Source organism: Saimiri boliviensis, chromosome 18 (genome assembly GCF_048565385.1).
Source record: "Saimiri boliviensis isolate mSaiBol1 chromosome 18, mSaiBol1.pri, whole genome shotgun sequence".
Lineage (NCBI taxonomy): Eukaryota > Metazoa > Chordata > Mammalia > Primates > Cebidae > Saimiri > Saimiri boliviensis.
In genome coordinates, this window is record NC_133466.1 from 27,660,762 (window position 1) to 27,732,850 (window position 72,089).

The window sequence follows — 72,089 nt, forward strand, 5'->3', positions numbered from 1 at the left end:
TTTTGATTTAAATTCTCTTTAGTTCTTAGCTGAGGAAATGAATATAAAAGAAATTATTATGCAAAATGCCTCTATTTGTTGTATATGCATGTACATTTATGTGTTACAAATACAAACTGATGGCATGTTATTTAACATAAACATATATTCACATTCATAATGTGCATATGTACATCATAAAAATGAGTACATGTGATATACATACACACACTGCATACTTTTTTTTAAAATTTTACTTTAAGTTCTGGGATACATATGCTGAATGTGCAGGTTTGTTACATAGGTGTACATGTGTCATGGTGGTTTGCTGTACCTATCAACCTGACATCTAGGTTTTAAGCTCTGTATGCATTAGGTTTTTGTCCTAATGCTCTCCCTCCCCTTTCCTTCCATCCACTGACAGGCCCCAGTGTGTGATGTTCACCTCCCTATGTCCAGGTGTTCTCATTTTTCAGCTCCCACTTATGAGTGAGAACACACAATGTTTGGTTTTCTATTCTTTTGAGAGTTTGCTGAGGATGATCATTTCTAGATTTATCCAAGTCCCTGCAAAGAATATGAACTCATCTTTTTTATGGCTGCATAGTATTCCATGGTGTTATGTGCCATATTGTCTTCATCCAGTCTATCATTGATGGACGTTCCGTTGGTTCCAAGCCTTTGCTATTTAAAATAGTGCTGCAATAAACATATGTGTGCCTGTGTCTTTATAGTGTAATGATTTCTAATACTTTGAGTATATACTCAGTAATGGGATTGCTGGGTGAAATTGTATTTCTCTTTGTATATCCTTGAAGAATTGCCACACTGTCTTTCACAATAGATGAACTAATTTATGCTCCACCAACAGTATAAAAGTGTTCCTATTTCTCCACATCCTCTCTAGCATTTGTTGTTTCCAGACTTAATGATCACCATTCTAACTGGCATGAGATGGTATCTCATTGTGGTTTTGATTTCCATTTCTCTAATGACCAGTGATAATGAGCTTCTTTCACATGTTTATTGACCACATACATATCTTCTTTTAAGAAGTAGCTATTCATATCCTTTGCCCACTTTTTAATGTTTTTTTTTTTTTTTTGTAAATTTATTTAAGTTCCATGTAGATTCTGGATATTAGACCTTTGTCAGATGGATACATTGCAAAAATGTTTCCCCATCTGTAGGTTGCCTGTTCACTCTGATGATAGTTTCTTTGGCTGAGCAGAAGCTCTTTAGTTTAGTTACATCCCGTTTGTCAATTTTGGCTTTTGTTGGCAAGTGCCATTGGTGTTTTAGTCATGAAGTTTTTGCCCACACCTGTGTCCTAAATGGTATTGCCTAGGTTTTCTTCTAGGGTTTTTATAGTTTTAGGTTTTAGGTTTAAGTCTTTGATCCACCTTGAGTGAATTCTTCTACAAGATGTAAGGAAGGTGTCAAGTTTCTGTTTTCTGCATATGGCTAGCCTGTTTTCCAAGCACCGTTTATTAAATAGGGAATTCTTTCCCCATTGCTTGTTTTTGCCAGGTTCATTGAAGATCAGATGGTTGTAGATTTGTGGCATTATTTCTGGGGCCTCTGTTCTGTTCTCTTGGTCTGTATCTCTCTTTTTAGTACCAGTACCATGCTATTTTGGTTAGTGTAGCTCTGTAGTATAGTTTGACATCAGGTAGCATGATGCCTCCAGCTTTGTTCTTTTGCTTAGGTTATTCTTGGCTGTACAGGTTCTTTTTTTTGGTTCCATGTGAAATTAAACAGATTTTTTTAGTTCTTTGAAGAAAGGCAATGGTAGCTTTATGGGAATACTATTGAATCTATAAATTACTTTGCATAGTATGGCCATTTTTCATGGTATTAATTCTTCTGTCCTTGAGCATGGCATGTTTTCCCATTTGTTTGTGTCCTCTCTTATTTCCTTGAGGAGTGGTTTGTAGTTCTCATTGAAGAGGTCCTTCACATCCCTTGCAAATTGTATTCTAAGATATTTTGTTTTCTTTGTAGCAATGGTAAATAGGAATTCATTCATGATTGGGCTCTCTGTTTGTCTTTTATTGGTGTATAGAAATGCTTGTGATTTTTGCACATCGATTCTGTATCCTGATATTTTGCTGAAATTGTTTATCAGCTTAAGAAGTCTTTGGGCTGAGGAGAGGGGCTTTTCTAAATATACAATCATGTCATCTGCTAACAGACAATTAGACTTCCTCTCTTCCTATTTGAATATTCTTTATTTCTTTCTCTTGCCTGATTTCTCTGGCCATAACTTCCAATACTATGTTGAATAGGAGTGGAAAGTGAGGGGCATCTTTTATCTTGTGCCAGTTTTCAAAGGGAATGCTTCCAGCTTTTGCCCATTCTGCATGATATTGGCTATGGATTTGTCATAAATAGCTCTTAATTATTTTGAGAAATGCTCCATCAATATCTAGTTTATTGAGTGTTTTTGTTTTGTTTTGTTTTGTTTTGTTTTTGAGATGAAGTCTCACTCTGTCACCCAGACTGGAGTGCAGTGGCACGATCTTGGCTCATTGCAACCTCCACCTCCCAGGTTCAGGCAATTCTCCTGCCTCTGCCTCCTGAGTAGTTGGGATTACAGGCATGTGCCACTACACCCAGCTAATTTTTGTATATTTTTTTAGTAGAGATGAGGTTTCACCATGTTAGTCAGGCTGGTCTCCAACTCCTGACCTTGTGCTCCACCTGCCTCGGTCTCCCAAAATGCTGGGATTACAGGCATGAGCCACTGCACCTGGCCTATTGAGTGTTTTTAGTATGAAGGGGTGTTGAATTTTATTGAAGGCCTTTTCTTTATCTATGGAGATGATCATGTGGTTTTTGTTATTGGTTCTGTTTATGTGATGGATTTCATTTATTGATTTGTGTATATTGAACCAGCCTTGCATCCCAAGGGTGAAGCCAACTTGATCATGGTGGTAGGTAAGCTTTTTGATGAGCTGTTGGATTCAGTTTGCCAGTATTTTATTTTTTATTTTTATTTTTATTTTATTTTATTTTTTTTGAGACGGAGTTTTGCTCTTGTTACCCAGGCTGGAGTGCAATGGCACGATCTCGGCTCACCGCAACCTCCGCCTCCTGGGTTCAGGCAATTCTCCTGCCTCAGCCTCCTGAGTAGCTGGGATTACAGGCACGGGCCACCATGCCCAGCTGATTTTTGTATTTTTAGTGGAGACGGGGTTTCACCATGTTGACCAGGATGGTCTCGATCTCTTGACCTCGTGATCCGCCCGCCTCGGCCTCCCAAAGTGCTGGGATTACAGGCGTGAGCCACCGCACCCGGCCGCCAGTATTTTATTGAGGATTTTTGCATCAATGTTCATCTGCGATATTCGCCTGAAATTTTTTTTGTTTGTTGTGTCTCAAAGGTTTTGGTATCAGGATGATGCTGGCCTCATAAAATGAGTTAGGGAGGAGTCCCTCTTTTTCTATTGTTTGGAATAGTTTCCGAAGAAATAGTACCAGCTTCTTTTTGTACCTCTGGTAGAATCTGGCTGTGAATCCATATTGTCCTGGGCTTTTTTTTTTTTTTTTATTGTTAGGCTATTAATTACTACCTCAGCTTTGTAACTTGTTATTGGTCTTTTCAGGGATTCAACTTCTTCCTGTATGTGTCCAGGAATTTGTCCATTTCTTCTAGGTTTTCTAGTTTATTTGCATAGAGGTATTTATAATATTCTATAAGAGTAGTTTGCATTTCTGTGGGATCAGTGGAAATATCCCCTTTATAATATTTTTATTGTGTCAATTTGATTCTTCTCTTCATTAGCCTGGCTAGTAGTCTATTTATTTAGTTAATCTTTTCAAAAAATCAGCTCCTGGTTTCATTGATTTTTTTGAAAAGATTTTTGTGTTTTTATCTCCTTAAGCGTTGCTCTGATCTTGGTTATTTCTTCTCTTCTGCTAGCTTTTGAATTTGTTTACTCTTACTTCTTTTAATTGTGATGTTGGGGTGTCTATTTTAGATCTTTACTACTTTCTGATATGGGCATTTAGTGCTATAAATTTCCCTCTAAATGCTGCTTTAACTGTGTCCCAGATATTCTAGAACATTTTGTCTTTGCTCTCATTGGTTTCCAAGAATTCTTTATTTCTGCCTTAATTTTGCTGTTTATTCAGTAGTCATTCAGGAGCAGGTGGTTCAGTTTCCATGTAGTTGTGCAGTTTTGAGTGAGCTTCTTAGAAGCTTGAGTTCTAATTTGATTGCACTGTGGTCTGAGAGACTGTTATGATTTTCATTCTTTTGAATTTGCTAAGGCATGTTTTACTTTCAAATATATGGTCAAATTTAGAATAAGTGCAATATGGTCCTGAAAGGAATGTATATTCAGTTGACTTGGTGTATAGAGTTCTGTAGATATATATTAGGTGCCCTTGGTCCAGAGCTGAGTTCAAGTCCTGAATATCCTTGTTAATTTTCTGTCTCATTGATCTTTCTAATATTGGCAGTGGAGTGTTAAAGTCTCCCATTATTATTGTGTGGCAGTCTGTAAATCTCTAAGAACTTGTTTTTATTAATCTGGATTCTCCTGTATTGGGTGCATATATATTTAGGATAGTTAGCTCTTCTTGTTGCATTGATCCCTTTCACCATTATGTAATGCCCTTCTTTCTCTTTTTTGATCTTTGTTGGGTTATAGTCTGTCTTATCAGAGACTAGGATTGCAACCACAGTTTTTGTTGTTGTCGTTGTTTGTTTGTTTTGTTTTGTTTTGCTTTCCATTTCCTTGGTAAACATTCCTCCATCCCTTTTTTTGAGCCTATGTATCTCTTTGCATGTGAGATGGGTCTCCTGAATACAGCACACCAACGGGTCTTGACTCTATCCCATATGCTGGTCTATGTCTTTTAATTGGGCCATTTAGCCCATTTACATTTAAGGTTAATATTGTTATGTGTGAATTTGATCCTATCAGCTCCTGGTTATTTTGCCCGTTAGTTGATGCAGTTTCTTCATATTTTCATTGGTCTTTACAATTTAGTATTTTGCAGTGGCTGGTACCAGTTGCTCCTTTCCATATTTAGTGCTTCCGTCAGGAGCTCTTGTAAGGCAGGCCTGGTGGTGTCTAAATCAGAATCTGCTTGTCTGTAAAGAATTTTATTTCTCCTTCACTTTTGAAACTTAGTTTGGCTGGATATGAAATTCCATATGTACAACATGAAAATGAGTGTATGTGATACACACACACAACCACTCCCCCGCCACACACACATTGCATACTTTCATTTTTATGTCCATTACTTTTCTGAGTTTATCATCAGCAAACTAAAGAAAATATAAAATATTCTTTGGTAATTTTATTTTTTATATTCTGCATCTTCCAACCTCACACTTACTGTTTTCTATTTTTATTGTCATTGTGATTGAAATGAACAAATATACTATAGAATTAGAATCAGATCCGAATCAACAAATCCTTGTACATGCTTTCAAAGCAGTTTGTCTCTGCAAAGGGTGTGTGTGTGTGTGTGTGTGTGTGTCTATGCATAAGTGCATGTACACAAGGGTGTATTCTTGACAGAGAAAGTCTGGTCAAAATTATTTTGAATGAGGTAGCATCACTACAACATATAATTGTCTATCAATACAATGAATCATTCAACATGTTTCTGAGCATCTACTCAGTATATAGCACAATGTTAAGTACTAGAAACATAATCATATGCAAAATTCAGCTTCTACCTTCAAAGGTAAATGTGTAGAACAAATTGGTAAAGCTGGAGTACATTTCAGAACCAAAAACAGTTTCTGTATAGTTCCCACTTCATCAAGCCATGTTATGTTACACATACACTTAAGCCATAAGAAAGCAATTCTTCCATCTATTCACCCTTTTACAGAGTAGTGAGGGGAAGCAGAGCTGTCTGTCATGCTTGATTTCATATAATTTCATAACTAAATAATTTCATGTTACATAATCTTAGTAAACTTAAAATATAATGTATGGTAAAGATAGTCTTTCAATTCAGTAAATAAGTGATAAACAGTTTATAAATGGTGTTTGGATAATTGGCCATATGTATTTTATAGTTGCATAATGTTATAATATCTTATTTATAAATACTAATTCCAGAGTAGATGTCAAATACACTTTTTCAAAATATAAAGAAAAAATACCATAGGCAAATATCAATTACAACATTACAGTTAAAATTAAATATCTAAACATAGCCGTAACCAATGACAGAAAAGTTTTTTAAAAATATTTATGGATTGAACTTTGTTAAAATATAAAACTTTCCTATTTCAAACGATAATATGAGTAAGTGTAAAAAGCACATGTCAAATCAGGAGAAAGTATTTGCGATTCACTTGTAATATTTAAAATATGAGTAGTTTCAACAAATCATTATTAAATGATTAGTAGTCCAATAAAAAAAGACAGAGCACATTGACAGGAAACTATATGAAACTTGTGAATACTAAATGTATTGGAATCTCTATTGCTAAACAAACTGCAAAAACAATAGAGAGCATTATTGATATGGAGATAATAGTTTAACAAAATTATAGCATTAATTTTATTCATAAGTAAATACATATATCCATAAAACCCTTTTTTCTCTGAAAGTTGTCACTTACAAATCTATTTTGAATTTATTTAAAGAATAGTAATTTATTAATTTTAATAAATATTCCTATTGAGGGAAAACAGACATTTTTATAATTTTCCTACTGTTTCTAATATAGTAGAGGGTAGGAAAATAATGGCAAATGCATGTTCATATCTGGATAGTCTGTTTCCATTAGTTCTTTTAAACTTTTGCATTCTCAAAACTGTATTCAAACTTCAGCACATGCACTTTGCTATTGAAAGCAGCCTTTCAAGTATAAAGAAACACCCATCAATTTACCTAAATCTTATATAAGGCAAAGGCCTAGATGTCTATTAGAAAATACATTTTAAGAATGCTTTTTTTGTTTGTTTTAGTAGCTCCTGTGGCCTTATCTTATAGAGGAAAGTTTCATTAAAAAAAATACACACAAAGTTTTGATGCACATTTTTATTGGAAAGAGCTTTTATTTTCCTAAGTGTTTTGGTTCCTAAGTGTGTTAAGTATCTTGCAGTGGACACAGTTGCTTATTGTAATACATGAGATGAACTGGCTTCCCTAAGCATGCATGGGCATAAAATACATCTGGCTTCTGTATGTAAAAGTCAATTATGTTCCCAAATGTGTTTCTGTGTTTACACAGACTGTTAAGGGCAGACACCCTGCTATTCCCCCAAAAGGTGGCTCTGCTTAATCATGAAGTTTATGTTAGACTAGAAGTTGGAAGATACTAAGTTCCACATTATGGATAGGACCTAAGCAGATGTCACCACTGCATACTAAGGTGGCAAGTCCTCAGAGAAGCCACTTACCACCTTACCATGGGGAAAATAACTGTTTCCAGAATACAAGAGGATGTTGTAGAGTACAATCAAGTGAGCTAACCTGTGCAATTCATCTGAACCAGATTAAATGGTTCAGAGGAGGAAATAAGGGTAGGCTCAGGAAAACAAACAAATGAAGATATGCTTTAAAAAATAGGGCTTAATATAAACAGTCATGAGATTGAAGACTATTGCTAAGCATGTAGCAAACACCAACCAGGCTTTCAGGAAGGAGTTTGGCACATGTGTGCACTGGTAAGAGGTGTAATATGCAGCAATCTGGCCTTTTGTGGCACAGCAACTAAAGTTTCTTTTCTATTGTCCAGATAACCTTAAATATTCTTTTATAAAGGAATATTTTTAAAGGCTATCTACTGGATACAATGTGTTAGTATCAAGGACATGATGTTTCTCCAAATATACAAAACTTTAATCAATAGTCTAGGACTCAAAGCTTCTAAAAGAATTTTTTAAAGATAAATCATTATAATATATTATTTCCTTGCCATAGGTAATGCATGATACATAACTTTACCTTTTTCTCAGTTACTTAGTGTATAGGTAGAATAATGACCCTTAGTAGGATTACTTTTTGAATGTTATGTTAGGCAGTGTGAGAGCATTATGGTTGCAGGTGGAATTAAGATTGCTGATCACTTGACCTTAAAATGAAGAGATTATCCTGAATTATTGAGGCAAGCCCACTGTAATCACAAAGAACCTTAAAAGAGGAAGGCTGAAAGACCTGAGTGAGTAGAAGAGCATGGGAAACCTGAAGCAGAGGTTGAAGTGATGTGCTTTGCAGATGGAGGCAGAGGTCAAGAGCTCAGGGATACATGTTACCTCTCAAAGCTGGTGAAGGGAAGAAAATGAATTATCTCCTAGAATCTCTAGAAAAAATATAGACTGGATGATAACTTGATTTTAGCACACTAAGACCCATTTTAGACTTCTGACCCCCAGAAGCATAAAGAAAATAAATGTGTTGTTTTAAGCCTCTGAGTTTGTGGTAATTTATTATAATAGCAGGAGGAAACTAACACACTAAAACAGCTTTTATTTTTCTCTATTTGATATATAGAATTAAATTAGATATTCCAGGAAATACTGGGAATTTATTTTCTTAAGAAAGTTCTTCATATCAGAATGAGAACCATCCAGTAATTAAGTATCTATTTTAAGAAGGATAATTATATAATTAAGGTTAAAAAAATGGGAGGGGCCGGCCAGGCAGGATGGCTCACTCATGTAATCTCAGCAGTTTGGGAGGCTGGGACAGACTAATCACTTGAGCCCAGGAGTTTCAGATCAGCCTGAGCAATGTGATGAAAACCTGTCTCTACAAAAAATATAAAAATTAGCCAGGTGTGGCCGCTCACAGTGGCTCATGCCTGTAATCCCATCACTTTGGGAGGCCGAGGCGGATGGATCACGAGGTCAAGAGATCGAGACCATCCTGGTCAACATGGTGAAACCCCATCTCTACTAAAAATACAAAAAATTAGCTGGGCATGGTGGCGTGTGCCTGTAATCCCAGCTACTCAGGAAAGCTGAGGCAGGAGAATTGCCTGAACCCAGGAGGTGGTGGTTGTGGTGAGCTCAGATCGCACCATTGCACTCCAGCCTGGGTAACAAGAATGAAACTCCGTCTAAAAAAAAAAAAAAAAAAAAAAATTAGCCAAGTGTGGTGGTGGCTAGCACCTGCAGTTCTAGTTACTCAGGAGGCTGCAGTGGGAGGACCTGAGCCCAGGAGGTGGAGGCTGCAGTGAACCGTGATTATACCACTGCACTCCAGACTGGGTGACAGAGTGAGACCTTGTCTTTATTTAATAAATAAATAAATGAAAGGGGAGAGTGTCTTTTGAAGACCACTAAAGTCATCTAAGTTCCCTCTTATTATACGAAGCTGGGATGGTACACGGAAGATTGTGTTGAATAACCTTATACTCTTTCTGGAACTATAGAGTCATTAATTATTTTAGCCTGAAAGTGCTATAATCTGGGACAATTTCATCTAATACTCCCAGGGACAGTTGAAGTTTTGAAAGTAGCTTGGGTTATTTGAATTGAAGACCAGAATATGAGGCAACTGGATACTCAATTATAACTAAATTTCTGCACTTTATTTTAGGCACATATTTCCTAGCCACTTACATGTGAGTCGTTATGTTAACTAATGCAGCCACAGAGCAGTGGTAGAAGCAGATGAAAAGTACTAAAATAGTCATATGGATAAGGTGCTGGAAAGGATGAGGAGCAGAGTTGAAAAATTGGGGAGAGTTGACAGTTTTCCAGAGTTACAGAATTAAAACCTAATAGGATTATGAAAGATTCAATTCACTCAAGATGTCTAACTTCATAATAGGTCAGAAAACCAAATTTGTCACAGTTTCTTAAAGCTAAACAAAAAATGTTCCTTTTGATAAAAAACATGTAGCATCTTCGTATTTGATTTTTGTTATTTTCTGTAAACTGCTCACAGTAAAACAGAAAAAAAAAATCTGACAAATATGATGGTCCTTAAATCTTAGAGGAACATGATGTTCATCTAGAGATTAGAAGTTTTGGTAAGAAGGCCCTAGGCAAGGAATCACATTTCCTTTTGCAATAAATAAAATTCTCAAAAGTTCCCTGAATCTTGGAAAGGATCTGGTTGAAATTAATAGCACAACGTTAGTTATTTAAATTTTACCTTTTAAGTTCAGGGGTACAAGTCTAGATTTGTTACATAGGTTAGCTTTTGTCAGGGGCGTTTGTTGTACCAATTAATTTATCACCCAGTTATTAAGCCTAATATCCATTAGTTGTTTTACCTGATTGTTATAACAAATATTACTCCCATAAAGTTCTATGATTACTTTTTTCTTATCTTCTGGTTAATACCATTAGATTCACAAATCAAAATTATTTTTCAGTAGTTTAAAAATGTTTTCTAATTTCTTAAGTCTTCTTTGTTAGTCATCTAAAAAACTGTATTAAATAGAATTCATGTGCTCGGATACACTTTCACTAAAAGCATATCTTCAACACTGGACCTGTTTAAAAGTTCTTCAGTTGTTGAGGAGCATTATATTTCAGAGTTTATGGCAATTAATTAATCTGAATAAATCTTGGTAGCAAATTGAATTCAGCAAAAGTAACAGTGATAAATCAAAGATCAGGATTTGAAATGCCTCCATCAAACATTTTAAAACAATTTTTAAATTCATGAATTTGAGTCATTACACTTAGCCCTAATAGAACTGATTTTTAAATGAAACTCAGTCAAACTTGGCAGATATCATATACCAACTTTTAATAGTCATAACAATTTCTGTGCCTCATTTGGAAAAAAGATTATTTCCAGAACATCAGTGCTTTGACCAGAAAGGTGTTTATTATTCTCTAACACTTTTCTTGAGAAATTAGCCTGACCTTATCATTTGAGTACACTCTCTCAGATAGGATTCTAATATTTGGGTGTGGATAAAAATTCAGGGCGTTGAAAGCAGCTGGAAGGTAAACAACAGGGTGATTCCTCTCTTGTCATTCTGTTTCAAGGTCCTCTTTAATTCTCGACCTAAACAGCTTTAACTTTATGGCAAAAACAAACTGCTTGAATGTAGCTTTAAATGTTGAAATAATTAATTATACATAAATCTATTTCAGTTATATTGTGTTGAATTGGATAAAAATCCATTTTTTAAATTTCTCTGCATTTCTTGAAGTTAGAAATAAAAAACTGGGGTGGAGTCTCCTGAAATAATGGGGTCTAGAAGAATTTCTGTTGTTAAATTTACTTTTTAGCAGGGTAAGCCTACTAAAATCAATATGAATGCAACCTTCAATGTACCACTTAAGATAATTAATCTTTGAGAGGTTAAGTAACTATTAAAGGTAATTTACCTAATTAAAAACTAAGCCAATCAATGTTTAGAATTCTTAGCTTTAAAACTATTGCTCAATAACTATATCTTCCACAGAGTCACAGGTAATCACAAGCTAACACCAGCAGGTAGCACAAAATATATGCTCCACACAGAATGCAGACCAAAAAAGGCACTTTAAAAATCCTTTTCTCTTTTCCAAATCCACAGGTAAAAAGTTTCTTGTGGAATTTCCTAAATGCCATGATGGCCACATATGATGGAGAAATTGATTACTCAGACCTCTAACGAGTAACACGTAGAATTATGGCAAACAAGGAACATTCTATATTGATTTAACAAATTATCCTCTTTCTACTTATCATAGTTTCTCCTAAAGTAAAATGTAACATATTTGTCTTGGTTGGCATCTATATAGAAAAAGACAGTGTGATAACTGAAGATACAGACACTGTGTGTGTCTGTGTGTTCCTGTCTTACAGCCTTTCTTTAATTTTATGTTTTTCTCTTTCTTTTTAAATTAGCTCTGTCTAGGGCAAACCAGTATTTCAAAGATACAAGCTGTTTTTGCAAAAAGCAAGTATACACCTATTATCCATAGTGCAGACACTATGTCTGCTTATTTATCTGTAAATAGATCTTTCATTTTAACAAGTAAGTACTTCACCTTCACAAAATTTAATTTGAGTCAGTCAGCTCTTATCCAGATGCTATATCTTGGCCAGGCCATCAAGAATTAAGCCTCACAGATAGGTTGTGAGGCCTAATTTCCTTTAACAAAGCTTACCAGCCCTGGGATGACTCAGCTGAGTCAGTTTCCAGAGTTGGACTCTCTTTCTTTTTTCTTGTACACAGACAACTCCTTTTCCAGGAAGACTTGTTCTAGTTCTTCACAGTCTCCATAGTTGATAATTGTAGAATGATCTGTATACTTTCAGTGTAGCTTCAAAAATGAGACCTGCAGCTGGATAAGTCATGTGTGCACAAGTGTGTGTATGTGTGTGTGTGTGTGTGTGTGTGTGTGTGTATGTGTTTTAGTAGACTTAAACTGTTCATTGAATAAGAAGCCAAGTTCATAGAATAAGGAGAGGTTTAGTTAGAAAAACAGGGAATTATTTGGTTTAAGGAACTGTAAAGAAAGCTGCTATGCCATTAAAATTTTTTTATACTTTTGTGTTAAATCTTAATTTTTTTGCAGTATTTACTAAGCTGCAGGAAACTGTCAAAATTGACCGTTGCTAAGTTCCATATTGCCTTTGAAATTATCTTAAAACAAACTTGGTTGATACTAAAGTACATCTTTTCCTCTAGACTTTGTAAATTGAGACTGGTCTTTTTCTTACTCTCCATATATCTATGACTGGAAGATGAGGTGGTTGTTCTTGGTTCCCATTACAACTTCCAAACTGATAATTTCTCCCCTTTTAGCAAATTATACTGTTCCTTTGAAACTCAAACCCCTTGGGAATATCAGCCATGCCCCTTTTCTATTGCTAACATCAACAGATCTCCTTCCTGGGCACTCTTTTTTTTGTTTGTTTGTTTGAGGTGAAGTCTTGCTCTGTTGCCCAGGCTAGAGTGCAATGATGTGATCTTGGCTCACTGCAACCTCCACCTCCCGAGTTCAAGTGATTCTCCTGCCTCAGCCTCCTGAGTAGCTGGGATAACAGTCATGTACTACCACACCTGGCTAATTTTTGTATTTTTAGTGGAGACGGGGTTTCACCATATTGGCCAGGCTGGTCTTGAACTCCTGACCTCAGGTCATCCACCTGCCTCAGCCTCCCAAAGTGCTGGGATTACAGGCATGAGCCACCACACCTGGCCTCTTGTCTTGTATTTAAGGCTTTAGATATTTGTTCAATATCATCATCAAGCAACTTCAGCCATCATTTTAGTGATCTTGGTATTCACATGAAAAACCATTAAAGACCTCTGTTCCCCATTTTTTGACATCTTTATCCCCATTGCTTCTTTTCTTTCCTCCACTTTATTGTCATCAAATCTGAAACATTTCCTGTAAGGGTAATGTATTACCAGTATCTAGATTCAAATATTCTGCCTCCTGGACATCACTCCTTGCTAGCTCGTTGGCTCAGATATCTTCATTGCTACAATCCTTCATTTTTATTGAGAGTCTCCTTAGGCTGCAGCTACTGCTGCTCCCTCACAATCCATCAGTACTCTCTTGCCTTCAATTTCCACATTTTGCACTTGAAATGCCACAGCTTATCTTTAGCACTCCCTTGCAACTACTGTGAGTTTTATTTTCCCATCATTAATGGGACAATTTATTTGTTTCTATTTCTCTTCCCAACCTTTAAATATTGATGTTCCTAAGGGTTCCAACCTAATTGCTCTTCTTTTCTCTCCACACACTTATTCTTTCTCAGCTCTAAATACTACTGAATAGCTAATAATTTCCAGTTTAGAGTGTAACCCAGACCTTTATTCTACGAGTTGATGATTACATGGCAATAATAATGAGTGATGATTATACTCAAATAATTCAGAGATAACATGTCCTGGTTTTCCACATATCAGTAAGTGGCACTGCCAGCCATGCTAGAAGCTTATAAGTCATTTTGGGCCATTCTTCAATATTCTGGCAATATCCAATTCAACTTTCATTTTAAAAATAGTTTGGTTCCAAACATATCTGTAATTTCCACCACTTATTTTGATTTTTAAAATCCCCAATCTAGCCAGATTCACATTATTTTCTTACTTACTCTATTTTCCTAGGCTCATCCTTAGTCGACTTACTTTAATTCTTAATTCCTTACACTCTGTTAGCTACATAGAAACCAAAGTGATCTCTTAACATGTCTTTCAGTTTATAACTCTCCCTACTTTTCTGGTATACTTGGACTGAGATCCATGTTCCTCGTCATTATTAATAAAAACCAGTAGAGTTTCACATATCCTTCTCTTTCAGCCACATCTTATTAATCTTTATCCCTTTTGTACTTCATCCAGATTCTTACTTTTCAGTTTTCCACTTCATCCAATTCATAGTTTTCTTCTACATGCCAAGATCTTGCTCATATTAGGGTCCTTGAACATTGTGAGTTTTTTTCCTAAAAGATGAAACTTTCTCTATTGTATGAAAAGCTACCTCTTTTTATTCTCAGGTCTTAGCTTAAATATTATCACTTGGAAGAAGTAGTTAAAATCTGTACAGTTCAAATTAATATTTCTCCTTTTCTTTTGAGACAGGGTCTTGCTCTGTCACCCAGACTGGAGTGCAGTGGCACAGTCTTGGCTCACTGCAACCTCTGCCTCCTGGGTTCAAGCAATTCTCCCGCCTCAGCCTTCTGAGTACTTGGGACTACAAGCGCGTGCCACTTCACCTGGCTAACTTTTGTATTTTTAGTAGAGAAGGAGTTTTGCCATATTGGCCAGACTGGTCTTGAACTCCTGGCCTCAAGTGATCCACCTGCCTTGGCTTCCCAAAGTATGGGAATTACAGATGTGAGCCACTGTACCAGGCCCGAATTAATATACCTATATATGAAAATTATATGAATAAATCTTATATAATCCAAATTAAGATTATATCTATCTAATGTTCCCCCAACACCCTTGTTGTATATTAAGTCCCTTGGTTGACTTTGCAGGTGATCACATTTTGTAATAATTTCCTCTCTTTGCATAATTGGGTTTCTGTATCTGTCTTCGTCTTCAGAATTTAAACCCTAAGACTATAGGACTATGACTTTCTTATTCACCACTGCAGCTCAGTAACTAATATAGTATCGGATACATATTTGTTAAGTGAATTGGTTAAATATAGACCATTAGGTCCAGTGGAATCCATAATCTATTAACTTCATGTGGTTTCCAAGAAACAAAGGTTTCTACGCTATATTAATGGATTAAATATGGGCCAGGGAAACTTGTCTGGCTGGAGATGGCTTAACCTTGATCCATTTGAGAGAGTATCAGTGTAAGCAGGAATGGTTTTATTCACTTCTGTAACTTCAGGGTGTTCAGGAGGAAAAATCACCCTGTTTCTCTGGAGAGGCTTGAGGGCTCTACGGCTCCTGTGTACTCTCAAACTATTAGAAGATTACTAGTAAACCTGAATTTTCAGGTCTCTTAGTCATATTCATTTAAACTTAAACATAGACAAGTTGTCATTATTTTAACTTGTTTTTCACTGAAAAGTCAGTCTCAATATAGTGCCTTACTTCATTAAGATCAGGAAAACTGGGTTTCTGTGAAATCTGTTTATCTATAATTTTTAAGTAAGTACAATTTTATAAACCACTTATTCCTAACTTGAAGGTGCTGGAGGATTTATTACAATGTGTATTTCAGGACTACAACTGCAGATGTTTTGATACAACATCTCCTTACTAATACCCCCGACAGTACATTTTACTAGGCATCCTGTATTATTTAGAAGTAGAACATTTATGCACTACACTTTGGGAGAGAGCAGTGCATGTTACATTACCACTTAAAGATGTCTGGTTCCTGTGGGGCAAATTGGCAAATGATTTATCAGTTTCCCCTGAACGAATGGCAGGGTAGAATTTTAATACTTTAGAGCTTTCAGGCATCTTGGAGCTGTTTTCATTTATCTCATACATAGAGACTGAACTTTGATGAGATTAGGTTGTCACAGAAATTAAATGGGGTCAAAATTTACGTTTCCAATCCATATCTGTGCTCTTCATTCTAAAGCATGATAGCATACAGTCATATTTTTAGTCTCTAAATTTATCTTGTTAAAAAATAAAATAATTATAAATACATGCATGTATTATATCTATACATATAATTTATATACATTGCAATATTAATTTGGATTATACAAGACTTCAGACATCACTATTAAAGGTCAGGTACAGTTTAGACTGAGATAAACCCTACCTGTGAGAATTTACTAAGGTCAAAAAGATTACTTTAAAAGTGACTCAGTGGCACCTAGTCTAAGGACAAAGGCTCCAGTATATATCTTAATCTAAGTTATTACTGAATGTAAGTCATGTGATGGCCTCTAATGAAAATTTTCCATTGAAAAAAATCAATGTTAATAACTGGAACTCGAGAGCTGTAATGGGCTCTGCTGTGTTTTTCTGGCTTAGATTGTGTGCTATAATATGCTGAGGAGAGGAACTGATGACCTATGAGGTATGGTCACTTCTTGATCTCATTTGATTTTTTGGTCTTTAGTTTTAAAAGGGCGATCAGAGAGGTTGCTTTATAATCGAGAAGCTGAACAAAAGGACCATCAACCTACAGGCTCACTGGCACAGCCCAAGTCTCACTGGAGAAGCATTTCAGCAAAGAGGACAATTGCCAACAGCAATACTTGCAAGAAAGCTTTGTTCCAGACAAGATAATGTTTTTTTAAAGAAACTGCTAGAAAAACTGATACTAGAAGCTCACTAGAGCCACTCTTTCTAGATAACAATAAAATAGCAAGTCTGAAGACATTACTTACCTAGATAATAGAAATAGGCTTTATTTAAGACCCAACTTTATACATACATAATATACCTAGGCTTGTTGGTCAAGGTGGCTGGCTGAGGAAGAACATAACTATCTAGAAGATCCACATGAGGAGTGGAACCACTGCGGGAGGGCAGACAGGTTTCTGATGCTGGCCAAAGATATAACCCAGAGATGCTCTGTAATTGAAATAGTTCTAATATCTGGAAGCTTTGATTTGCTTTTATAACATGTTCTAGAGCCACTTAATTCAGGACCATCCTTCCTAGTTTGTACCTGTAGATGTAATCCATCTCTCAGAATGTGGTGGTATTACTCTAGGCTCCATTGGACAGAACAACTATCTGGAGATAGGTTGTGGAGCCTCCAGATTCCATGACACGTTTCACAGTGCTATTTACTCCGAAACACTTTCCTAACTAAACTAATGTAGCTCTTGTGTAAGATAAGAAGTAATATGTGAACATTCTTAAAGTCTGTTCTCTTTTGCCTTGTGATCTTAAACATTTGAAAGACCGAGAAGAACGCTGTTGAATGGTGTTTCCATAGTCATAATCAATCTGAAGGCCTAAGTTTTACCTCTCTATTCATTGCATACCCAATCTACTTTGTGGGCAGAAAAGCACATGAGCTCAACTATCCAGGCTTTAGGAGTTATTCTAATCTTTAAGGAGCAATAGTTACAAGTGAAAGTACATACATAAAGTAGGTATTTAGTATTTAATTTTTATTATCATATGCATGAAAAAGGTGTTCCAAATCAAGATTAGAAAAGTCCATGACATGTCTTCATAGTTCATGTTATTTTATTTTCTAGTTCATCTACCATGCTTCTTACAAGTTATTTGTTTTTTCTTACATGGAAAATTTTTTTAATGAATTGATTTTACATTACATGAGCACAGATGTTGACTAATACCAAAGTTACTTAGAAGGTTATGATTTTTATATTTATAGAGTAGCAGGGATAGCATTTAGATAATATATCATAGTAACTTGGCATTTATGAAATATTAGTTTTCCATCGACATCAACTCAGAGAGGAAGGTTACATTTTTTAAATTATAATAACATTTTGAAAACCATCTGTCCTTTAAAATGTTACTGAAATATATACTGGTGTTTTATATGCCAATCCTTCCTGAAGAGCGTTTTGAGATTTTTTTCAAATACTGCCTCAGTTCTAATTGTAAAAATTCTGCCTTTTGAAATGACTACTGGGTGTAGGTAAGAAGAAGTTAAGGAAATATTAAATAAAATAAACTTGAAAAAGTAATTTACGGAAGGATTATTTACACATTGACGAGTCGATCCGGATATTTTGATACCAAGTGAAAATAGTTCCACTATAATTAACAAGCAACAAAGATCTACAATAGTGGTTAAGAGAACATGTATAGGGTGGGCGCAGTGGCTCACACCTGTAATCGCTGCATTTTGGGAGGCCAAGGAGGGCAGATCACCTGAGGTCAGGAGTTCAAGACCATCCTGGCCAACATGGTAAAACCCCGTCTCTACTAAAATTATAAAAATTAGCTAGGTACAGTAGTGTGTGCCTGTAATCCCAGCTACTTGGGAGGCCGAGGCAGGAAAATTGCTTCAACCTGGGAAGCAGAGGTTTCAGTGAGCAGAGATCCTGCCACTGCACTCTAGCCTGAGCAATACAGCAAGACTCTGTCTCAAAAAAAAATGTGTATGTACACACACATACACATACATCACTAATGCTGGTTTTTGGCAACAACTTCATGACCACTAATCTAGTAATCAGATACCGTTGTTGCTCTTTTGTAATATTAGTAATTTTTTCTTAAATGTAAAGTATTAACAATACAAATGTGTGTTAGTGTGGGGATGAGATTTGCCCTGGGTACCTCAATTCATTCACAAAATACTCAAGTTTTGAGTGGCATTCTAATTATATCAGTAATTTAAATCTCAAAGAGATTCATTGTATATACAAAAATAATCTTGTATAATTAAATTTAGGAGTAAAATTAATTGGAGAATTCAAAAAAACACAACGTGGCTCACACTGGTAATCCCATTGCTTTGAGAAGTCTAGATGGGAGGATCTCCTGACCTCAGGAGTTTGAGACCAGCCAAGCAACACAGTGGGACCCCATTTCTATAAGAAAAAAAAATAGCTGGGCATGGTGGTGCATGCCTGTAGTCCTAGCTACTTTAGAGCCTGAGGCAAAAGTATCACTTGAACCTAGGATTTGGAGTATGCAGTGAATTATGATCACACCACTGCATTCACAGCCAGAGCAACAGAGGGAGACCTTAAAAATCAGTCAATCAATCATTCAATTACACAACACTTGTAATTCCAAATCCAGATATATAATCTACAGGAATACTTATATAAATGCATGTTATACATTCATATGTATGATAAAATATACTTGTAGGTTGAACTTGAGAAAGGCTGATGATTTTAGAAACAAACTAATAATTCAATTGCCTTATACTCTAATGATTTTCAGTTTGAAGATGTTTATTTGGGATCATATACATGAGGTTTCATACACAAGACATATTTTTTCCCTCTTCTTAGCATCAATTTTTTTGGCTGATTATTGGAATACAGTTGGAAGATCTAGAACTACATATCTGCTTACTGATTACCTGGTCAGAACATAGGCTTTGATCATCGTGTTTAAGCTCAGTCTCCACAACAGTAACTACCAATGTCATGACTAGGGAATTGTGTAACACTGCTCTAAGCCTTGTTTTCTTAGCTGTGAAGTGGTAATTTTGAAAGCGCTTTGTTCATAGGATTTCTGTGAAAACTAAATTGGGTAAAGAATGTAAGGCATTTAGCACAGTAAAATAACTTGGACTACAGTAACTCTTCTTGGAATGTTTATTAGTACTTAAACTGTCATTGTCATCAGAATTCCGTTTTTATGTGTGAACTTAGAAATGCCATTGTAATCTCAACTCATTTGGTCACTTAAAATGGGGAGATTGGCCAGGCACATGGCTCATGCTTGTAATCCCAGCACTTTGGGAGGCCAAGGTGGGTGGATCATCTGAGGTCAGGAGTTCAAGACTGGCCTGGCCAACATAGAGAAACCCCATCTCTACTAAAAATACAAAAATTAGACAGGAGTGGTGGCAGATGCCTGTAGTTACAGTTACTTGGGAGGCTGAGGCAAGAGAATTGCTTGAATCTGGGAGGCAGAGGTTACAGTGAGGCAAGATCATGCCACTGCACTGGGCAACAGAGTGAGACTCTGTCTCAAAAAAAAAAAAAAAATGGGGAAGTTGAGTTAGGTATTTCTTAAATTTCTCTTTAGCTCTGATACTATGAATATGAAATGAAGTAATGCAAAGTGAGTAATTATATCCTCTTCTTTCTTGGTGTAGGAGAAAGGGAAAAAGAAAATTTCTGGGTGGCTGGATTCCCTTCCAAGTTTACTAGAAATATAATTATATAGCATTTTGAATAAAGTGTTCATTCTGGAAATCATTAGGTTTACTTTTCTTAACTCCATATTTTGTCAACAATGGATAAATTGAGATTTAGGAGTCATCTCTGATTTAAAATTCCACTTGATAACTATTTAAATTGTAGTCTTATAATTTCCTAACTTTGGTCTTGAAAGTGTTTATCATTCTTATGCATTATTATGCTGTATTACATATTTATACAACATAAAATGTATAGTTTTAATTATTCTACATGTTTACATATGAAAGGCATGGTTTTGGACTTATCATTATTCAATTTGCTAGTTGGGCTTCACTATTCATTTTTGACACTTATTGGAACATGTAACTCACGTTTATTCTTTAAAACTACTGTATATAATTCAAATGTATGAATAAATAAACTTGCTTTAGTGGACATTTAAGTATTTTCTTGTATCAGTATGAAAAGCAGTTTCAAAATGAACATTCAAATATACATTGTCATGTATATGTATAATATTTGTATATATGAAAGTTCCTGTAGGTTATATATCTGAAATCAAGATTACAAGTGTTTTATGATTTTTGTAATTAATTTTATTCTCAATTTTAAGTAAACAAGATTAGTTTTTGCACATGATTAATCTCTTTATTCAGTTAAAATTACTAACATAATTATAATACCACTTAAAACTTGAAAATATTCTCAAGGTAATTATGCCAAACTTACATAAATGTGTTGAAAAGTTCTTTTGTATGTGAGTAGGGATGACATGGTAAGTTAAACTCATAAGTTTGCCAAAGTATCAAGTTATAAGTGGTGCCCATATACAATTTTTTGCTTGCCTGAACTTCAATATGTATATTGGGAGTACTTTTTAACCATTCATAGGTTAAATGGACTATTTTGGAAAATGACATTAAAAAAATAATTCAGATGAATGCTTAGAATAAAGGTTAAAGATGAATGAGCTTTCATATTAATCATTAATGTGACAATCCTAAAGGGAAACATGATTTTCAAATATATCTCCTTGTAAGCAGGATAATTTGTAAATGCACAATGCATATTGGATGTGGGATTTGAATAGTAATATATTTCTCTAAGAATATAATTTATTGTACTTTCACATCCACTCCACTAAATATGCAGACTTTAAGATGCAATGGCCAGAAGACAAGAAAGGGTCACGAGAAGGATGTGGACATGGACTCCGGGACTGCTGATGATGATCCTGGTCTTCTGGGGCGATCGGGGGCATGGCCAAGGCCAAGGTAAGTGCAATGATGTTCTAATCCTTTGAGAGCTGGATGTGAATTTCACCTTATGATGAAATTATGTGAGTCTTTGATTTGGCGTTTAAACAATTTGTTGTAATCGTTTCCTGGGTTTTTGTTACTGGGCAGTGTAATGCCTCTGCACCAGTTAAATTGAACTAGAATTAGATGTGAGTCAGTATATCAATTGGCTTTTCTCTGTTGTAATTGATGCTATATATGACGAAGCTATATGTGTGTGTGTGTGTGTGTGTGTGTGTGTGTGTGTGTGTATGAGATTTTGGGTGTGGTATTTTACAAGAACATGTAGCATATAAAGTTTTTGTGATTTTGAAGAAAAGTTTTTGGATGTTTGTTTCTTTAGTAATTTTTATGTTTTACTTTTTTAAATTTCAAGAACCTATTCTTAAAGGAGGTGATGTTATTTAGAAATTAAGTGAAAAATGTGATGTTTTGCATTCTCCTGCCAAGTGTATTTAGGGGAAATTAATGATAGAGTGGAGATGCAAGGTTGTGGTATCCTGAAATGTCTCTTGGAGAGTAGAAAAGGGCCATAGATTTGGTAATAAGGCTTTCAATGCTGATTTGATCAATAGCTATACAGAGTGGTTTATACCAAATCTAGTATCTGTGAATGTATTTTGTGATAAGTATTGTATTATTTTTGGATGTGTGTTGCCTGCTTATTTACAAATTGCAATTTTATATTTTATATGATTAAAAAGGCCTGACACTCCTGAAATTTACTTTTTCTTTTGGGGTGAGTATATTTGACACTGTTTATGCATTTTCAAGGCTTGAAATGAAATCTGTGAGATGAAATTGAAAGTGTGTAATGGTATTATATAATTGTGATGAAGTTGAGCCTTGCTAGTTCTTCAGTTTTGAAATATCTAGTAAAGTTTAGCTCTTTTAAAATGATCCTTCATAAAGAGCAGTTTTCTCCTTATATGTAATATTTTTCAATTAATTTTTGAAATAGATATTTTTCAAAACCACAAATGCATGTGTGCCTTTGTATATGAATAGGTACATATACATGTAAGCAGCCAATATATTTTGTTAATTAAGATCAGCTTTGATTTTAATTTTTCTTTCATGCCATTCAGAATTTATATTATCATCTAATAAAATTATCATTTTTTTGTTTTTGTGATAAAACTAATGTAAAAAATGTTTGATTCATGTAGTAGTTTTTTCACCAAAAATCTGAAACAAGAATATGTAGACAGTACCTACACTGGATTTCTGTGGGTAAAAGAGTTGTTTATTTCTCTGGCAATGTGTAGGATTACTAAAATGCAGCATGACAACTGTTTCTCTGTAATAGTGATCCAACATGACATGTAGCATTACACAGGTTGCTAAAACCTTCCTCTGATCATCATTTTCAGTAATTGTGGCTTGTTTTAGATGAGTAATAAGATATTAGATATTTAAAATACTTGAGAAAAGTAGGTATATTTTCTCTTATGTACCCAAACCCTTTTATTTACTCAATATTGATTGCTCAGATATTCTATCCTTCAATAGGGACCATCATTTATTAAAAAAAAATGTCCTGGAATTAATTCCAAGCCTAGCTATAGTGAAGTTTCTAGTGGTAAATGCAAGTTAAGTAGTTTACTTTCTTTTTGAAAGGATAAATTAAAATAGACAATGATTCAAAGAACAAAACAATAGAAAACATGATGGAATGCTTTGATATTATGATTAAGGGAATTTTGCTTCCTTTGTGGTAGCTAGATTGAGTGAAGCAGATTGCTTAGGTACAATGAGCAGATCTTATAATTGCAAGTATAACCCAAGTTGCATATTGTCATTTAGATCAATAAGCCTCATTAAATATTAAATGTCACCTTTTAACTTTTATTCCATTAAGCAGAATTTAAAAATAAAGTTTGTATTACTAAGAATCTTCTTAAATAAAAATCTCATAGCTCCTTATTATTGTCAAGGAAAGAACACATTAAAACTCATAAATAAGGTTTTCTCAATATTAGTTTAAAATCTTGCATTAAATATTGGTTATTGGAACCCACAACGTCCAAGATTATGATTAAGTATCAGTGAAGTATGACTCATGCAGCAAATGTGCATGCAAATGTTATAAGATTATTTTCACATTAATTCACAAAATTTCCTAAGCATAATAGTATAAGTAAATTATATTTTTTACACAAGCTCTTCATATTTATGAGTAGGCTATGTTCTAAATGTTTAAGTCATTGGGAACCCCAAATGTTCCTTCCTAGAGAAACCATGTTAGAAATGGTAGTAAAATTATAAAAATGCAAGACAAAATCGATTTAAGGCAGAGTGTAGATTAATATCATAGTATTATCTCAACTGTGTGCAGCCACTTATAACAAATGATAGAAGAAATGCAATCTCAAGTCTGAATTCAAAATAAGAATGTAGGGCCATGATCCATCTAAATCAAAATAAAAGAAAAGGATTGGATGGTGGGTTATAAGTAGGTCGAAGTTGCTTGTCAATTTTTCTTATCTGCCAAGAAAAGCATCTGCTTGAGGACATCCGTCTTTCTACTTCTGAGTTACAGAATAATAGGTGCCTATCCTGAATGTAGCATTCCCCGACTTGAACTCTGTATTTATGTTGCTTAGGTGGTTTGTGCGTGAGAAAGTGCTTAATATGTGAAAATGAAGCCAATCCTTATAAAAGGAATATATATATATATATATATATCTCATATATATATATATCTCATATATATATATATATCTCATATATATACCCTTTTAAAATACATGCATATATACATATACATATATACATATATATATGTGTATATATGCATGTGTTTTAAAAGGAAACACACCTATGATGAAAATGTAACAACATAAATATTGAACTATATTTTGCCTTTTTTATAACTATTATAATGTACACAGTTTCAAACAACTAAGTTCAACACGGACTTTGGGAGAATCTAGTTAAAACTGAACTGACATACCGTAAGCATGGGTGTACTTAATAGCATAACAGGTAAAACCATGGGAGTGTTTCCTAAGAGAGAGACTAGAGAGAGGCACCAGAAAGCCCAACCCATTTACAGGATCCTTGGCAGTTCCAGCAGCAGTTATTAGATTCAGAACCAATAACTTATTTCTAACTCAGCAATCCATAATCCTGGCTGAAGTGCAGTGATATAATCATAGCTCATCACAGCCCCAAACTCCTAGTTTCATGTAATCTTCTCATCTCAGTCTACTGGTAGCTATGACCACAGATGGGCACCACCATTCCCAGCTAGTTATTTTATTTTATTGTATTATTTTATTTTATTTGTAAAGACTGGATCTTGCTATGTTGTCCAGGCTGGTCACAAACTCCTATCCTCAAGCAATCCTCTAAACTAGGTCTCCTAATTACTGAGATTTTAGGCATGATTTATTGCATCTGGCCCAAAAATATTTCTGTCTTAATGGTTTTAATAAAGAAGTGCTGTTTTGGGGATATACATAATGGTGTGCTGTTTTGGGGTGACATAAAAATAATCATAAGAAGAATGGAATGAATATGTCAGCATGTTTTTAAAAGCAAGTTAGCTCAAGTTTTTAAAGGAGCATGATTTTAGAGTTTTCGAACTAACTTGGAGTTTAAATGTAGCCAAAAAATTAGACATTATTATGAATACACAGAAAATTTTAATCAATTTGGTTTCCATGATAAGTTCACATGCTTAAATTTCAAATTTCAATCTGCTGCTAGATGTGAGAAAGTTTAAAACTTTGAAGAAGCAAGTAGTGCTTACTTAAATTTTAAGGACAATTTAATTTTTCCATTTTTATGACCAGATTTGGGTCGGCTATTAAGAATTCAAAAAATAGAACCTGATATTATCTGGAAATTCTAATTTTCAGTTTTATTGTTCTTCACTATGAAGTAATATTTAAGTTAAGGGGCAAAATTTTGGAAAAGCAGATCACTCTGTTGTACTATTTAGCAAGTTCTCAAGTTATGTCATCTTGGAATCATTACAAGTAATTATACTAAACCAATCTCTTGTGTTTTATATTTCATTGTTATACATCTAATTTTTTTCTAGAGATACTAGAGAAAGCCTATTGAAGAAGGGAACTATTCAAGAAGGGAAGGATAGATAAATTGTGCTCTTTCTCTCTCTCTGCCTTCATTCAGTGCATTATAGTATCTCTGCCTTACAATTATCTCCCAGTGTATTTCAAAGTTATTTTTATTGCTCCCTTCATTTTCTCTTTTAATCCAGCAATTTAAGTGATTGTATAATTCTTTTGATAGCTGAAGGTAACATCCATCTTTGAATTAAAGGTTTGCAGCTACACATTTCAGTTAGAGAATCTCAGATCATGTGATCTGTGAGTTTTAATATATTTGGATCACTACCAGTAAGTAATCGTCACTTTGAAAAACCTTAATGCTACCTAGAGTTTATGTTTTTTGAGGATGCCTGGTAAATTATTTTCATTTGATAATTGAATATTGCTTCAAGAGAGGTGAGCTCAGACATTTGGCAATGAATATTGAATGTGGATCCCAAGAGACATGACCTTAAAATATCATCAAGCTAAGTAGTAGTGAAATTGAACTCTGCTGTATAATTCAAGTTACTGTTTCTTACATTCTTTATCAAATGTAAATATTCTTACATTGCAATAGATAATATTTTGTATGGCAAAACTTAATTTACATTATGGCAGAATTATGTTACAGAGGTCATTTTGGTTTTTGATTTAAACCTCTTAAAATTATAAACGCAAATATTCAACACAGAAAACCCATATGAATATACACTCCCAAACATTTGAAATCCTAGCAGTCATTTCTAACAGCTTTTTTCCTATGAAAGAAGCCAGCTATTCTTAGGGATTACATGCATTTTCATAGCTTGAAAGGTTCATACTATAAGGTAAACAGAGAGTGTATTACAGCAGTTTAAGAATACCAGTGGATTTACTTTAACAACAATAACACTTTTGAATAACTTGTCTTCAAAATTTGGTTTCCTAAAATTATCTGTGTAGACTAATTATGCATTTCAGATACTTTGCAGACATCTGAATGTTGTTTTCTTAAAAGTGGTCAGTGCAAGCCTTTTTATGCAGTCTGCTTGGGAGACAGTAAGAGAGCTGTATGCTGTATGTCTACTGGTAGAGATTTGTTTTTGAGTGCTTCCTTAAAAAAAAGGGTGTTTTTTTTCTGCAGAAAGATTTTTTATAATTTATATTAGACGACTTTAAATGTTTTTATGTTTTAACCTGTCTTTCTTATCTTCTGGATTATTGCTATGGAAAAAAAGGAAATTGTAAGGTATTTCATTTTTATGGGGGAGAAGTTGATAATTTAGATATTTTTACTAAATTGCATTACATCACTCAATATTTGGATGGCATTAATTCACGATAGTAAAAAGAAATTCTTACTATGCAACATAATAAAGTATGATTTTCTTCACATTAACTTAACTAAAATTGTTATTCAAGATACATCTCCTAATGAAGGTTTTCTTATCATCTGAAGCTAAATGTATTTATGAAGAAATACTTTAAACACCATCCCAAGTGATATAACTATTTTTTATTGAGCTTCAATATTCTATTTGCACTTTGCACATATTTGAAGATTGTACAGGTATTCTTATTTTTATTTTTAATTTTTTTTTGAGACAGAGCCTTGTTCTGTTGCCCAGGCTGGAGTGCAGTGGTACAATCTTGGTTCACTGCAACCTCCACTTCCTGAGATCAATGATTCTCCTACCTCAGCCTCCCAAGTAGCTGGTATTATAGGTGTGCATCATCACTCCTGGCTAATTATTGTATTTTTAGTAGAGACGAGGTTTCTCCGTGTTGGCCAGGCTGGTCTCGAAGTCCTGAGTTCAGGTGATCTGCCCACTTCAGCCTCCCAAAGTGCTGGGATTACAAATGTGAACTACCATGCCCAGCCTAAGATAAGATATTCTAGAGCTCATAATAGTAACATGTAATGTATTGGTTTAAATTAATCTGTATGTGAAATTTTTCTAGGACTTTCTTGCCAGAAGAGGAGTAGGAATTGAATGACAAGAGGCTAGGGAAATAGCTTCCTTCTGTAAGCAGGCACACATCCTATTTCACTTTATCCTGTGATCACTCTCATAACCATCTCCTGGTGTGAAGTGCTAAAACTGTGCTTTAAGAATGACTTAAATCATTTATGTACAAACTAAAGTACCAGAGCCTGGACCTTGGAAGTCAAAGTTTCCAAATAGCCTTATGTGTGAGACTGGGTGTCACAGATTTTGGCAGAAATTACTGCTTATTCTTAATTTGTATTGTTCTTTTCTAACACTTCAACCTATAATGCCAATATCTACCTCAGCCTAAAGACATGCTCCAGAATCACTTGTGTTACTTATTATGTTTCTTTTAAAAAGCTCATGAATTACACATGAATTTCAATGTTGCCAGCTGAGATTCCAAGAGACTCAAAACAAAAACAAAAACAAAAATGGGCACCTTTCCATTATCAAGACTGTGCAGTGTTCATAGTATTTGTCTTTAAGCGATATGCCTCATCCTTCAGCAACTTTTCTTCCTTAAATCATATCTTTTCTAAAACCATTTTCTCAAAAGCTAAGCAGCACTAAGATTTTAGATTGTCATATCACACCTTAATCTACTTATCAACTTTAGCATTATCAAAGCATGAACTGTTTTAGATTTTTATAGTTAATTATGTTTGTCATAATAATTGAGGCATAATTGTTTTTCTTATGATAATTTTGTACTTGTTTTTCTTATGGTAACTTCTGAGGGTTGTTTAGCGATCTTCCTCTGTTTTCTCCATGTGGCTGTCTTCTTTCTTTCTGTCTTTTAACTCAGGTATCACCTACACTGTGTGTCTTCCTGGATTTCTTTTTATTTAACTGCTGCTTCTCACAGACTATCATGCTATTGATATATCTCAAACTGCACTATAATACTGATTTGTGTCTTTATTTCTTTATAAGTTCCTTGATAATTCGGACTATGTATTTCTATATTTTAAAAATATTTATGAAGTATTTACCTTGGGTCAGGAATTATTGAGTGAAGGAAATTGACCAAAAGCACTGCCATCATGAAGCTCACATTCTAATATGGGGATACAGATAACAGACAATGAGCTGCATAAACATGCAAAGTATCATAAGTTAGATGGTGAAAAGTAATCAAAGTAATCGAGATGGATATCAGATAGCTCTGATAGGGTAATTTTTAATTGGGTAGTCAGTAAAGGCCACACAGAGAAATTGGTAATTTGGAGAACAAGGTAGTGATAACAGTTGTGTCTGGAGCAAAGCACAAAATTTGGAGTGGTAGAAGATTCCAGAAGTAACAGAATAGAGGAGAAGAAGTGGGAATTCTGTAAAGCCTTAATTGCTGTTGTAATGACCTTGGCTATGGTTTGAAGTGAGGCAGAAAGTTGCTGCGGATCTTTGTTTTCTTTTTAATCATTCATTAGGACTTTCGAATGGTCACTATTAAGGACTCAGTTATTTTGCTTTATTACTCTTGCAATCGACTACAAACTAGTGTATTAAATGTTAAATTCTAATTTAAACTGATTGAAATAGGCTTTTATCTTTTTCTGTTTCTCATTACTGAATATCTCAGTTTTAATTAATTTGAAAGCATTCTAGAATAGTGAGCCAATGTGATTTAGCATAATGCATAACTTATTCCTCATCAGATTTATGTCCTTAACTGAAGATGCTAAGTAGAAAGGTCACTTGTTCTATTGGATGATGTTGATAAAACTATTTTCAAATTACTATCACATCAATTGATGTCATGTTAAGTTGTGTTTCTAGAACCCAAATTTAGAGATTGGTAGTGAGTTAATACCTCTAAGGTAACTTTAATCTTTATGGTCAAGGATAGTTGAAAGTGGAAAAACCTACTGGCTTGAAATCTTGGGAACTAGGAATTACCAGAAATGTTTTGGTTTGTTTTGTTTCCTGGCAGAATTGTCTTCTTGGGAAGACGATGTCTCCTTCTACCAGCAAACATCGATCCTACACTGCTTTACTTTAATGCTTTGCTTTTGTCAATGTAGTGTTTTCTTCGGAAAATTAATCTATCACAATATGATGAAAAGAGAAATGCTGAAGACACAAAATGATGTACCTGTTAATATTGAGTAGAAAGCATCAAGGGAGCTGAGAAGAGAGAGAGGCAAAGAAAGGAGGAAGAGAAATATAACAAAAATTAGTAAAAATGATTAGCATATACGTGTAGTCAATAAGTCAATAAATGGCTATTTATAGAAAGCCTACCATGTGCCAGAAACTAGGGTATATAGCTATGAAGAAGACAGAGACTCAACTGGCCATTGTGTGGTAGGGAGGGAAAGAGGAAGAAGACACACAAATTACTAAACAAAGCGATGATGTGAATGGCCACAAAGTACACTACTGTGAAGAAAATTACATGTGAGAATGTGGTTGAGTGAAACTGGCAAATAGGAAGGCTATAGGTATTTCAGAGAATCTTTCTCTCTGAGGAGGTAATATTTTATTTGAGAGTAGAATGTAGACAAATAGGGAGGTACTTTGAAGATTCGGGTTTCTCTGAGCAGAAAGAAGGCCAGATATAAAGATTGTTTAAGAAAGAGAGCTTGATATTTTATTGCAAAGCAAAGAAGGCCAGTTTGGCTGAAATGCCCATGAAGGAAGGGTCTGGAGAGAGATTACTTGCATGCTCTCAGGGACTAAATTTAGATCTTGTGTCAAAGTTTGAATATAAATTAAATACATTGAAAAGTTTATGATGACTATGTGGTATGATCAGGTTAACTCTACACAATTCCCTTCATCTGCAGTATGGTGGGTGTACAATTGTGGAAGGGTACAATAGTGAAGGAAGTTGGTTCATTTAGCTGTGACTATTGCACCTGCCCTGTCCAGTTGAAGGATGGTGGTTGAGATTATGATTGTAGTAGTAAAGTTGAAGAAAATCAGTTGAGATTGGAAATTGATTTGCAGATTGAATTTTCTGAGCAAGAATTATACCCAGGTATTTGGATTTAGGGACATGGTGGCTTATAGTCACTTTTAGTGATATGGCAAAGGCTTGATGACATGAGGCAGTTTGCAAGTGACATAGGTGTGGGTGGTACATATGTGTGATTGATTTTACAGTTTTTTTTTTTAAATCTTGAATTGAGATGCAAGTTAGAATCCAAGTGGAGATATCAAGTAGGCACTGACAAGTTGATTTGCTAGAGATGTGAGTTAGACTAATCATAGCCTATAGATCATGCCCAAAGTCATGAATCTAGGTGAGGGGTTGGCCAACTAATATAGCCCATGAGCCAGATCTGGTCTGCTGCCTGTTTTTGTATGGCTTGTGAGTTATAAATATATTTTACATTTATAAGTTTAACATGTAAAACGTAGGGACATTTTTCAGCAAAAAAAGTTCCATAAATTTGCGTCTTGGCAACACAAAGCCTGCACTGTTTACTGTCTGTCTCTCTGTTCAAAAATTTTGCTGACTCCTGATCTAGATGAAACCCTTTGGGGAGAGAATATTGACACAAAAGAGATAAGTATCACAGTGGAAATTAAAATTATGTCAACTGAAGTGTATAGGGTAGATAATTTAAGTCTGAGTGTAACAGTAAGAGATTAAAATAACACTAAATTCATCAGCAGCATGATCAGTAAAATCTTTGTGGGCAAAAAGGAAATATCTTCATCAGACCATTTACTCACTCAGACAAAGAAATATAACTTGTTTGAAAATCTGAGATAAGTCTAATGTAGTTTGGACAAAGAAAGCCAATGGGAGGATGACATTACATCTGGCCAAAGATTTAGAAAAGAGCCAAATATTTCAGGCTTTTTAAAGTGATCTTTAGATAAAGAGGAAGTCATCAAGGCATCTGAAAGTGGAAGATCAAATCACGTCGGATGGGAAAAAAAAAAAAAAACCAATCTGGCTGTATGTACATCTAGGACGAAAAGAAGGCAACACAGATGTGAAGTTAAAATTGTCCATTGCAAATAATAAAATGAAAGCCCTAGGTAGTCTTGGCAAGAGCAGGTTTGGTACAAAATCCTTATTGGAATGGGCTTAAGCATTCAAGGGAATAAAGATTTAGCTGTTGTGTTAGTGGAATTTTACCAGTCTTTTCATTGTGTGTGATATATAGATGGTCAAAATAAGGAACTTCTACATTTTTGGCTTTTGTATTATTTGAATTGAGATTTAAATTAAAAATAAAAAATACTTTTATTTTTAAAATTGGAGACTGTGTTTAAAACTATAGAGGAGGGCTAGAAGAAAAATACAACTTTCCTGATGAAAAGAATGCTACTTATGACTCTAATAATACTAAAATACTTCCCTGACAACTTCTTTTTTAGCCCTTCCTTATTTATGTATGTATGGCAAGTTGTACCCTAGCCACATGCCAATCCACCTGGTGAACTTGTTCTTCAATGCTGCCTAAATACGTCCTTCTATGTTTAGCCTACCATGGTTTCTCACATGGACCATTGGCTCTTCCTATTTGGGCCTTCTGGTGGTACCCTGTAAGAGACATGCTACTACTCCATGTCAACAGGCACCATGCTGCAGGGACATTGCCATACCTGTCAATCACTGTCTCTTGAATGTAGCCTTTCATGAGGCCTGAGATTTCTTACTATCTCTCTGTGCTGTAACAATATTTATACTGAAAAAATACACATGTTCTTTTCTTTTTTAATATTTTATATCTTTTAATTTGAATATCCCTTTTCACCATACTACTTAGCTGCTAAGTTATGTTATAAAAACAGGTTTTAATTATCTGCAGATACCTTCAAATCTAATTCTTACCAGTGAAGACTAATGTCTGTTTTACATCTGTTAGGACATTTATTTCCATAGAGTATTTATAGTGCATTTTTGTTATTGAAATGATTATTGTTTAGTTTGAAATAATGCACCCTGAGGATGTGTGAGTCTTACACAAAGATAACATTTTTAGATTTTTGTACTGGTTGTCAAAAGAAAAAGCCAAATGTTATTTGTTTATGTTTCTGCTTGATGTACTAAATCTATTTCAAGCCATATTTCTCAGCATTGATATACTTATTTTTGCTGAAATAATAACACACTATCTTTAGTTGCTTCTTTTCTCAGTATGTCTACTTGTCACTCACCATTTCTGCCTCATCTCACATCTCATTCTTTATTTTGTTTTCTTTGGTCCACTTTTACTTTGGGGATTCTTTCAAACTGGAAGTTTTCTTGTTATGTAGTAAGTGCTACTCTTCTTGGATATACACAGATACCCTTTTCCATTTCATTTGTGAATTTATCTCAGAGGCATTTTGTGTGTGCCTTTTACCCGTAGCTTCTCAGAGGTCTCTTCTGAGATTGCTGATTTAACATATCAACTACTATAAGTTTACATGGCACGATGGCAACTGACTTTTGCCTTTACATAGATTGAAATGTTCATTCAACATGGACTGGTAAGATTTTTTTTTTTCCTTAAACATAACATTGCCTTGTAAACAAACCAAACCAAACCAAAACTTCAAAACTAACTTTCAGGATTGGTTCCCCTGGAAACAGTTGCTTTCTTATTAAATTAGATTTTGTCATCCAACTTTGTGTGTTGTTGTTAAACACACATGGTGCTGGATGAGCACTCACTCACTGGAATAGAAAACATTGCTGTGACCAGTTACTAGAAAAAAAAAAATCGGATTGCTCTATACGTTCCACAGATGACCTTTCAGAAAGCTATTTGAATTCATGATAAATTATAGTTATATTTGTATGATTTTAATTCATTTGTAATCTGAACTTTATGTGCAATGCATTTGTTCTAGTGTTTAATCATTTTTGTATGCTAAATCATTTGCAAAAAAAATGGCTTGCCCCTGCAAAAGAATTTAAGAGTGAAAGTACATTAAGTGCCATCTGGGAATCTGTGTCAGTGGTTTTATCACTACATATGCATATGTATATGTGTGTGAGTGTGCATATCACCTAATTTCATCACATTTCATGGACAAAATTAATTGCAATCTCTAAATTGTTTCTACCTTCAGGGTTATCCTCCAAATATAAATTTTTATTCTAAAATTGGTAGTACGCTGAAAAACTAGCAGCTCTCATTTGTGCAAAGAAAGGAAAAATAAAACAAGAAACAAATTCAGTAAAAGAATTAAAGATCAAATTTCTTTTATAGTTGCTGAGTTCCTTTCTTTCTTTCCCATCCTCCCCACATTCCCATATCTCAACAAAGTTAAAAAATTAAAACAAATAAGAAGAATAGAGGTTCACCTTGTTAAGGAACTGGGTATTCCATATATAAGGTTATGCCTTAATAAGTAGAGGGAAAATATGAAGATGTAAATATATGAAAATTTATTGTAATGAAGTTCTATTCTTACGTGTTTTCTAGGTAGGTTAAAAGTATGCTGCTAGGAAATTTTGAGAGACCTACTCCATTATGTAGAAGATGTATGTAGATTTCTTAATTCAGAAATGTTTGGAACTGAATACAGCAGGTATTTGGATAATAACATTTCATTTAATGTCATTTCATTATAATGTTCATGAGAAGACAAAATGATTCCAGTTGTGGTTCACTGTCTGTGTGGAGTTTATGTGTTCTCCCATGTCTGCATAGGCATTCTTTGCATGCTCCAGTTTCCTCTCACTTCCCAAGGCTGTGCATGTGAGGTTCATTGACAGGGCTGTGTGGTCCCAGTCTGAGTAACCGTGGGTGGGTATGTGTGAGTGCAGCTGCAATGCGACGGAGTCCTGTTTGGGGCTGGTTCCCACATTGTGCCCTGAGCTGACAAAATAGGCTGTGGACAACTGTAACCTTAAACTGAAATAAGTAGGAAAATAATGATTTTACTTGTTTTTGTTAATCTTAAATGTATGAATAGCTCAAATTTATTTCAGCATTTAATAAGTGTTTTGGTTCTTATTTATAAGTTTGTTGATGTTTTGTTACCAAAAAGCCATAGAAGCTTAACTCTTTTTTTATATTAACCTATGGTAAATGGGTTTCATTTATTATATTTTTGTACCCATTAACCATTACCAATTTATTAACCCTGTATGTGTGTATCAAAACATCATGTGTGCCCATAAGTATATCTACCTATTAGCAATTTTCAAGAACCTATCAGTGATGTTAAGTGAAGGCTTATTGTAGTCCTTTTTTGTAATACCAAAACTGTGTGTGTTTTGTTAGAGATTGGAAAACTTCTTTCTGTAAAGGACTAAACAGCAAATATTTTAGGCTTGGCTGGCCATATGTAGTCTCCTTCTCTCCTTCATCTACTCATTCTTCTTCTCTCCCCTCCTCCCTCTTTAAATGCTTTAAAAATGACAAAACAATTTTTAGCTCTCAGCCATATGAAACAAGCTATTGATTAAATTTGTCTTGTAGACCCCATAATATGTGAGCCCCTTTATATATATATATATGAAACTATTTATATATATCCCTTTACACACACACACACACACACACACATATACATATATATATATATATATATATATATATATATATATATGTATATATATAGTTTGAAATGTTATTTATGAGAAATTAATGGTGATGCCAGCAGAGAGAAAGTTAAGTTAGAGCTTTGGAATTCAGTAAAATGCCATGCAATAAAATACTCTGCTTTTAAAACAAGTAACTAACTTTCCATTTCTGATATCAGAAATATATGGAAACTACTAATTGAAGTAGCATTATTCACTATTACAGTGCTGCTACTCATGTGTAGTGAAAAAATATCCAGAAAGTTTTCTTTCCATTTGAACATTCATGCAATAAAAATTTCCAATTTTTTTGAACAAATGTTTTTCTGGTAGCTCTCTTGTGTGCTTTATCTACATTTTGCTGCTTATTCTCAGTAACTGTATTGAAACAATCTCTGTGTTTTGCTTTATCAATAAAAATAAAATAAAAAAATTAGCTTAAACCTTTTATAACTATGAAGAACAGCAGATCAAACAAAGAATGGACTTTAATGTCTTATATTTTACAATCTGTCAGAGTTTAAGTCACTGGGTCCAGAAATAGGTTTTAATCCTAAGTTGAAATGAGTCACAATGCTTTTGTAACATTGAATTTGGTGGAAAAAGCGAAGTTAATGTTTTTCTCAATATGTTTTTTTCTTTTAAATCAAACTATGATTAACTACAAAATGGACTGATTCTAAAGAGCAAATTCTGACTTTGGAGATGAAATGTCTTTAATTATTAATATCAATTTCTCTAGATATCTGATTTTATTCTCCTTTATAACATAAAGAGTGGAACTATATTAATGAAATGTAATCTAGTAAAGCTGCATAAGATAATTATCGGTCACTTAACTGAAGTTGTGTGTTTCTTTCAATTGCATGAAAAACCTGCCCTGTTTTAACTTTTATTAACTGGCTTTTTTTTTTTTTTTTTTTTTTTTTTTTTTTTTTTTTTTTTTTTTGAGGCAGAGCCTCGCTCTGTTGCCTAGGCTGGAATGCAATGGTGTGATCTGAGTTCATTCCAACCTTAAGCCCCTGAGGGGCTGCCTGAAGGGCAATTCTCCTGCCTCAACCTCTCGAGTAGTTGGCATTACAGGCACCAATCACTACACCTGGCTAATTTTTGTATTTTTAGTAGTGATAGGGTTTCACGATAATGGCCAGGTGGTCTCAAATCCCTGACATTGTGATCTGCTCACCTCAGCCTCCCAAAGTGCTGGAATTACAGGTGTGAGCCACCGTGCCCAGCCTAAATGGCCTTTTCAAAGCAATTTTAGGTTTGCAGAAATAAGTGAATAAGTATTACCATGTCATCCTCAGCCTCTAGCCTAATTTCCCCCATTTTTAACATTTTGCATTAGTGTGGTACATTTGTTAGCGTTAATGAGCCAATATTGGTACATTGTTGTTGACTAAAGTCTGTAGTTATATTAGAGTTTACTCCCTGGCTTGTGAATTCTATAGTTTTGTCAAATGTGTAATGACAAGTAATTCTCACTACAGTGTCCTATGGAATAATGGATCACTTTCCTAAAATTCATTCTTGCTCCAGCTATTCATCCCTTCCTCTCTCCCCTCAAAATCCCAGATAACCACTGATCTTTTTACTGTCTCCATAGTTTTTCTTTTTTTTCCAGAAGGTCATGTAGTTAGAATCATGAAGTATGTAGACTTTTCAGATTGGCCTTTTTCACTTGACAATTATGCATTTAAAGGTTCCTGTGTGTCTTCTGTGGTTTGACAGGATAATATTCGATTGCCTGGATATGCCATAGTTTACTTATCCATTCACTTCCTGAAGGACATTTCAATTTTAGTCATTGTGAATAAGGCTGCTATAACATTCATGGGAAGAATGTTTTTGTCTTCATTTAAGTTTTCAACTCGTTTAAGTAAATACCAGTGAATAATTGTTGAGTTAGGTGGTAAGAAAATGTTTAGTTTTGTAAGAAACTGCTAAACTGACTCCCAAAGTAGCTTACTATTTTGCATTCTCACCAGCAGTGAATAAAAGTTTCTCTTTCTCCTCATTGCCAGCATTTGGTATCAACAGACTTTTGGATATTGGCCATTTTAATGGTCATATAACAATATCCCATTGTTGCTGTAACTTGCAGTTCCCTAATGATATATGACTAGTAACTTTTCAATTTCCATATTTGACAGTTATATTTAGATATTTGACCTATTTTTAAATGAGTTGTTTTCTTTCTTAATCTTGAGTGCTTTGTATACTTCAAATATCACCAATTTATCTAATATGTATTTTGAAAAGATTTTTTCCCAGTCTGGTCTTTTATTTTCATTCTAAGCACATTTTGAATGACAAAGTCTTTAATTTTAATGATGCTCTATTTCTCAAATTTTTTCTTTGATGAAGTTAATAAATGCAGAAAGCTTTTTATTATTTCACATTACTTAATATTCAGGCATGGTCTATGTAAGCCCCTTTCAAACAGTCATAAAGTTTAGAAGCTCTGACCTCACAAACAATAACACCAACAACATAGAAACAAAAATGACAGCTTTCGACGGTATCTTAGTAATTTCTCAATTCAAGAACAGATTACTGAGCTTTATAAACAATGTATATAGACATGAATTTCACAATAAAATACCTTATAATATTTATGAAACCCCCTTGGTTTTGGTCTACTTTCTTGATATTAGATTAAAATGTAATTTGTCAAACATGAGAAATCTTTTTGTAGTATTTTTTTATACAACCAAGTATTTATTTTAGCTTTTTCAGTTATTTTCTTGCTGTTTCTCTTGTATCGTCATTCCAATTGTCTACATAGATGTATTAATACCAGACACATAATAAATACCATTGTCACCCACATGTACCCCAATCCCCTTCCCTGTTCATGCTGTCAACATAAAGGAAATAGGTTGAAAGGAAATCATGTACCATGTGATACGCTAGGTTGTAAGGAAAGGTACGAAATTAATTTACCATGTCTGAGTTTTCTTCTTCTCTGTATTTGTCCCATCTAATGCATGTACATTTTTTTGTTCCTCAGGCTTCTCCAGTCCTAACACTATTAAGGACACTTGATACAGCTATAAGGCTGTGTCTTTAACAGGTCATGTTTTATTACCCTGGCCATGAGTGGGAAATAGAGGAAGTGAATGTATCTTCAGTATATATCACATAGGGCAGAAACATAAAGAAGCCTGTACAGCCAATGGGTCTCCTCTTTCTCCAAAAACCACCTATCCTTTCAACTCCCACCACTTAAACGAAGATCTTGTATTAGTATCCCCATTTTCTCCTCAAACTTGCTTTAGGAAAGCAGTTCCCAAACTTCCGTTAATTTATGTCCTCATCCCTAAGTCAAAACACAGTCCTATGTCACATCACAGAAAAAAAGTTCAAAACAAAACTAAACAAAGCCACAGCCTTATAGGAAAAAATAGTTGAATTTTACAAAAGTTTTGTACTGTATCTCTGCTTTGAATTTTATCATTTGCTGAGGATAGTGAAAATCTTGGAAAAGTATATAAAAAAGGAATGTTTTACCCAAGATTTTTCAAACATTTTTGGCAGGATACTTACTAACCTCTTGCAGAGCTAATGTTCCATGAAAAACTTAGCATAAGACCAATTAGGTATTCTATGCAATAATGCAGGTATATGAAAAATTAATATAATGAAATATGTTACATTTGAAACGGTATTGATTATAGATCCACATTCGTTTGTTGGTTCAGGTGAGGCAATTAGAATGTCAAAAAATTAAAGAATAATAGAACAACCATCAACTGAGAGGGATGAATGCTACTGGGTGGAAAGTTATTAGAAGGAAATACTGAAGAGAAATTGGTGGGTGTAACTTTTTGCACTCTATATAGTTTTTTTGTTTTTTGCTAGTACCAATAGAAACAAATTCATTTTATGGTTTGTGTCACTGCAAATGTATGAATTAGTGGTAGCTATAGAGCCAACTCTCAGTATGTGTAATGACATTAGGTGTAGGTTTGACATCCTTATTTGATTTATTTGCTTGAATGCCAGTAAGGAATTTCCACTTAAGTTCTTGTTTTCAAGGTAAGTGTTTAATTGAATTCCAGGATTCATTTTGCAATAGGGCTTTGCATAGAATATAAATTTCTTTGCAAGAAAAATATTTTGTCCACTTGGGTTTGAGAGCAGTTTAATGTTGATATAACTTCCTTCCAGGCTTTTTTTTTTTTGAAATGGAAATAATCTCATGATGTGATTGTGAAAGTATTAAAAGATGATGCTTGCAAAGATACCCTGTGTACTCAACGTATGTATGCTCTATAAACTTCATTGCTGTTGACATTTTGGGTTTATGAGGCTTCCATTTGCTAGCAATTCAAATATGACTCTGAGTTAGATGCCATGGTATGGGAGATGATGTTTATAGGGCTTAAAGCACAGATGGACAACTAGATTATCCTACCTACCCAGACTATGCTTCTCACTCTCTCTGTGCCCTTTCTTAACCTTTGGAAACAGCTTTTATTTATCTATAAAAGGAGCTATAACTTCATATAGTTGAATTTAGGGCAGAGAATTTCAAACAAAAGGAATTTATGCAGGAGAGGGCAGCTTTGGAATCAAGAATAAATCTAGGATATAGAGAGCAAGAAAATGGGAGAAGAGGTCAAAGTAGGCAGGATTTTATATATTATCAATGGGAAAATATGGAACTATCTTAAGCAGGGAGGTGATGATACATGCTCTTCTTCATTACAAATTCTCATATCTTTAGTAGACCTGTTTTCAGGCCAAACTTCATAAGAAAATAGTAAGAAAACAAAAGCAGTGGTCTTAAATTTTCCCTAATTCACCTGATGACCTTAAGTTAAATGGCCTCAACATTTTGTGATGCTTTTCCTTCTTATAAAGTGAGGAGTTTGGATGAGGGAAGGCATCCAATTTTGCTTAGCTTCAATTTCCTGTAATTTGATGGTTGTCAACTCATGCTTTGTTTTGTTCTATTTATAAGCCAGAGTCACTTTAAGTCAGTATATTGACTAGGAGAACTATTTCTTAACTTTAAGTTTCAAAACTGTGATGACATAAGTATTTTACAGAGCATTTAGAAAGTAGACAAATGAAAAATTTCTACCATTTTGGAATGCTGCTTCTTTTTTTTTTTGAAACCTAGATTTTTGGTGGTGGTGGTGATATTTATTTTTGTCAAACTATTCGATGTAATTTTGTAGTATTTTGGTTGATGTCTACCAAAAGTTGAGTATTCACATGTGTTTTAAAAGATACCATCTAACGCCAGTTAGAATGGTGATCATTAAAAAATCAGGAGACAACAGATGCTGGAGAGGATGTGGAGAAATAGGAATGCTTTTATGCTGTTGGTGGGAGTGTAAATTAGTTCAACTGTTGTGGAAGACAGTGTGGTAATTTCTCAAAGATCTAGAAATAGAGATTCCATTTGACCCAGCAATCCCATTACCGGGTATATACCCAGAAGACTATAAATCATTCTATTATAAAGACATATATACATGTATGTTTATTGTGGGACCGTTTACTGACAAAGACCTGAAACCAACCCAAATACCCATCAGTGACAGCCTGGATAAAGAAAATGTGGCACACATATACTATAGAATACTGTGTAGCCATAAAAAAGTATGTTTATGTCCTTTGCAGGGACATGGTTGAAGCTGGAAACCATCATTCTCTGCAAAATGACACAAGAACAGAAAACCAAACACCACATGTTCTCACTCATAAGTGAGTGTTGAACAATGAGAATACATGGACACAGGGAGGGGACCATCACACACCAGTGCCTGTTAGGAGTGTGGCTAGGGGAGAGATAGCAGGTGGTGGAGGGATTGGCGAGAGGTAACATTAGGAGAAGTACGTAATGTAGATGATGGGGGGATGGATGCAGCAAACCACCATGGCACATGTATACCTATGTAACAAACCTGCACAGTCAGCACATGTACTTCAGAACTTAAAGTATAATGAATACAATAAAATTTATCTTTGCAAGTAACATATTTTCACTGAATCATTTAATTATAAATTAAACAACAATTTATAATACATGTTCAGTGAGATATTATTAGGCATTACTTGAAAAGGATTTCCGGAGACAGAATTTCTGGTTAAAAAAGGGTTAAGCGGGTTTCTTTAGTGCGGTACTCTCAGTCTCTAGGATGGAGTTACAGTATAAAATATAATCCAAATTTACTTCACAAATGAGCCCTTAGATTTCACATATTACTTATAATTTTTTTGTAGAGCACAGTTATATTATCTGCTCTTCAGTATTGTACTTGCTTATGTGAATTTCTAAAACTAAGTTTAATTTTGGAAATTCTTAGTTTTATGTTTCCATTTTAAAATGTGTTTAAATATATTGTTTCATCTTAAAATAATAGATAAATGATTAAAAAATAAGTAATGTTAAGTCCGTTCCACCAGATCATACATGACATTAGTTGAAAAACTGCATGGTGTCTTTCCAGAATGTCATAATTTGTTAGTGAAACATGTGCAATGCAGAAAGGATGTTAATATTCAAGTCTGACATAACATATTCAAGAAACATAAGTAAAAGTATGGGTACAATATTGTGTATCTACCATTCAGAGCCATTATTTTCTTTTGCTATAAAATAGAGTGCTATTTTTATATTTAAATATAACAACTTTTTTTTTAATCCTGAAACATGTTTTTGGCAGTTATTAAAGACAAAATGAGTTTAGAAAAATTTGTCATTTCCACATACACAAAAGTATTGGCATGAATAATAAAAATAGAGACTACAATGGATGCATCCTGGATAGCATATAATTTGTATGACAATTGTATAGGTATTGAAAAGTTAATTGACTCATGCTCCTTTTATGCATAGAGTTCAGGTTATATATTAACGACTTTGTATTAAGAAAACATCAAAGTAGTATATTGATATTTTAGAAGCACTTACATATATTTTGAAATGTTGTGGTGACCTGCTGAGTAACTCTGAGTCTCAAAATTAAAGAAATTTCTAATAATTCTGGATTAAACAAAATGTGAATGGTGTTAATCTTGAAAGCAAACAACAAAAAAAAGTGTTCATATAAGGAAACAAATTTATGATTAACAGCTGACTTTTCATCAGAAACAGTAATAGTCAGAAGACAATGGGATAGCACATCCAAAGTGCTGAAAGAGAGAATAAGGGTTTTGTTTTGTTTATTTTACCAAAGTTGTAATGTGTGTAGGATTATATGTTAAGGGGAAAAAAATCATTAAGAGGAATTAGACTTAGTCAGTGGAAAGAATATGACAAAGAATGTGTTCTAGATTTGCCTTTGTTAGATATAATAGGTTAAAATTTGATAATTCATAAATCCCTTGAAAGTCTTGTTTCTTTGCCTCCAAAATAACTGGGCTGGAGTCACCACCAAAAACCTTGAACTCCAAATATTTTGTATATCTGTTATTCCAAGTTAATATATTTTATGTTTCCTTCTTGATGGAAGCTTGTCTTATTTTGTTCTCTACAGTGTGCATTTTTTCTTATTCTGTTACCATTGTGTTCCAATATAAAAATACTTTTCTTGTGCTGTGTGAAAATATGTATGATTTTATTTAAGCTGCCAGACAAATGTGTTATTTCAAGTGGAGGACTATGATTTTTCTCTGCAGATGACGATCGGTTTTGCTGCTGTTGTTGTTGTTCCTTTACTAGTAGGTAGATTATTTGAATGACCAATCTCGTTAACCATCACTCCTTCTAAACCTGTCTCATTTTATTTCTAAACCTGTATCCTTTCCTTCAAGTCTTTCATCTGAGTGACATTAGAAGTTCTCAATAAAATTGGTATTTTGCCCAGCTAAAATCCATCTGATTTATACTTTTAAAAATGGTAAGTTTATGTAACATTTTTATTATACTATATAAAAGAGAAAAATCAGAACAAAATGTAATTGATAGTTTCCAAGTTTCTTTTAGTCTTAAATTTTGAAAATGTTTTTGTTTATTTACTTATTTTTTGGAGACAGGGTCTCACTCTGTCACCCAAGGTGGAGTTCAGTGATGCAATTATGACTCACTGTAGTCTTGATCCCCTGGGCTCAAGCAATCCTCCCAACTCAGCTCCCAAGTAGTTAGAACTGCAGGTGTATACAACTACGCCCAGCTTTATCCTTTATTTAAAACAAATTTTGTGCTGGGCACAGTGGCTCATGCCTGTAATCCCATCACTTTCAGAGTCCGAGGCAGGGAGATCACAAGGTCAGGAGATTGACACTATCCTGAACAACATAGTGACACCTTGTCTCTACTAAAATACAAAAAACTAGCCAGGCATGGTGGTGCATGCCTGTATTCCCAACTACATGGAATGCTGAGGCAGGAGAATTGCTTAAACCTGGGAGGCAAAGGTTGTAGTGAGCTGAGATCATGCCACTGTGCTCCAGCCTGGTAACAGAGCAAGACTTCGTCTCAGAGAAAGAAAAAAATGTTTATAGACATTAACTTTCATTATGTTGCTTGGGCTAGTATTGAGCTTCCAGCATCAAGTGCTTCTCCCACCTTGACCCCCCAAAGTGCTAGGATTAAAAATGTGAACCACATCACCCAGCCTCAGAATTGTGTGTTTTTTTTTAAATTTTCATTATAATATTTGATAAAATGAATAAATTAAAACAAACATTTGAAAATGATGCTAATGTAGTTGGGTGCTGGCTTTAGAAGATACACTGTGTCCTATCCCAATTATATTAGTTGTCTAGAGCTGGCACTTAAACACATGCACACACACACACAGACTGGGTGGCTTAAACAACATATATTTATTTTCTCACAGTTCTAGAGGCTGTAAATCCAAGATCAAAGTGCTTCAGTTCTCTGAGGACCATGATGGAAGGGTCTGTTTTAGGCTTCTTCTTGTCTTGAAGATAGTTGATTTCTCACAGCTTTGTCCTCACATTATTGTACGTCTGTGCATATATATAGCTGATTTTTACTCCTTTCCAAATTTTATTTTATATTGATAACATTTATATTGGATTAAGACCCACATGGGGGCCTCATTTTAACTGAATCCTTATTTAAATCATCTGAATATGGTTACTTTCAGAAATTCTAGACATTAGAATTTCAGCATATGAATTTGGGGAGAGGGGAGCACAATTCGGCTCACAAATACTAATACACAGTAAGTAATTATTTACCGGTTTACTCATGTTACTCAAAAGAGACAACCCACCTTGTTAATGGGAAGCAATATTTTTCCCTCAGTAGGTGTAAGAGTGTGTGTCAAACAGAAGCAGCATTTTAACATATAAGAGACATAGCTGAGCTCTAAATATAGGAGACAGTATGATAATTTCTTACATTTCAATTTCTCTGCCTGCATTAGAATATTTTTTCAGAATATGTAAAACAATCTAATTAATTGATTGGAAGGTTCAGGAACAAGAAAAATGGATGTGATTTTTACATACAGCTTTTATATAGTTCTTTTTTTTTTTTTTTTTTTTTTTTTTTGAGATGGAGTTTCGCTCTTGTTACCCAGGCTGGAGTGCAATGGCGCGATCTCGGCTCACCACAACCTCCGCCTCCTGGGTTCAGGCAATTCTCCTGCCTCAGCCTCCTGAGTAGCTGGGATTACAGGCACGTGCCACCATGCCCAGCTAATTTTTTATATTTTTAGTAGAGACGGGGTTTCACCATGTTGACCAGGATGGTCTCGATCTCTCGACCTCGTGATCCACCCGCCTTGGCCTCCCAAAGTGCTGGGATTACAGGCTTGAGCCACCGCGCCCGGCTATATAGTTCTTTTAAAAATATGATTACCTCATTGACCAAATTCCTTAAGGCAATGTGTATATTTTGTTTGATTATGTTTGATCCCCAGATTTTTCTGATTATGGTTTACAAAAAATTCACCATTTTGTTGCATATTGTTACATGCATTTATATTGTACACATATTCTCAAACTTTGTATATTGCCATCATTTTATGTGTAGATTTTTCATGACAAATATTACTAAATATTTCCATTATAAGTATGTGCCCCAGAATAGTGGTTTCAGAAAGTCGTACTATTATCCAACTGTCAATTTATTTATTAACTTATTTTTTTTTCTGTTTATTTTTAAGGCTAAGTGCTAGTGGAGAACAAAGACATCTGTAACTGGTTGTGATTAGTTAGTTTTAAACACCACTACACTTGGACTAGGCTGCCAATTTATTTTTCATCTACACTTGCTTCATCAGTACTTCTTACTCTTTGCTTATCTTAAGCAGTTGAAATTTTCACCCAAGCTTTAAACTAGTTAAAAATATATTTTTCTAAAATTCAAACTCCATACTGTTAAGGTCATACCTTTTTGAAGTGTAGTCGCATTCATTGCTTCTCAGCTTTTTGGCTAAGATCAAGTAAAATATAGTCACATTTTCACTACTGTTTGAACTCAAACATTTCTAACTCTGTGTTGCCAATATGGATATGAGGAGGCAATTGCTACAAGTTTATATATGTTGGTTATTTTGCATTTCAGTGACTGATTACTGTTTCTTAAGGAATGGTTGTATTTATCTTTTTCTATAGTTACCATTCATTGGATTGTTAAATGTGTAATCAATATTGTATATGGGCTGTTCAGATATGTGTGATGTACACCTGCACTGGGATTTTTGTCCCTGTGGTTAGTATAATTAGGTATATCCATCTTGTGTATGAGTCTTTTGGGTCATTCCAAACGAAACTAATCATTCTGTACTTTATTTTCATGAAACAATTTCTTTTCTGCTAAATTTTGTTAATCTTTTGTATGATTTTACTTTGTATATGTTTGGAATAATTCTGTTAATATTTTATACATTTTGTGTATTTGTGTATGAGACACAGTTCTTATTTCTCGGAACTCTAAGATATATCCCTGCATCCATATCATGAAAAATACAGTATCAAGGAATGAAATAAATATATTTAAGTATCTTAATCTAGTCAATTAAATAGTATTTTCTAAAGGACTTTAAAGCTCTATCTTTTGACATTGAAATAAAGTGAGTTTATCTTGAAATCCCAAAAGATAACGAATAGTAATTACATCTTCACATTTTAATGCTACTTAAAGTGCAGAATTTTCATTATTTCTGCAAGGGGTCACAAGCATGTTCATCTTAACTTGACTATTATATCAATAAGACTTTATTAATACATCTATAAAACAGCCAAATCATTCATTCTATGACCAGGCAATTAAGTAATCCTATTACGATAAAGAAGTCATGACTAAAATTAGTTGGGTAAAACCATGAGACATAATGTTAGCAAGGTGAGATAACTTCAATTTAGCACTTTGCCTAAATAATGTGTGTTTTTTTTTAAAGAGACATATGCAAAAAGAACACAAATGTGTCATGAATTAATTTGTGCATGGTTTCTCTATAAAATAGTCACAACAGAAACCAAAATTATTGTAAATTAAAAGGTGTAAGACTAAATGTTTTTAGATAAACAGTTTTTCCTTATTTAAGGATGGCCTATTTTTCTGGACCTCCATACAGACTTTTTAATTTGTTGGATATAGTGGTTGTATGACTAATAAAATATAGACTGTGTTACTGCCACGCAACATAGCATGAGTGAGGTCAAGTCAGAACCTGGGTTTTCTCGTACAGCAAAATAGTCATAGAAATATCAATCTCCTAATGTTGTATGGTGGTTAAATAAGGCAATTATACAAAATTGTCAAAGCACAACAGCTACACATAACAGGCATTCAAGTATTAGTGCCTACATTCTGGTCTCTGTTGCCCTCATTTTTCAACTCCCCCAAATGATAATAGAAGCTAAATTTGCAATCAGTATTCTATTCCATAATTTCTGTTGTAGAAAAATAGAGAAATCTCTATTTTCTTATGTAGTAACTTTAATCTCTGTGTCTTCTTGAGTCTCTAGAGTTACATAATTTTCATATATACAATTAATTTGACCTCAGGTCTCTAGAGATAGTTTATCAACACACTGCTATACTTAGACTCAGGTCTTTGATTTCTATAATGTGTGTATGTGTGTGTATTTATTATTAATATATTTTATTTTCTGCCTGTTGAGTTGATGGGAGAAAATGGAGGAAATCACAAGTAAAATTTTTACTCCAAGAATCTTTTAAGAAATATATCAATATAACTATTTAAACTTGGAACTATTAAGCTATCCTTTCTTTCTCTTTTTTGTAAGTATCTCAAACTGAAAAGACTGTCAGCAGGATGAGGCACATGCCAGTATATACTGCCAATTTGAGATAGTTCATATCCCAGGACTTTTTTTAGAATTGTCTATATGCCAATCTTGAGAAAATTTCAGTTACTTGCAGAGTTTTTCTTTGTGCAGAAGTGAACTCAGTGCAGACATTTTGATTTGACTACTAAAAGTGTGCAAATCGACTTTTTATAACTGGGGACAACTGACTCAACTTTTAAAATAATTCTAGGTGTCTCTAGGACTACTATATATTAACACAAAAAGGGTTATAACCACATACTACGGTAACTACAATAATTAAAATAGCATATAAATTATAAACAAATTCATGGCATTAAGATTTACTAAGTATGTATGATCCTTACTATATAGGTTACACATTTATTTGTCCTAATAATTTGTTCTGATGGTAAAAAGGTACCCAAGTAGAAATAATACTGTTAGAAGGCCTGGAGTAATCTTGCATTTTCCGTTATCTTAGCTGTCATACATTACAAACCAACCTTATTTTTAGGCTCTTTAAATAAACAGAGTTAACACAAGCAGGATGGAAGAGATTTTCAGGAATCCTCTTATCAAGTCATCCATTTCTCAGAGTAATTGGAAACAGATATCACTAAAAACAGTAATTAGGATGCCATTATTGCCTTGAAGTGATATTGACTGTAAATATCTTCAGTATACAGAAGTTTTCCTGCACTGCAGCAAATGCTCAATTAGAGGGTGAAAAATTTTTTAAAAATTTAAAGGCCACAGGATGACCATAATTTCAAAATTTCAAATATAAACATCATTTTTTAAATTTACAGTAGTTTATTTTTGTTTCATTATTTTTGACAATGGTTGTGATCAAGGTGATACGTGCACGCATGATCAGAGAGACAGTTAATTAGGATGACAGATGCCTGAATCAAAATTTGTTCTGTTTTTGTTTTATATGTTGCAACAATAATGTATTATACCAAAGTATTTGATGGTTTGACTGCCAACACCTATGGATGTTATTACTGGCCCTCAGGATTTACCGGTAACTCTACATTTATCAGCTTGTTTCCTTCCTCTGCTTATCTTCTTCCATCATTGCCCTCTAAATAATACTGAAGTATTCGTAAATCTCTCCCACTGGATTATCTTTTAAAGTTTTGAAATTTTTAATGTATAAATTATTAAATTTTGATAACCTGCATTTTAGTTTTATTTACTTACTTATTTTCATGGTACATATTTAAGGCATACACATAGTGAAATTATTATTACAATCAAGTCATTTAACATATCTGTCACCTTCCATAGTTGTCTTTTTTATGTGGTTGGCGAGAGCACCTAGAATATATATTCTTAGAAAAATTTCAGTATAGAATACAATATTATTAACTATTGGCATCATACTATAATTAGATACAACTTACTCATCCTTCATGACTCTCAGTTTGTACCCTTTGATCTACTTCTTTTTGTTTCCTCTAAATTTTCATCCCTGATGACCACCATTCTGCTGTTTCTATTTACTTCCCTATTTTTAGATAGCACGTATAAGTGAAATCATGAAGTATTTTTCTTTCCATGTCTAGTTTATTTCACATAGCATAATGCCTTCCAGTTTCATCCATCTCATCAAAAATGGCAACTTTAATTTTTTTAAGATTGAATAATCTATATAATATTTTTATTGCATTAAGAAATTATATGATATATATCATTATATATATATCATACATGTATATCACAATTTATCCAATTGTTTTCATAGCTTGGCTATTGTGAACTATACTGCAATGAACATGGGAATACAGATATATCTTTCACATATTGATTTCAGTTCCTTTGGGTATATACCCTGCAGAGGGATTGTGGAGTCATACAGTAGCTCTATTTTAAATTTTTGAGGAACCTTCATACCATTTCCAAAAATGGCTGTATCAGTTTACATTCCCACCAACAGTGAACATGGGTTTCCTTTTTCCACACCCTTATCACACTTATCTCTTTTTTTTATATGATAACCATAGTAACAGTTGTGAGGTGATATAGCTGTTTTGATTAACATTTCTCTGATTAGTGATGTTGAACACCATTTCATATACTCATTGCCCTTTTCATGTCTTTTTAAAATAATGTCTATTCAGATACCTTGGCCATTTATCAATTGGATTGTTTTTTGACATTGAGTTGTGTGAGATTTTTATTTATTTCACGTATCAACCTCTATCTGATATGTGGTTTGTAAATTTTATCTCCCATTCTACAGGCTGGCTTTTCATTTTGTTGAGGGTTTACTGTGCAGAAGCTTTTTAGTTTGATGTAGTCTCACTTGTTTATTTTTGCTTTTGTTCCCTGAGCTTCTGATGTGATAGCCAAAAAACCATTGCCAAGGCCAATATCCAGGAGTGTTTTCTCTGTGTTTTCTTCTGTGAGTTTTATAGTTTCAGGCCTTACACATAGGCCTTTAATCCACCTTGAGCTGGTTTTGTGTACAGTCTAAGATAAGGGTCCACGTTTATTCTTTTACATGTAGATAACCAGAATCTCATTGTTGCTTCTTCACAGGGACCATTCTTTGCCCCAATTTTGGCCAAGTATCTTCTACACCTCCTTCAAGTCTAAGTGTGACAATAAATGCACCTTTCTCAGGACAGACATTTATTGTTCACTCATAATTCTACCTTTAATAGACATATCCAATATAATATACAGTTTACAAGAATAAAAACAAGGTTTATATTTCTTCCTAAGGAGCAAGCAGATTTTTGAAACACAAGTCAATTCTTGATAATAAAACCTGCAACTCATTATGATTTTTACGTTGTGTGAGGTGTAGTTACCCAGCATTTTCAGGATGAGGCTGTGCTTTCCTACATTTTCAGTGATGAAGAAGACAGGCCAACAAAAGGTTAATTCTAGATAAAATTAAATGCTCCAAACAGTAGATATTGTTTACTTGAATCATCTGTGGGGGAAGAAAAGATAATTTTCTAAAGGACGTTTATCCTAAATTCTGCCTTAAAGTTGTTTGTAAGTAGAAGATTGAGTTTATATTACATTACAAGACTAATTTTGTTAAATTCGCTGTGCAGTCTTTAATCAAATAAGTAAATGCATTATTTCCAAGTTTGAAGCATACATTCTCTTAATCTGAAATGCCAATTCTGGAGGAAAATGTATCTAATAATATATGAAACTGAAGGCCAATTTTACTTTTTATTATTCTTGTAGCATTTTAAGATCTAAAGCCTGTCTTATATCTAGTTGCATGTTTTCAGGAAATATGCTTTTTGAAACTATTCTCATGAATATAAATTAACCTCAATAAATAATTTATTTTTGAACTCTTATTTCATGCTAATTAAATATCATTGGCCAAAACATTTTTAATCCTTTTATTTGTTCTGTGAGAAATGTTGACACTAAATTCAAAAATTTTAATGGATAATATTTAAAAGGTCTTCTTAAAATAAAAAAATATTTCACTTTTTCCTCATCAAATTCGGTCCCTCTGTTTCTAATGCTTAGTACATAAACACTTAGATGTAATTATGACCACTAAATAAATAAGTATACTATAAATTTTTAGATTTAAGACTTTAAAAGTAAAATACTTTTTAGAATTTTCTGGTTAAATCATGTGATTTGAGCAATGACAAAAAGAACAAAAATCATGATGTTGCGTATCAAAATACAGCAATGAGTTATCTATCATCTCTCTTAGAGATCTCCAAATACCATAAAAAACCTGAGCATGTTTCTCTTTAATAACATTTGCTTAATGAATGTATTACAAACTTGGAACAAGTAAGATTGAAGCAGAATAATAGCTTCAAACATAGGTCGAAATTCTAGTTCTCTTGCTTGGAGCAATACTTTGATGAAACAACCTTTGATTTCTCATTTTCTTCATCTATAAAATTGGATTCATCCTCCTTTGTCAAACATTTTGTGAGAAAGCTCCAAAACCTTGAAATTTTGTGGTAACATAGAATTTTTTAACCATCTAGACTATTAAAAATTCATTTTAAAATTAGCTATTTCTTTTGAAGTACAAATTCTAATAAATTCTACAACTTCGAAAAAATTGTTCAAGTGTGGAAAATTTTAGGATATATGGCTTTATCAGGGAGAAATACAGCATATGTATTTACAAAAGCTTATTCACAAAAGAGGTTGCTACAAATTCCAAAATGTATCCTTCAGCCTCTTCCACTAATTGGAAAATATTATATAATCAAAAAGTCCCACCTCCCCAAAGGACGTAATAAAATATAACATCCTGAAATAAGTATTTCTGTTGTTTTTGTTGCTTATGTTGTGAAATTGAAGCTTATTGAAAAGCAAATCAAAGAAATTATTCTGTTCTGTACTTAGAAAAGTGAGATTTCAGACCCAATTTTAGATAATTCACCTGCTTCATAGAAATGGAAAATGTTGCTAAGTCAGTTATATGTTCTTTTTTTCCCTTCTCCTGTGGGTCCGATAAGTGATTATTGAACAACTGCTTATCAAATGACTATTTTAAGCAATATCATTTAGAAGCAATATTATTAAAACACAAGCATTTTTAAGAGTTATGAAATGTGCACAGAAATGACCAGTAAAAGGCAAAATGTGTTAAGTACCATACAATGGTATAGTTGTTATGGGAGTGTAAAGTTAAGAAAGTATCCTAAGGTGACTGTGAATTTCTGGAAAGTACTTTTTAGCCATTGATTAGGACCTTGTTTCAATGAAGGAAGCAATAAGGGATGACACTGGACACCATGCTGAACAAATAGTAAAGACCAAAGACAAATTCTGGACAAAAGATGGTCTCTTCAGAGAAAAGGAAAGAAAGTTTTATTTGTGCTACCAGTTTGACTTATTACTCTTACATAAGCAACTTCTAAATAAATGAAACCAAATGTGATTATGTTAGGAATTGCCTGGATAGAGACTTGGATTTTGGAGACATTTAGGGCATAATTTTCCTGGATTCAAATCATGTGGATCATTGATTCTGAAAGAGTGGTCTTTGAACCAACAACATCAGTGTTATATTAAGACATAAATTCTTGGACCTCCAGATCTATTAAATCAGAACCTCAGGAGGTATCAGAAATCTCTTTTGCAACATGTCCTCTGGGTAACTCTATTGTATAGTGGAGTTTGAAAACCACTGCTATGGACAAATAACCTAAGACCCTCTAAATCATTCTGGCACCAACTGTGGTAGCCCATTAAGTGTGGCTCCTATCAGACCATCCCTTGTTCACTCTGTCTATTAAAGTCGAATGACAAATGAAAAGATGACAAATGATAGGGTATAATTTATCATAACCATAATCCATGAAATCATCTATTTCAATCTTCTAACTAGAAGACACTTCTCTTAAGTTTAAGCTATTCTAAACAACCTTTTTCTGAATTAAGAAAGCATAGGTTCAGGGGACCAGGCAATCAATTAGTGATTAGAGATTAGTTAACAAGAAATGAATAAAATTATTATCAGAGTGCCATTTATATAGGCAAAGTATAGCCAGATAGGTAGATTATATTAGAAGGTTTATAAGATGAATAAGTAAACATCTATTCTGTAACACTAGAAAGTGTAAAAATGAAAAAAAATTAATTATCAAATTGACAAATATTGTAAGATTCCTTCACAGTGATTTATCTTCAGTATTGAAAGAGTGCTTTGGTATAAAATTTCTAGGCTGTGTTTGGCAGAATTTATAAAGAATTTTTAAAATAAAGTCATTGACACAATAATACTGTTAAAAATTCATCTTAAGGGAATAGAAATCTAAGTCAAGATCTATATCAGAGGGTCAGAGAGTTCATCACAGTACTAATGAATAACTGTGTGTGTGTATGTGTGTATCCAAACTGCCAAAAATCAAAACAATTTATTTTATGTTCACATGATGTCATAATATCTAGACATAAAAACTATGAAATTATAAAGCAAAACATGAAATTATATATAGAATTTTCAGCTTTGTCAAAATAAATACATAGAATAAAAGATGAAAAGTTACTTCAGTAAAACAATGCATAAAGCTGATTATTTCACACTGGCATATTTATTGGTCATTACATCATGATAACAAATGTTATTATTATTTATTTGTAGCATAGTGTTTAACAGATCACTCTCTAGAGCCTGGCTAATTAATATAAACCTTAATTCCATCGCTTTGTATGAACTTACATAATTGAGGCTCTCAGAACTTCAGTTTTTCCACCTCTAAAATCGTGATAAGAAAATGACTACCTTAAACGAGGGCTAAAAGGATAAATTATAGGAGTTGAGAAGGTGATTAGTGTTATAATTAATAAATAAAATATCCTATAACTTTTTAAAAATAAAAGTATGAAAATTATGTAAGGTTTATAATCACAAAAATATCTGAGTCTAAAATGTTTACAACGCAACGATGTATTCCTTTTAAAAAATGGTGACATGGAGGTTAGCTAATATTTGATGTCCTTACACATGAGTAACAATAACATAAGGCTACAAGAAAAAGATCCAACTGGATATCCAATTCAATAAGAGTGAGAGTTCAGAGGAAGGTAAATTTGTACTTTATGATAAATAATGTTTCATGGAGGCAAGTTCAGGGACGTTTTAGAGGAAATAATTTGGGCTTTATAGAAGACAAACTGTAAAGTATGATTGAGAGCAAGGATATTGGAATGCTGAGATATGATCCATGCAAAGTATGAACGTGTAAGTGGCTGTCCAGGTGGCACTGTGCAGAATTGTGGCAATTTGTGATGACAGATATGGTTTCCTTTGCCATCTCTAGTTGAGTCTAGAACAGCTGATTTTGGCCAGGAATTACATGATCCAAGTTAATGAATGTGGTGTATAAAAATAGAATTATGCTTTTAGGAAGACTAACGTGGCAGTAGAGTGTATTATGAGCAAGAGGAAAGAGGAATTGTCCTACAGAAGGCCTAAAAGCCCAGGAACTAAAATGGCAAGCAATAATGATGGAAGGAACAAGAGGGAGAGAATTAAGACCTTGCACCAAAAATTAAAATTAAAACAATGACAAAAGTATAGATAGAATCTTCTAGTACCTGAATATGAACCTAAAGGAAAAGCAATAGTCAAAATATTGTCTTAAATAATAGAAATTTTGAAAAACAGGAGAGTAAGAAAAGGAAATTAATTTTATAGAAGAAATGTTAGGTTTGATTTTGTATTCGCTGCAATGACAGCAGGCCATAGAAATGAAAGGAGCTAAGTAGCAGAGGGAATTGTTGATACGAAGTTTTAGATGGTGTGGCTTCTGATTTATCAAATAAAAATAATAGTTGAGATTTCAGAGGTAGAAGAAAAAAGAAAATTTGAAGGCAGAAGATTAAAATGTATTACCCAGGGTTAGAAAAACAATCATAAAAAAGTAAGCCAGTAAAGATGGTAGGCTAGGGCTCATGAGTCGTTAAGGTCGGGGCTGAGGTGGGGAGGATACAAACTATGGTAATGTGGTCATCTACCATGGGGCTAGTATAGAAGGAAGGGGTACTTATTTTAAAGAAGAAAGTGAACAAAAAGGGTAATATGTGATGGTGAGGACCTGATACTGCTAACAGCTCACAGTTTGCTGAAACTGAAGGGCCACTGGCATTGGCCATTGTGAGGTCATTATGATTGCAAAATATAATGCATTTGGTAAATACAAAATGTAGAGGGTGAAAGAAGCTATATATGAAAATGTTTAAACACCAGAGGGATTAGGTTCAGGCATTTGGTAAATGTAAAATATACTAGGCAAAAAATGTATAGCAATCCATGGAAACAGAAATAAGTTCAGATAAGTATTATTTTTTGTTCAGAGGTACTCAGTTACAAAAAAAATTATGTTTGTTGTTGCCATTATTATCAGCATAATAGGAGGAAGTATTTTGTACCCTGTATTTTGAATGGTAGGTACATTTGAACAGTTGAGAGTAGCTATACCTCAAATAGCTATCATGGTAATATTTTGGGGGTTAAAATGCATTAATTAAATAAAATTTATTAAAAATTTGTCAAAGTACTGTTGGCATCAACACAAAACTTATCTCCATGAATTACGGCTTTTCTTGTAATCCTATGTGGTACTTCAGATGTAAATTTGACTAAACGATGTTTCAAATTTTACTGTTATCAGTTATTTTCTAATGTTAAGTAAACATTTAAAGTGTTTTCTGTTATTTGAGTTTAATTTTACAAGTGATTTGTTGAAAACTTTAGTCTGTTTTAAATTTTCATATTGTACAATAAGTAGTTTTGAGAGGCTGAAATATGTAGATACATTTACTTTTAGAACTTTTTAGACTTAAGTCACATTGTATTTATTCAATGGCAGTAGGAAAATAGATTGTTGATCTCATGTAGAATATACAGAGATGTACATTCACACAGATAATACTTTTGATTAATTGATAAGAGCTTTATTTTGTTTTTGTGAGGCTATAACATTTTTAATCCTGTCCTCAAAATATAAATAATAACAAGTAAAATAGATCTATAATAATCTTTTTCACAATGGCTGAAAACATTCAGTTAGTTTTAAGATTCATAATGTATGCTTAAAATGTGGAAGAAGATACATACTTTGGGTTTAGAATTGACTAGATATAAAGTAGTTGTCAAATACCTCAACAATTATCACCCTTATAGATTGATTTATTTTCTAATTGGGTACAATACATGAATGTTGGCAAATTGGGTAACTAAGGTCTGCCATAGATAAAAATGTAAACATATTTGTATCAATTTAATAGTTTGTTGGTCTCCTTATAGGTATTTTTGTAAGGCCAAATCCTTTATCAATTTATTTATATAAAAATAAATATTTGTTATAAATGATTAAGATATTTGCATATTTGAAGAGCAATTTCATCTACCATTTATTTATATGTACTAGTATATTTCAGTAGTCTCTGCTTAGATCATTTTAAAATGAGTTTCATTAGCATTTGTCAAGTTTTCAGACAACTATTTTTTACCATTATTTGGCTATCACTAGTTACCAATGTTTATTTTTTCAAATAATATGATCCTTAATATCAACAATTATTACATTCAATTAACAATGTGGTTGATAGAATCCTTAAGAAAATTACCTGTTCTGATTTCTCTCAATGAACAGGAGATGATATGTAACAATATCATATTTCAGAAAAAACATTTAGGAAAACATGCTAATTAACAACAGATCAAACACTTAATGAGAGTTATTTTGCCTGGCCTTACCCTGTCCTACAAATGTGCTTGGCAACATAATAGACATTTGATAGGTTCTGATACAACTAGAGCACAGATCAGAAGAAATTTCCAAACATATATGAAGAAATAAATTTGAAAAAATATGGTCTGTGCTTGGTGGAATGAATTAACTCAAACTATTAATATGTGTTGGAAATATTTTTTTTATATACTTTATTGCATTTTAGGTTCTGGGGTACACATAAAGAACATGCAGGATTGTTGCATAGGTATACACATGGCAATGTGGTTTTCTGCCTCCATCCCCATCACCTATATCTGGCATTTCTCCCCATGTTATCCCTCCCCAACTCCTTACCCCCCATTGTCCCTTCCCTAGTCCCCCACAACAGACCCCAGTGTGTGATGCTCCCCTCCCTGTGTCCATGTGTTCTCATTGTTCAACACCCACCTATATGAGTGAGAACATGCAGGGTTTGATTTTCTGTTCTTGTGTCAGTGTGCTGAGAATGATGGTTTCTAGGTTCATCCATGTCTCTACAAAGGACAGGAATTCATTGTTTATTATGGCTGCATAGTATTCCACAGTGTATATGTGCCACATTTTCCTTGTCCACTCTATCATCAATGGGCATTTGGGTTGGTTCCAGGTCTTTGCTGTTGTAAACAGTGCTGCAATAAACATATGTGTGCATGTGTCTTTATAATAGAAGGATTTATAGTCTTTTAAATATAGTCCCAGTAATGGGACTGCTGGATCAAATGAAATTTCTGTTTCTAGGTCCTTGAAGAATCACCACACTGTCTTCACAATGGATGAACTAATATACACATCCCACAACAGTGTAAAATTGTTTCTATTTCTCCACATCCTCTCCGGCATCTGTTGTCTCCAAATTTTTTAATGATCGCCATTCTAACTGGCGTGAGGTGGTACCTCAGTGTGGTTTTGATTTGCATTTCTCTAATGACCAGCGATGATGAGCATTTTTTCATATATTTGTTGGTCTTACATATGTCTTCTTCTGAAAACCGTTTATTCATATCCTTCACCCACTTTTGAATGGATTTGTTTTTTTCTTGTAAATCTGTTTTAGTTCTTTGTAGATTCTGAATATTAGCCTTCGTCAGATGCGTAGATTGCAAACATCGTTTCCCATTCTGTTGGTTGCCAGTTCACTCTAACGATTGTTTCTTTTGCTGTGCAGAAGCTCTGGAGTTTAATTAGATCCCATTTGTCTGTTTTGGCTTTTGTTGCCAATGCTGTTGGTGTTTTAGTCATGAAGTCCTTGCCTATGCCTATGTCCTGAATGGTTTTGCCCAGGTTTTCTTCTAAGGTTTTTATGGTGTTAGGTCTTATGTTTAAGTCTTTAATCCACATGGAGTTAACTTTAGTGTAAGGTGTCAGGAAGGGGCCAAATTTCTGCTTTCTGCACACTGCTAGCCAGTTTTCCCAACACTGTCCATTAAACAGGGAATCCTTTCCCCATTGCTTGTTTTTGTCAGGTTTATCAAAGATCAGATGGTTGTAGATGTGTGGCATTGCCTCCAAGGTCTCTGCTCTGTTCCATTGGTCCGTATCTCTATTTTCGGTGCCAGTACCATGCTGTTTTGATAACTGTAGCCTGGCAGTATAGCTTGAAGTCAGGTAGCACGATGCCTAAATGCTTTATTCTTTTTCTTAGAATTGACTTGTCTATGTGGGCTCTCTTTTGGTTCCATACGAAGTTTGAGGTGTTTTTGTCCAGTTCTATGAAGAGGGTCTTAGGTAGCTTAATGAGGATAGCACTGAATCTGTAAATTACTTTGGGCAGTATGGCCATTTTCACAATATTGATTCTTCCTAACCATGAGCATGGAATGTTTTTCCATCTGTTTGTGTCCTCTCTTATCTCCTTGAGCAGTGGTTTGTAGTTCTCCTTGGAGAGGTCCTTTACATCCTTTCTTAGTTGTATTCCTAGGTATTTTATTCTCTTTGTAGCAATTGTGAATGGCAGTTTGTTCTTGATTTTGGCTCTCTTCAAGTCTGGTATTAATATATAGGAATGCATGTGATTTCTACACATTGATTTTACATCGTGAGACTTCACTGAGGTTGCTTATCAGTTTCAGGAGATTTTGAGCTGAGACATGGGGTTTCTAAATATTCAATTATGTTGTCAGCAAATAGAGACAATTTGACTTCCTCCTTTCCTAATTGAATTTCCAAAGAAACGCTTTGTTTCTTTTTCTTGCCTGATTGCTCTGGCCAGAACTTCCAATACTATATTGAATTGTAATGGTGAGAGAGGATATTCTTGTCCAGTGCCAGATTTCAAAGGGACTGCTTCCAGCTTTTGCCATTCGGTATGATATTGGCTGTAGGTTTCTCATAAATAGCTTTTATTATTTTGTGATATGTTCTATCGACACCTAGTTTATTGAGAGTTGTTAGCATAAAGGGCTGTTGAATTCTGTTGAAGGCCTTCTCTGCATTTATTGAGATAATCATGTGGTTTTGTCTTTGGTTCTGTTTATGTGGTGGATTACGTTTATAGACTTGCATATGTTGAACCAACCTTGCACCCCTGGGTTGAAGCCTACTTGATCATGATGGATAAGTTTTTGAGGTGCCGTTGTAATTGGTTTGCCAGTATTTTATTGAAGATTTTTGCATCTCTGTTCATTATGGAGATCGGCCTGAAGTTATCTTTTTTTGTTAAAAATCTGCTGGGTTTTGGTATCAGGATGTTGTTGGTCTCATAAAATTAGCTGGGGAGGATTCTCTCTTTTTAGATTGTTTAGAATAGTTTCATAAGGAGTGGTACCAGCTCCTCTCTGTATGTCTTGTAGAATTTGGCTGTGAGCCCATCTGGACCTGGGCTTTTTTTTTTGGTTGGTAGGCTATTAATTGCTGCCTTAACTTCAGCCATTATTATTCGTCTATTCAGGGTTTCAACGTCTTCCTAGTTTAGGCTTGGGAGGGTTCAAGTGTCCAGAAATTTATCCATTTCTTCCAGGTTTACTGGTTTATGTGCATAGAATTGTTTGTAATAATCTCTGATGGTAGTTTGTGTTTCTGTGGAATTGGTAATAATATCCCCTTTATTGTTTTTTGTTGCATCTATTTTATTCTTCTCTCTTTTCTTTTTTATTTATCTGGCCAGTGGTCTATTTTGTTGATCTTTTCAAAAAAGGAGCTTCTGTATTTATTAATTTTTTGAAGAGTTTTTTGTGCCTCTACATCCTTCAGTTCCACTCTGATCTTAGTTATTTCTTGTCCTCTGCTAGCTTGTGAGTCTTTTTGTTCTTGCTCCTGTAGCTCTTTCAATTTTGATGTTAGAGTTTCGATTTTAGATGTTTCCTTGCTTCTCATGTGGGCATATATTGCTATAGATTTTCCTCTAGACACTGCTTTAAATGTGTCCCAGAGATTCTGGTATGTTTTGTCTTCATTCTCGTTGGTTTCAAAGAACACCTTTATTTCTGCCTTCATTTCATTGTTTATCCAGTCAACATTCAAGAGCCAGTTGTTAGGTTTCCATCAAGTTGTGCGATTTTGAGTTAGTTTCTTAATCCTGAATTCTAATTTGATTGCACTGTGGTCTGAGAGAGTGTTTATGATTTCCATTCTTTTGAATTTGCTGAGGAGTGATTTACTTCCAATTATGTGATCAGTTTTAGAGTAGGTGTAATATGGTGCTGAGAAGAATGTATATTCTGTGGATTTGAGGTGGAGAGTTCTGTAAATGTCTATTAGGTTTGCTTGTTCCAGGTCTGAGTTCAAGTCCTGGATATACAGGGGTCAGAGAGCTTCTTGAGGAGACAGTCTGTCCCTTATAGGAGCTCAAGTGCTGAGCTGTGAGCTCCATTGTTCTGTTTAGAGCTGCTGGGCAGGTACGTTTAAGTCTGCTGCAGCGGAACTCATAAACCCTTTTTTTTCCCAGGTGCTCTGTCCTGGGAAGGTGGGCTTTATTTATAAGTTCCTGACATGCTGATGCCTTTTTTCAGAGATGCCCTGCCCAGCGAGCAGGTAGCCTAGTCACAGTCTGCCAGCAGAGGTATTGCTGAGCTGCTGTGAACTCTGCTCAGCTGCTGTGTGAACTTCCTTGCAGTTTTGTTTATAGAGGTGTAGTTAGAACTGCCTTGGTAATGGCAGACTGTCTCTGTAATGGTGGACTGCCTCAGTTATGGTGGACTGCCCTGGTAATGACAGACTGCTTTAGTAATGGCGGACTGCCTCAGTAGTGGTGGATTGCCTCGGTAATGGCAGACACCCTTTGCCCTACAAAGCTGGACCATCCTGGGTCCAGCTGTGCTTGCTGTGAAACTCAATCCAAATAATTTCAGATTGCTGGTCTTTGTGGGTGTGGGACTCACTGAACCAAATCACCTGGCTCCTTGTTTCAGCCCCCTTCTTTTCAGTTGAATGGGTGACCCTGTCTGCCAGGCGTTCCAGGTGCCAGTTGAAATGGTGCCCAGGTTTGTGTGAATTTTGTGTGGAGACCCACTGTGGTGGCTGAAACAGCCATGCTGGAGACTCGTGGTGCTTTACTGCCCAGGAATCTCCTGGTCTTTGGGCAGTAAAAATTTGTAAATGCAATGATCACGCACCCTCTGCATTCTCGCTGGGAACTGCCCTCCAGAGCTGTTCCCATTCGGCCACCTTGGATCATCTCTGAGATTTAATCTGAACCACATTTTCTTTATTTATTCTTCTGTTGATGGACACTGAGCTTGTTTCCAAATCTTAGCTATTGTAAACAGTGCTGCAACAAAGGAGTGCAGCTATCTCTTTGATTTACTTATTTTCTTTCTCTTTGGTATATACTAGCAGTGGGATTGCTGGATCATGTGGTGGCTCAATTTTTAGTTTTTAGGAGGAACTTCCAAACTGACCCATAGTGGTTGTAAAAATTTACATTCCTGCTAACACTGTACAAAGGTTGCCTTTTTCCCACATCCTTGTCAGGATTGGTTATTGCCTATCTTTTGGATAAAAACCATTTTAACTGGGGTGAGATACAGCTGTTGTAGTTTTAGTTTGCATTTATCTGATGATCAATGATGTTGAACACCTTTTCATATGCTTCTTTGCTATTTGTATGTGTTCTTTTGATAATACTTTAAAAATTTTAAAGCCCAAATTTTTCAGTAGAAGAACATGAGTCACAGGATTCTGTCTTACATTTGTAATTTCAATCACACCTTATGTTTTGCCTAATAAATTGCCACTGTTGTCTTCTTCTTAGAATGAATGCAAAAGTGTGGTAACACTTTTGACACTTGACAGTGGAAGTTTTCTGCTAGTCACCCTTCAACCTTGCCAGCAAATCCAATCAGCTTGAGAGCATTTTAATGTACCTATGCAAGTTCTCAGAATTCAAGATTAGGAAAGAAAGCAGGTCTTGTGACCTTACTAAGTGGTATTGAATGATTACTCTAGAAATGATAAAATTAGTGTGATTTAAGCGCAATATGATGGAAATGTTTTCCAATTTTATATCTGATACTCTACTAGCATCCACAATGTGAAGGTTATATGCTGTGCATTACTAATGCAATAAAAATGCAGTTGAGTCAAACAAAATCATTTTGTCATCAGTAATCACGAAAAGGTTGCCCTAGATGTTTTAGATCCCAACTTTAATTTAACAAGAAGGCTTAAGTGTACAGTCGGATAGAATATATTTGACTCAGCTCTTTTTCCTTAGGAAAAAAGTGCAATATTTTACTTCACTCTGACCTTAAGTCAAAAGCTTTAGAAGTATGTGAAGAATCTGATTCCGAGTGAATTGAGGGTAAGCTGAAATGAAGAAGAAGGGAGAACTGCTTTTAACATAACCAGATGGTAATTTTTACTAGTTGGCAGTGTACTGAAAAGCACATTTTCTGAAAGGGAAGTATGCATTATAGACTGGCACAACAAAATGTGTAAAAGCATCCTGAAAATAGATTTAAAATATTCTTTAGTTTTAAAGTAAAGTTATGATAAACTTGTATGATGTGTGTTTCTCTTTAAGGTAAAGATAGTAACAGAGACTAACTGTACAATCAGAAGTCCTGTTGAAGTTAGAATTGATTTGATGGTATCTAACATTTGACATTATATTTAAAAAAAATGAATTCTGCCCCTTACATGCCAGTTTCAGGATAAATAATAACCTGTGTATAATAATTTAATATTAACTCCTTCGTTGTTCTACTGAGATCCTGACCAGTCTTACTAACCCACATCCTAGAATGCCTAACTAATTTTTTTTATATCAACTCCAGTCTTCACAGGGTAGAAATTTTGAAGTCTTCTAACTTAAATAGCTTATTTCATTCCTTTTTGCATATCAATAGAATTGGAATGACATTACCTGAAAACTATTAAAATTCTCTCATCAAATGTCTGGAAAACACAGACATTTAATTACTTATTAATAATAAGTTTCATTTGTCTTATTTTTGGCATGGCTAATCTGGTTAGACACAATCACATTTTCATAATGGCCACTGTAAAACTTTAATATTATTGAACAGGTCCAATGTGTTATTCAAGTGTATAGTTCCAAGAAGAATAGGGTACATTGTTGAGCAACCACATATGCATTAATTAAAAATTCATTGCTTTAAAGGAGTTAATAAACTAGTTATTAAGTTGATTTACCTTTCATTTTAGTTTTTGAAATAACCAGTATGATAAGAGTAAAATGCCCATGATGGTAGTTTATTTTCTCATTTTTTTTTTAACTGCAAAAATATAGAGTAATACTTACTCTTTGTTTCAGTTTACAGGGGCAACCTTGGAAAATGACTATAACACAGATTACAATTTCTGGGTAAACTAGTATTTAGCATTTGATAAGAACTTAGCATTTGAATACTCAGTACTACAAGATAAACATAAATATTTAAAATAAAATTTATAGCATAAATTTAAATATTTACACTGTAGTCCTTAACTAGAATGAACACAGATAGCCCAATAGGATAATCACAATAAAAATTAAAAATAGCCAGTATTTTTTCTGCATGCTATGCACATGCATACTTCCATAAGTACATGTATTTGTACACTTAGTTATTGACAGAAATTTCTGACGACTGGAGAAGTTAATGCTAACAGTTAATCATACAACTGGTAAGTGATAGAAGACTGAAAATCCAACCCAGAAAATCTGGCCCCGGTGTCCATTTCTGACCATTACATAATTCTGCCTTTCTTAGAAAATTAGAAGAATTTGGTTGTCTACAATTATTTCAATTTAATAATAGCATATTTTGTATAATGTATTGGTTTATTTTACAAGCATAATGTGCACTTGAAACATAAGGATAAAACTGTTTTATTTAAATGGACATCAACACTATCAAAACTTTCTAATCCCTATTAGTATCTGCATGATTTGTTGGAGATCTTTATTCTAATCATATAAAATATACAAACACATGCCATTTTTATTTAGATTCATATAAATCAAATAATGTTGCATATAGTCTTCTAAAAATTGTTATTCTTCATGTAATAATGAATGCCTGTTCTTATGCATTGTATCTTGACAGTTAATTCTATCAAACTCTTACTGCTCCACCTAACAAACTTTCCTACTCATTTTATTATGCTTCTCACCTGCTTCAGACTTTGGCCAATATCCATAAGTGAAGACAGATTTAATTTTGCAAAATAAAATACACTTAATGTGTAATTTATGATCTTAATTATTTTAAAGTAGACCATGCATCACTTAACAGACAGTGATACATTCTGCCCACAGGTTACAAACCTGTAAAGCATGTTGTTGTACTGAATACTAGAGACAATTGTAAGGCAATGTTAAATATTTGTGTATCTAAACATAGAAAAGGCAATGCATTGTGCTATGACATGATGGTTTTAATTTCTCCAGGCAATAAGATTTTTTCAGCTGCATCACAATCTTATGGCAACAATGTTATATAAGTGGTCTGTTGTTGACTGAAACATCATAATGTGGTGTATGACTATATATAGGTCAGTGATATTAAGTACATTTGTATTGTTGTGCAGCAATCATCACCATCCATCTCCAGAGCTTTTTAGTCTTGTGAAACTGAAGCTTTAGACCCATTGAACAATATATACCTCTAGAAACTACCATTCTTTCTGTCTATGATTTTGACTATTTTAAGACCCTCATATAAATGAAATCATACAGCATTTGTCTTTTGCTATTGGCTAATTTAAATTAGCTTAATGTCCACAATTTCATCTTATTGTAGAATATGTTGGAATTGTATTCATTTTTAAGGCTGAATAACATTCTTTTGTTTGTATACACCACATTTTGCTTATCCATTCATCTATTGGCAGACACTCAGATTGCTTCCATGTTTTAGCTATTGTGAATAATATTGCTGTGAACATGTGTGTGCAAATGTCTCTTCAATACCTTGCTTTGAATTCTTTTGGGTATATATCTGGATTGGGGCTTCTGGATCATACATACTTGTATTTTTAATCTTTTAAAGAACTGACATACTGTTTTCTACAGTGGCTGTGTCATTTTACATCCTAACAGTGCAAAAGGGTTACAATTTTCCACATTCTTGCCAATATTTGTTATTTTCTGTTTTTAAAAAAATTTTTTAATAGTAGCTACCATAATGAGTATGAGGTGTTATGTCACTGTAGTTTTGATTTGCATTTCTCTAATGATTAATTATGTTGAGGCTCCTTGGTTGTGCTTATTGAATATTTCTATTAATTCTTTGGAGAAATGTCTCTGGAGAAAATATCTTTGCCCATTTTTGAATCCGGTTATTTGATTTATTTTGTTCATGACTTGTAAAAATTCCTTATCTATTCTGGATCTTAATCCCTTGTCAGATATAATTTGCAAATATTTTCTGTCATTCTTTGGGTTGCTGTTTTGTTTTGATGATAGTATCCTCTGAATGCAGTGTTCTTTTTTTAAAAAAAGTTTATCAGGTACAATTTTTAAATTTTTTTCTTTTGTTACCTGTGCCTTTCCTGTCACATCTCAGAAATCATTGCCAACTCTAGTGCTGTGAAGCTTTTGCTCTGTGATTTCTTCTTAGAGTTTTATAGTATTTTGTTGCCTTACATTTAGGTCTTTGACCAATTTTGAGTCAATTTTTCTACATGGTGTTACAGAAGGGTAAAACATCATTCTTTTACATGTAGTATTTCAGTTTTCCCACCATTATCCTACCATCTTTTTTGTTTGTTTAAGATTGTTCTTTCCCACATTGAATAGTCTTGGACCCACTGTCAAAAATTTCACCATATATGTGAAGATTTATTTACTCCTGGTATCTCGATTTTACTTCATTGACCTGTAAGTGTGTGTTTATGCTTGTGGCACCCTGTTTTGAATACTGGAGGTTTGTAATAAGTTTTGAATCAGAAATGTGAGTTCTCCAGCTTTGTTCTTTGTTTTGAAGATTGTTTTAGCTATTCGGTGTCCCTTGATTTTTCCATATACATTTCAGAATAGATTCTTTCTTTCTACAAGAAAAGTTGAGATTTTGAAAGGCATAGCATTTAATTTGAAGATTGTTTTGGGTGATATTAACATTTTAAAAATACTAAGTCTTCCAACCCATGAACATAGAATATCTTTACGTTTGTTTCTGTCTTCCATAGTTTTTATTTTACAAGTCTTTATTATCTCTGGCTAAGTTAATTACTCAGTATTTCATTCTTTTTGATGCTGTTATTAATGGAATTATTTTGTTGATTTTATTTTCTGATTGTTCATTGTTATTAAGTACAAATGAAACTAATTTTGTGTGTTGCTTTTGTATCCTACTACTTTTCTAAATTTATTAGTTTTAACTATGTGTGTGTGTGTGTGTGTGTGTGTGTGCGCATGCGCTTTAGACTTCTCTACATAAAGTAGCATGCTGTCTATAAGCAAAGATAATTGTACTTCTTCCTTTCCAATTTTGATGCCTTTTATTTCTTTTCCTTGCCTGATTCCTCAAGTTAGGACTTTCAGTATTTTGTTGAATACAAGTGGCAAATACAGGTCACATTGTCTTGTTCCTGATCTTAGAGGTAAAACTTGCAGTCTTTTATCAGTGAGTGTGATGTTTGCTATTGAAATTTTATATATGAAATTTGTTATGTTGTTAGTTTTCTTCTGTTCCTAGTTTGTTGAGTGTTTTTGTCATGAAAGATGTTGAATTTCACCAAATGCTTTTTCTACATAAATTGAGAAAAGTATGCTTATTTTTTTCCCTTCTGTTAGTATAAGAATTACATAGATTAATTTTCACATATTGAACCATGCTTAGATTCCAGGAATAAATCCCACTTGGTTGTTCTAATATGCTGCTGAATTTGGTTTGCTATTATTTTGTGGAGGATTTTTGTATTGATGTTCATAAGGGATATTATTGGCCTGTTTTTTTTTTTTTTTTTTTTTTTTTTTTTCCCCAATGTCTTTGTCTGGTTTTGGTAGTAGAGTAACGCTGGCCTCAACTAACGTATTCCTCCTCCTTAAGTTTTGGAAATGATTATGAAGGACTGGCATTATTATAGTTCTTCTTTAAGTGTTTAGTATAATTCTCCAGTGAAACTTTCAGGTCCAGGAATTTTCTTTGTTGGTAGATTTTTTTGATTACAGATCCATAATCCTAACTAATTATAGATCTATTCAGATTTTCTATTTCTTCATGATTTAGTCTTGATATGTTATATATTTCTAGGAATTTGTCCATTTCATCTAGTTCATTACATTTTTGACATATCAGAGTTCATCATATTCTTTTAATATTTTTTATTTATGTAGAGTAAGTGACAATTTCCTCACCCTCATCTGTGATTTTGGTAAATTGAGTCTTCATTTTTCTTTTAAGTAAATCCAGCTCAAGGCTTGTCACACAGATTCTTTTTGAAGAATCAACTTTTTGTTTCATTGATTTTTCTCTACTTCTAAAATTTTGTACATCTGCTGCCTTGGGTTTTGTTTGTTCCGTAAGCTGCAAAAAGGGGTTGTTGATTTAAGATCGTATTCTATTTAAATGTAAGCTTCTTAAACCATAACTGTTCTCATTAGTATTTATTTTTCAATGTGCCATAATTTTTGTTTTGTTTTTGTTTTTATTCATCTCTAAATATTTTCTAAATTATTTTTGTGATTTCTTTAATGATCCGTTAGTTCTCTAGAGAATGTATTAATATAATTTTAAAATCTTAGATTTTTTTATAAATCAAATGTGTAAGACTGCTTTTTCTTGGGTTTGTTTTATAAAGATCATTCATGTTAATATACATGTTAATTTTTAAAGTTTGTTTTTGCTACTCTTTCTTTTTCTATGTGGTATTGCTTTTTTTGAGATGAAGTCTTGCTCTGTAGCCCAGATTGGAGTGCAATGGTACAATCTTGGCTCACTGCAATCTCCATCTCCCGAGTTCAAGCAATTCTCCTAAGCAACTGAGACTACAGGCATGCACTACCATGCCCAACTAATTTTTGTAGTTTAGTAGAGAAGGGGTTTCACCATGTTGGCCAGGCTGGTGTTGAACTCCTGACATCATGATCCACCCTCCTTGGCCTCTTAGAATGCTTGGATTATAGGCATGAGCCACTGCACCCAGTCAAATAGTCTTAAATGGGCTCTATGTTTTAAGAGCATGTAAAATTGATTAACCCAACAAAGTGATCTTGCTTCTCAAACACAGCCCAAAAGTGACTGTTTCTCAATAATACCTGTTGGATATTAAACCACTTTATAATTTACAGCAAGAAAAAATATAAGAAGTAAATAACTTGCAAGGAGGTTTTAAAAGCAAGTTAAAGATAAGTATGAAGATTTCCAGGAAAAGATTTGTTTCTCATGTTCATCTGTTCCCACTTCAGTTTTGCTGGAGCCGTATTAATATACGAATGATGTCAATACAAAATACAACTTGAAGCTGACTTCGAAAATTTATAGAGATATCAGAGATGCTGCAGATAGAGAAACAGATGAACTGATGAAAAGTTGTAGAATTATGTGCTAAGGATGCCAACACACATTCTGAGACTGGTGAGGTTTTTGCATGTCAGCAATTTCAGGCCCATTTTTGGCAGTGTTTCTGCCACAATGTTACTGATCACAGCTAGGAATTCCCTTTTAATTGGCATGTGTGGTTTTTTTTTTTTTTTTTTTTTCTTTCTTTCTGTGAACTAAATAACTGATTTCTAAAGGTATAAAGAAATTCTCAATTGTATTCATTACAGAATTTCTAAACTTTAACTTTTCTAAAAACCATTGTTAAAACACCTTTAAAAATTAAATAAGTTTTAAAGTATGTTTCTGTAAACATACTTTACATTATCAAGGCATAAAGTGTGTCTCAACTGTATTCATTACAGAATTTCTAAACTTTAAGTTTCCTAAAAGCTATCACTAAAATCTAAAAAAATTTAAACAAGCTTATAAAGTATTTTACTAATACTTTTGTTTATCTCTTGATCACCCAATTTCCTGACAACCCTACTTAAGGGCTAACAGAATAATAGAGGTTAGACTCCATAGGGGAAATAATTTGTTTTGGGTCATTCTGTCTTTGAGTTTTGTCCACACATGTGCTGGGGACTAGCTCTAGAACAATAAAGGGGAAACTTAGAAATGACTAGGTTTTTGTGAAAGACATTTATAGAGTTGGCCTCTAAAAGTGGCTTACTTTTTACTCCAGGATAGATTGAGATGGAATGCATTAATGCTCCATTTAATATTGCCTAGGGTTCAATAACTAAATTATGATGTTTTTCTAATAAATTACTGAAAGATTGACTAACCTTTTGTCATCCAGTTAGTAAAATGGAAAAAGTAATTTAAATGTGAGTGTAAAGAATAACACTGGGCTAGAATAACCATCATTGGAAAGTGTGGCAGGAGTTTTAGTTATGCTTTAAATCAAAAATAAAATATACATACATCTTTTTGTTATTTGTCTAGTTGTCTTTTTCATGAAATGTTTAATTTTTTATATTAATTTTATTGACCTAAGGAATACCCAGATAGCTAGAAAGACCGTATTTATGAGTGTATTTGTGGGGGTCTTTCCAGAAGAGATTATTACTTGAATCAGTAAACTGAGTAAAGAAGATCTGCCCTCATAAATGTGAACAGGCATCATCGATGACTTTGAACATTGGCATACCTGGTTCTTTGACCTTCAAACTGAGAGTGAATTATAAAACCTGCTTTCCTGGTTCCTAGCTTTCAGACATCAGATGGTGGGACTGATTGGTCTCCCTAACATTATGAGCCAAGTCCCATAATATATCTCCATCTATGGGTGAATGTATGTATGTATCTATGTATTATTGGACAATTTCTCTAACGAATCTGGGCTAGTGCAGTGATTATAACAAGAAGATACAAGATGACAGTTGGTATGCTTTTGCTTTATCCTCACCCAAATCTCATCTGAAATGGTAGCTCCTACAATTCATGTGTGCTGTGGGAGGAATCCAGTGGGAGGCAGATCTTTCCCACACTGTTCTTGTGATAGCGAATAAGGCTACAAGTTCTGATGGTTTTTAAAATGTGAGTTTCCCTACACAAGTTCTTTCTTTGTTTGCCACCATCCATGTAAGATGTGACCTGCTCCTCCTCACCTTCCACCATGATTGTGAGGTCTCCTCAAGCATGTGGAACAGTAAGTCCATTAAACATTTTTTTTTTTTTCTTCCCAGTCTCGGGTATGTCTTTATGAGCAGCATGAAGGCAGACTAATACATTAAATTGGTACCAGTTGAGTGCAGCGTTGCTGAAAGATACCTAAAAATTTGGAAGTGACTTTGGAAATTGGGTAACAAGCAGAGGTTGGAACTGTTGGGAGGGCTCAGAAAGCAGGAAAATTTGGAACTCTCTGGAGACTTGTTGAATGGCTTTGTCTAAAATGCTGATAATGATATGGACAATAAAATCCGGGTTGAGATGGTCTCAGATGGAGATGAGAACTTGTTGGGAGCTAGATTTATTGGAAACAAGGTTACTCTTGTTATGTTTTAGCAAAGAGACTGGAAACATTTTGCCCCTGCCCTAGAGATTTGTGGAACTTTGAACTTGAGATAAATTATTTAGAATATCTGGTGGAAGTAATTTTTAAGCAGCAAAACATTCAAGAGGTGACTTAAGTACTGTTAAAGGCATTCAGTTTATTTATATGTATTTTTTGAATTATAAAAATCTTTTATTTCGGGAAACATTCAAATAATTATTTTAGGCAGTTACTATAACTAAACAATATAAGTATGACTGATGCCTCTTGCGGGTCTTAAACCTTTTTTTTTAATTATTATGCTTTATGTTCTGAGATACATGTGCAGAATGTGCAGGTTTGATACATAGGTATACACGTGCCATGGTTGTTTGCTGCATCCATCACCTTGGGAAACAGAGCATAAAACTTTGGAAAATTTGTAGCCTGACAATGTGATAGAAAAGAAAAACCCATGTTCTGGTGAGAAATTAAAGCCAGCTGCAGAAATTTGCATAAGTAATGAGGAGCCAAATGCAAATCACCAAGACAATAGGGAATATGTCTCCAGGGCTTGTCAGAGGTATACGCAGCAACCCCTCCCATCACAGGCCTGGAGATCTATAAGGAAAAAATGGTTTCCAGGGCCAGTTTCAGGACCTTGCTGCTGTGTGCAGTCTCAGGACTTGGTGCTCTACATCCCAGCTGTAGCTAAAATGGGCCAATATACAGCTCAGGCCATTGCTTTAGAGAGTGCAAGCCCCAAGCCTTGGAAACTTACATATGATGTTGGCCCTGAAGATACATGGAAGTTAAGAATTGAGGTTTGGGAACCTCTGGCTACACTTCACAACATGTATGAAAACACCAGGATGTCTAGGCAGAAGTCTGCTGCAGGGGTGAAGTCCTCATGGAGAACTTCTGCTAGGGCAGTGCAGAAGGAAAATGTGGGATTGGAGCCCCCACAGAGAGTCACTAATGGGACACTGCCTAGTGGAGCTGTGAGAAGAGGGCCACAATTCTTCAGACCCCAGAATTGTAGATCCACTGATAGCTTGTACCTGGAAGAGCTGCAAACACTGAAAGCCAGCCCATGAAAGCAGTTAGGAGGGGGGTTGTGCACTGCAAAACCTCATGGGCAGAATTGCCAAGACCATAGGAGCCCAGTTCTTGAATCAGCATGACATGGATGTGAGACATGAAGTTGAAGGAGATTATTCTGGAGCTTTAAGATTGAATTACTGCCTCATTAGATTTTGGACTTGCATGGGGTCTGAAGCCCTTTTGTTTTGGCCAGTGTCTCCCTTTGGAATGGGAACATTTATCCAATGCTTATATTCACTTTGTATCTTAGAAGTAACTAACTTGCTTTGGATATTACAGGTTCCTAGGTAGAAGGGACTTGCCTTGTCTCAGATGACACTTTAAACTTGGACTTTTGGGTTAATTATGTAATGAGTTAAGACATTGTGGGACTGTTGGGCAGCATGATTGGTTTTGAAATGTGAGAAAATGAGATTTTGGAGAGTCCAGGGGCAGAATGATATGTGTCCGTACCCAAATTTCATCTTGAATTTTAATTTCCATAATCTCTGCATGTCATAGAAGGGACTTAGTAGGAAGTAATTGAATAATGTGAGTGGTTTCCCCATACTGTTCTCATGATAGTGAGTTCTGATGAGCTCTGAAGGTTTCATAAGCATCTGGCATTTCCCCTCCTGACACTCATTCTCTCTTCTGCTGCCCTGTAAAGAGGTGACTTCCACCATGATTGTAAGCTTCCTGAGGCAT